We start from the raw sequence: 72089 nt of genomic DNA on the forward strand, positions 1-72089 counted from the left end.
TCGCCCTCGGCAGCACTGAGAAACGAGATAGAATAGTGGAGAAAATCGACGAGGAAGGAAGGACTAAGGAGACGGCAAGCGTGTCTACACCTTTGGACTTCGAAAGTTCTTCCCCGAAAATCTTAGTGAAAGAGAGATATAAATGATAGCAACTGCAACGGTCCCGAACTCAGGTGAAGGAGGCTTTGAAAAAATAAACGACATAATAAAGTCGAATGAAAAAAAAAATAACTATATGCGGTCGCCAAACCAGGAAGAGGGAATAAATCTGCAGGCGACTTAGTAGTGGTCAGGCAACCTGGACTTTCTGGTGAGCAGAACATACCACGATCGGGAAAAACCGGTAGTATGTGCAGGAGGTACATACAGACCAGGAGAGGTGAAGTACCTCCAACTTAATAATTACAAAGAAGGGTTAGGAGGAAGGGAACACGGGAAATCGTCAGACTATTTTTATGGTTCCTGTAGAGAAATGGGTGACGGGGATAAGAGACTACTGGCAATTCTTTTGAAATTGAGCGAATACATAGAGACACTGGAGATCATAGAGGCGTCCCTAAGAGTAATGGGGGGCTATAGAGGTAGGAACATCAGGAAGCTCTTAAAAGTAATCTTTATGGGTATGGACCTCCACCTCGCACTGGAAGAGTACGAACGCGGGGATGCAGAATGTGATTGTTCAGGGAGGTGGAAAATCCTACGCCGAGTTGCTCAAGCTAATCAAGGGTAGCGCAGCCACGAGGAAGGAGGGGATCTCGAAGTGGCAGAGAAAGAACAAGCCGAGCGGCTGAAGAAGACTATCGTGGTCCGCACGGAGGGAAACACAGTAAAGGATGTCCGGGGCTATCAGGACCAGGAGAAAGTATTTGATATAGACGGAGATGTCACAAAGGAAGAAATCTTAAGGATAGTTCGGAGGTATACCGGCAGCAGGAAGCCTAACTTCGTCAAACTCGTCTCTATAAGGGAAAATGGAGAAGACAATACAAACGTCACAGTCGGACTGACGCATATAGCAGCCATGAAGGCACTACAAAGAGAACATTGCTACTACCCATTGATTGGAAGTCGTGCAAAATACTAGAGAGACTGCATGTCCAGCGGTGCCTCAGATGCCTACAATTGGGGTATAGTAAAACCGACTGCAAGGAAGAAAACAAATCGGACTCCTGCTACAGATAAGGCAAGGGGGCACTAGGCACGAGAGTGAAGTAGTGAGGCGACTTTCTGCTTTACATGTAGATTTCGGTCACAGAGCCGAGAGCTTACAGTGCTCGGAGTATAACAAATCGATCTTGGAAAAGCGGGGCCATAGGAGAGACCCTGCCTCAAGGGACGAGGAAAGGGTGGATGAAAGCACCTAAGACCAGGAATCAGACAGCGTACGGCTAAGTTAGAGAGATAAAAACTATCTAATACCAAGTTCCTTCAAATAAATGTGGAAAGGGCGAGAGCCGCTCACGACGTTGCAGAAACACTTGCACGAAGGGAAAGTTATGACTTTCAGGAGCCCAATGTAAAGTTGGTCTCTCGACAAAGAATCATTAAAGATAGGAGATCTGATGGGACAATGGAAACCCCTATCAGCATGTATCCACGCCATAGAGCTTACTTTGCTAAATGGCGGGAGGCACCTACGTTCGTGAGAGGTAAAAGTGAATCCTTTCTGGACATCTCACTGGTTTCAACGTCAGTTCTGGGTCATAAGCTACACTGTTTTGGAAGAAGAATCGCTCAGCTTACATAAGTATGTGAGTTTTGAAATAACGAGCAAAAGGAAGAAACAGAAAGATAGAGATATCGATCTAACGAGACTTTTAAATGAGGTTTTTATGGATGCTTTTGGCTTGATTGGTCCAAGATGCCAGGATGTAAAAGAGTTGATCGAGGGTCTGAGTGCGGCATCGCAGTTGGCTTGTGTGAAGTGAAATGGGAGGTATGAAAGGAAACAAGCATACTGGTGGAATGAGCGGCATGAATATATGAGGACGAATTGTGTGAGAGTACGAAGGATACAACAAAATTCAACTCGATTCAGGTATAAGATAATCAAAGAAAGCCTTTGATTATCTGATACCTGCGAGTTGAATTTTGTTGTACTCACTGGCTTCATTATGTAGGACTCTTGGGCACAACAATCCTATATGTAAAATGTAGTTATGGAGCGCAGAAAACTGCATTTATATATTTTAGGCCAATTGTGAGATGTAACACTCTTATATTATAATAGAAAAAGCGGATATTGATACCTACGAAAGGCGCCTGAATCGCAAAAGCTATTTGAATATCTGATAACTGATACAAGTTGACAAGTTATATTTTGTTCATTGTCTGGCTTCATTATTTAGGATTCTGGGGCGCAAAAATCAAGTATGTATAATGTAGTTATGGAGAGCAGAAAAATACACCTATATAATTTAGGCCAATTGTTGGATGTAACACTCTTTATATCAGATACTCAGAGACTCCTGCGATAGTTTGAGCTTTCTGTGTGATTTATTTGTATTCCAATATTATATTTTATTAGAAAAAAACCAAAATAAAAAATATTTGATCTGCAGTTTCAGTATAAAATTGGTTTTATTTATGGACATGGCAGAATTTGCAACAAAATTTAGCTTGTATTGTGAAATTTCAACTTTGGCTTTGAAATTCTCAAAACATTCGGAACAACGTGTTTTTTTAGACTTAACTTAATAAATTATTTTAAGAATTAGACTCTTATTACTTAAAACATATTTATATGTTAATATTTATAATTATAATTATTGTTATAAAATTGAAAATAACATAAACTCATAAAAATTTTGCAGGAAAGGGCAAACCACAGTATGCCATTGGTAAGTCCGGACTTGGCAGTTTTTGCAACTAAATTTGTTTTAGACAAGGCGGGTTTTGCAGCTTAAGCGTATTTTCTCCTTTAAATTACTCCAATTTAAGGTGGGATTTGCACCTAAACTATCTTTGAACTTATGTATATACACACAAAGAACAAATTCCCGTATCAAACGAAAATTTCACAAAAATGTGACTTGGCAGGTTCTGCATCTATAGCCCTCATATGTTATTATTCGTTTTACTTTCCACTCTCCAAGTGATTCTGTTGCAGCGTTGATTATGTCAGCTTTAAGAGTTTGCCACCTTTCTTCAATGTTATCGTTATCTTAACTTCTGTACTTAGTCAAACAAAATAAAACTACGATCGTAATTTACTAAAAAATAATATCTTATATATAGATACACCAATAACTTATATACATAATAATATTTCTTTTTAATCAAAGAAATCTGAAAATAGTTTTAGTTGCCATCTGTTTTCATGTAATTTCCATAATATCCCAGTATATCACAATTAAGGCCATACGGTATTCTAAGTGAATTATCAATTCTAAGATATTCAAGTTTTTCAAATCGGTCTCCATATTCTTTAAGTTTATTTAACCATTCATCTAAAACATAAATAATTAATTAAATTATATAAACTTTGCATTAAATCGTCATCCTTAAGGTTTTTGGTGGTGGTAAAATCATCTCTGCATCCCTGTCGTACTCCTCTTTTAATATTAAGAGCCTGTGATTCCAAACCGTCTATTAAAACTGATGTTGTTTGATTACAATATTGTACATTCGCATACGCGAATGTACAATAGAATGATGATGACATTCGCATACGCGAATGTCTCTACTGTCCAAGCCAATGTCTTTTAGAACGTCGATGAATTTTGAGTGCTTAACACAATCAAATGCCTTTTGGAAATCAATAAAACAACAGTATATGTCTACAAGCTACAGATATATCACGACATCTTTGAACAAGTACATTCGTCCCAAACAATGCATCTCTCGCTCTCGTTCCAAACCCGTTACGGAAACCAAACTATGTGTCACTTTGTATTCCTCGCATTTATGGCATCCGCGATGGTATCATAATCAGCACATATTTTTGCTGTTGTCTTCTTAAGTAGAGCTATGAACAATGAATTGGACCAACCATTAGGTAGGTGTCCGCTGGTATAAATGGTATTAAAAAAATAAGTTATAACCTCTAAAACATTGCTATCATTAATTTATAAGCTTGTATTATTTCAGTTTGAATTTCATCAGGATCTGTCGCTTTGCGATTTTTTGATGATTGTATGGCTTTTATTACCTCAGAGCGTGTCATTAGGTCCATCGTAGTTAGTAAGATGGTGAACTACTCCTATCGTCTTCCAATAGGATCGTAACGTAATTTTACCATTCTTTAAGTTTGTCATCTACTTCAAATATTACTTTACCATGTTCATAATGCAGTAAAACAGTTTGTTTCTTATTGAAGATACTAGCTGCTTCTTTCACTTTTTATACATGTTAAACGTGTTGTATCTATTTTCAAGTTCTTCAATTTCATGACACCGAGATCACGTATGAATTAAATGATTTATACTTACTGTTGAGTTCTTCCAATTCTTTTTCTTCACCTCCATAATTTTTTGGCAATATTTCCTTTGGAATAACTTTGTAAAGGTCTTCTAAGGAATTGTGTACAAAAATCTGTAAATTTATATGTCTAGATTTATTTTGCAATTATTATAATTTAAAATATGTTCAATTAAACAATAGGGAACTTGCATAAAATTTTAAATTCGAAAAAAATGTTATAAATCACAACGGAACATAATTTAAAACATGTACCAAAGATAAAAAAGTTTAGTTTGGCTTTCGTTTGGCCCCTAAAGATGATTAAAAATTCAAATTATTTCAGCCAAGCCAAAACGCGTCGTGACGTCATCCGTTTATATGTTTACTGGTTTACATTCTTCCAACAAAGTAAACAGAATTTTAAATTAGACGTTATAAACGTCAGTAGAAAAGAGAGTTATGTGACGTTACAAGTGTTTTTGATCGTTTGAACTATTCATAGAAAACTTGTACTTCTACAAAATGGTTTTATTTTCCGTAGTAACTTTTTTTCTTTCCTCCAATAACTATATTAAACTCCAATGTCAACAAACTGGTATATATTATTACAATGACATACGATAAATGTTAATAGAATATAAATATTTTTCCTTTATTCCGGCGAGGTATACCCAAGTAGGTGGAGGCCAATAAACTAAAGAAGAGGAAGAAGAATATGCCTAATTATAACCATAAACGGAACCATATAGTTAAACTGTGTGACGTCACGGGTCGTTTGAACCATTTTAAAATACAGAAGACTTTAAATTTGTACTTCTAGGTTATTATGAGTTTTTGAGGCGTAAAATTTTGGAAATCTCATTCTTATACAAAACTGAACATTATTATGTAATAAAAAAATGTGCAAGTTCCCTATTGATATAGGTACATACTTTTTCACGTAACTCCTTGTTTAAAAATGCTCTGGAGAGATAAATTAATTTCTCAGCATATTTGGGCATATTGAAACAGTGAATTTCCTTAAGTTGCCTATTCCACAGCTCCTAAAATATAAAGTAACATTTATCCAAACAAATTAATATATAACTATAAAATTGAACTATATCTACCGTCCCAGGCACATGCAGCTCATAAATATTGGCAATATAATTTTAAAGTCGTCTACTTTAAAATGTATAATCTCTGTTGAGCTGCCCCCGCCACCTTGCAGAAATTAAAAAACAAATATCGCTAAATTCAGAGCTATTTATGAGCTTTTATATCCAGCAAATTAAAAATTTTGAGCTCGTTACACTGGACAGGAATTTAATATTTTTTTGGGAGGCTGACTCAGCCCTACTACTTGAAAATAGAGATATTGAATCGATATTTGCAGAAGAATTACGAGGTATTTATGAGCTTTCGAAGTGATAGTTTTATAGTCGAGTTTTTAGCTCATCCTCTTAAGCACCAAGCAACCCTTTAATTGATTGAACTCAAGAGAAAAATGCTGAGAAAAATTAAAATATATCTTCTCGCGGATATAATTTGTATAGTGTACAAATTCTAAGAACAAACTCAAACTACGCACATTTCGATTATTGAGCTATAACCCCTTCACAAGAAAACCTCCTCATCATCCCATCGTAAAAATACTATACTATAAAAATACTATAATATCGACTACATATCGTTTACTAATCAATGTGCTCCCAAAATAAGCACATTTCGATTATTGAGCTACAACGTCTTCGCAAGAAAACCTCCTCATCGTCAACATACAAGGAATTGCAGCTCAATAATCGAAATGCGGGTATTTGGCGAGCTCATAAAGAATTTCTGCGATATACGAATTATCTCCGCGATATAATATATTTTAATTCGCACTATTGGTTTCGCATTATTGGTTTCGCACCGCAACTGAATGAATAAAAATGGTATACATTTTTATTTTTATTAGTATTACTCCTATAGAGTAACTAGGTCCATTTTCCGCTGGAACTTTACCACGCTGCAGACGAGGGTTGTGAATTGCATAGTGTAGAATTCCTTCCCCTTAGTCTTCACTGCAGCATCCATGTGCTTGCATATTGTAGAAGCCTTGGAGGTTGTCACCAGGAAATGGGCCAATAAAGTTTTTCAATTAAAAATCTTTTAAAAATATTTAATTTACAAATATTTTTATTAGGTTGAAAAACTTAGTCTTTTATTTAGCAGATGCCGCTAGGCACCTACTACCATCTCGTCAGTTGCGGTGGGAGATGGATATGTCGAAGATTTTTACCTGGGCCAGAGAAAAGCAGCCTATGCAGTCTCTGATGAACCTCTAAAAAGAGGTGAAATCGTCGATAAGAGTGCTGGCTGCACTCTCTGATCTTAGTAAAAATTAAGACAGTTTTGGTTTCGCACCGCAACTGAATGAATAAAAATGGTATACATTTTTATTTTTATTAGTATTACTCCTATAGAGTAACTAGGTCCATTTTCCGCTGGAACTTTACCACGCTGCAGACGGGGGTTGTGAATTGCATAGTGTAGAATTCCTTCCCCTTAGGGTCGATTTCTCATACCTGCGTTAATCTATGGTTCAGTTGAACCGGGTTCACGGGTGATCTCCGGTTCTGTTTGGAATGCATTTCTAATTGCGCGTTCATGTCAGTGCTCGTTCTACAGCTTTCGAGAAATGCCAATAGATGGCAAAAGGTAAAAACCTGTCGCCATTTTGAACTACCTTTTTATGCTGTTTTTGAATAAAGTTAAATTTAAGTATTTATAATCAAATAGTCATTTTAATAATTATAAATAAATATTATAAAAACACAAATAATGTTATCGTTTATCGTTAGGCTTAATATAATAAAATAGGATATATTTATATTATGACAGCGTTTCGTGTTAATACAACGCATGCGTAGTCCATGAAATCATCTGAACTGAGTTCTGAAATCTTTGAACGGCCGAATTCCACCGTTCAAGCATCGTTCAAGTTTAAACTGCCATCGGTTGAACGGGAATTGAGAAAGACGATTTTGACTTTAAACTGACGTTTACTAGAAGTTCAGGTTAAACTGCAGTTGAACTCGATATGAGAAATTGGCCCTTAGTCTTCACTGCAGCATCCATGTGCTTGCATATTGTAGAAGCCTTGGAGGTTGTCACCAGGAAATGGGCCAATAAAGTTTTTCAATTAAAAATCTTTTAAAAATATTTAATTTACAAATATTTTTATTAGGTTGAAAAACTTAGTCTCTTATATTTTAATTGTTCTTAACATTTTTCTCTGTACTTGTATCAATTTAAGGATTGTTTGGAGAGAGGGTTTGTGAGACCTGTTTGTAAACACACGTTTTATAATTTACGGTCGATTTAAACAAATTACCGCTAAATAAAAGCCTTTTAATAGTTACGTTTTACTAGTGCAGTGATATAAAATACCAAGAACAGCAACTGTGAGTAAATTTTTAATATTAACTGCATCCAGACGATTTTTGTTAGGCTGATTGAGGTTAGATATCAGATTCACACGACTGAAAAGTAATTAGCTAGTAAAAACTCGCCTAGCGAAATAAAGAATTTTTAACAACAAAAGGCAGGGTCGGCCTGGGAAAAATGTTTTGGACAATAATTATATTTAACAAAATAACTCAGCAAATTTGAATATTTTAAATAAAATGTCACAACCAACATTTACAAATCAATCTTCATCCACCAACACTCACCCAGATAATAATTTAAATAATATGGATACCTCCAACACATCTTATGCAAACACTGTCTCAAAAAATATCTACAAGTATCCTAACAAAGACCAGACACTTATCTTCGGCTCCATTCAGGGAGCAAAACTTCAAGATTATCTTCTCCAATTGGGACCTCTGGTAAAACCAATAAACATCATTTTCTGTAGCAGAATTTCACACAACAGAATATGTGTTTATCTAACCAATAAATCACTGGCTGATGAGTTTTTAACTAATCATGGTCAAATTGTTGTCAATAATGAAGTCATCAAAGCAAGACGTCTAATTTCACCAGCAGACAGACTAGTATTATCGAATGTAAGCCCAACGATCCCACACGAAACTCTTGTAACCTTACTGGAAATTATTGGATTAAAATTAGTTTCTCCAATAAACTTTCTTAGAATAGGTGCATCAAATCCAGAATACCAACACATACTCAGCTTCAGAAGACAGGTGTATATCGCTCTTTCCCCAGATATTACCATACGCGAATTCTTAGAAATAACACATGATAATCTATCATATCATATCTTTTTAGCCCTAGACAGTCAACGCTGCTTCACCTTCAAATTATCGTGTCATGTTGCATCCCAATGCCCTTCGGGCAATATTAACCCACATTCCCAACAATCATCACAACCCACACATAATGTTCCAATCTCGTCAATATCTCAACCGGATGAAACATCTCCTAATGACTTAAATTCCCACTCAATAAATAATATTCTACCCGAAAGTTCCTCAGTAGTAGAAAATTGTGCAAAAGTCGCCAATACTGCTTTGATCACATCCAATCTGGTAACAAATCCAGATCACACTGCTCAATCTGAAAATATCCCAACCTCGGACAAAACTACTAAGTCAACAACTTCATCCGCAACAAAACGAACAGCTGAAGATATGACCCCAGCCACTCCAGAAGAACAAATGCCACCCAATACTTCTACCTTCTCTCTTCCCCAAACAGTCGTTCAGAAAAACAAAAAACCCAAATCTAATACATCAGATCAAGAAATAGAACTTACTGAATCTATTATAAACTATATCGACTCTCATTCTCCTCACTTCATAGTCAACAGCCATCAGCTTAAACAGCTCCTAGAAAATACATACGGATCGAGGGATGTTCTTAGCATTGCGGAAGACTTCACAGAAGATATTCCAAAACTAATAGATATGTTAGAAGAACTTCATCCTGACGCAAACACTAAGAAACTAAAAACTCGTGTCACAAGGCTAAAAAAGAAATTACTAAAGCAATCCCAAGATTTAAGTGATACCCAATCTGATATCTCAAATACATCTCAAGATACCCAATAAATACATTCGAGTCATTACTCCAGTGGAACTTAAATGGGTACTATACCCGTTTAAATATGCTTCAGCATATCATAGCCCTATATTCTCTGGACATATTGTGTCTACAAGAAACTCACTTCCGAGACGAAAATGTCCACAAAATGAGGGGATACAATGAATTCGTTAAAAACCGAAATGTACAAGTTGCGAGTGGCGGCGTAGCCATTTACGTCTCAAAGAATCTACAAGCAACACAAATTAGAAAATATACAAACCTAGAAGCGATAGCCGTAAAAATTAAAGAACAACTAAATTACACCATCTGCAACATATACATTCCTCCTGACCATTATTTAATTGAGGATGAACTGGAGTCTCTAGCTTATCAACTTCCACCTCCTTTCATTCTTCTAGGAGATTTTAATGCCCACAATTACTCCTGGGGTTCTCAAAAAACAGACAGAAGGGGACGAATTCTATCAAACATATTCAACACCATGAACATAAGTTTACTGAATGATGGCAGCAATACTAGATTCAATATAGCTACTGGCAATTCTTCTTGCATCGATCTTTCATTATGTAGTCCAACTATTAGTCCTTACCTTGAATGGAGAGTTATGGATGACTTACTAGACAGTGACCACTTTCCTATAAAATTAACGAATTCAATTATAAAAGACAAAATATCAAACGGAGATAGTATCCATCAGAAATGGAAAATAAAGAAAGCCGACTGGAGCTCTTTCTCAAAAACCATTGAGAATAACATATACACAATTAATGAGTGGAAGGACGCAAATACAGCAGTAACTCAACTTAACGAAATAATCATAGAAGCCGCTGAATTTTCAATAGGAAAAACAAAACATATCAAGAAATTTAAACCTGTGCCTTGGTGGAATGACGAATGTGCCGAAGCAATACAAAACAGCAAATCTGCTCTAAATAGATGTAGGAGGGAGAAAACCGCAACAAGTATAATTGAATACAAAAAACATAGGGCAAAAGCAAGATATATTACCAACAAAAGTAAAAAAGAGTCATGGAAGAAGTTCGTAGGAAGCATAAACAGAAACACTACAATATCATCGGCATGGAGGAAGATACAAGGTATTTATGGAAACAAAACTTACCATGTCATTAAAGCATTAGATTATGACGGCAAACGAATAAACCAAACAAAAGAAATAGGTGAAGCATTCGCAGACTATTATCATAAGCTTTCCATAAACAGAAATATAACTAATGATAACATTGCCCTCCCTACGGAATTCAAAGAGCTGGAAAACCTTAATTCTCTAAACAAGCCACTGACAAAAGAAGAAATGGAGAAATCTCTCTCATCACTAAAAGACAGTTCTTCTGGTCCCGATGACATCCCTCCAGTTTTTCTAAAAAATCTCCCAGAAACGGCGAAACAAATCCTGCTTAATATCTTTAATCACATGTGGAATAATAGTGACTTCCCCTTAATCTGGAAGAAAGCAACAATCATCCCCATACTTAAATCTAACAAATCTTCACTCTTGCCTGAATCTTACAGGCCAATCTCCCTAACCTGCTCCATGAGTAAATTGCTAGAAAAAATAATCAACAAGAGACTAATATGGTTTTTGGAAACTCACAAATTATTAATTCCCGAACAATCCGGATTTCGACCATCTAGAAGCACACTTGATAACATTATTGACCTAGAAAGTCATATTCACGAAGCATTTGCTACTAAAGATAAATGTCTAGCAATTTATTTTGACATTAATAAAGCCTTTGATTCTACATGCCATAAAATCATCCTAAATAAACTACATCACTGGGGATTGAAAGGCAATATAATAAATTTCATACGCAATTTTTTATCTCAAAGAGAATTCCAAGTCCGAATTTCTGGAACAATATCATCAACCAAGAAACAATTAAACGGCACACCACAAGGATCAATTCTCAGCCCAACTTTATTTTTAATTGCTATGAATGATGTCTTAAAAGATTTAAAGAAACCAGTTGTAGCCAGACTTTACGCAGATGACATGATCGTGTTTATCAAGGGAAGATGTCTTAGCACCATGGCTCAAAGCCTTCAGCAATGCATAACATCCTTCGAACGTTGGTCTATAATGTCAGGGTACAATTTCTCCCCAAACAAAACAAATTGCATATTATTCTCAAAAAGAAACATACCAGAGCAGCATAGACCATCAATATTCCTATACAACCAGAAACTAAGCTATACTCCACACATAAATTTTCTGGGCATGATATTCGACGAACGTCTGTCGTGGAAAAATCATATTAAAACACTAACTCTTTCTTGTCAAAAGGGCTTAAATTTATTAAGATGCTTAGCAAACAAGTCTTGGGGATCTGATGGTCTAATGCTGCTAAAAATATACAGAAGCCTTATTCGATCGAAAATTGATTATGGATGTATTGCATACACATCTGCTCGCCCTTCAATACTAAAATGCTTAGATACTATACACAACACCGCAATAAGAATAATTCTAGGGGCTTACAGGACAACGCCTGTAGAAAGCCTATACTGCGAACTGGGCGAACCAGCTCTATCTTTCAGACGACAAATTCTTAGTTTATCCTATGCCTCCAGAATAGCATCAATACCATCAATTCCTGCGCACAAAAACACGTTCTGTAATCATTTCAAATCAACTTTTCAACATAGCACCTCTCCACCACCCTTTTATGTTAGAATTCACCGGTATATATCAACGTTAAATCTCCAAAATTTCCCCAGAACGTGGTTAATGAATGAACACAGCATTCCTCCATGGATTATCAGAACCCCACATGTAAACACCCAATTGACGAAATATAATAAATACGATACCAATCCACGTCTTATATATCAAAATTATAAACAAATAGTCGCAAAATATAAAAATTATACCCACTTATTCACTGATTCATCTAAGTCTTCCCAAGGTGTAGGAGCAGCAGTATACATAAACAATGAAACCAAATATTTATTTAAGCTTCCCAGCTCCTACAGTATCTTAAATGGTGAACTTTATGCCATATTACAAGCGTTGAAGCACATTTCCAATGCACAAACCAAACACTCCTTAATAATATCTGACTCACTCAATTCACTGAGACTCATACAACAAACCTTCACGAAAAATCCTATAGTCATATTAATCAAAGAAATATTACACAGTCTGCATCAAACAGACTCAAAAATAGTTTTTCTATGGGTTCCCTCTCATTCTGGAATCGAGGGAAATGAAAACGCTGATCGTTGGGCTTACACAGCTGCGCAATTACCAACATTGGCAGAACAATCAATTCCAGCCGCAGATACAAAACAATTACTAAAATCAATGACTCTCAATTTATGGAGTGAAAAATGGAAAACATCCACGAGCAAGTTAAGAGACGTTAAAGAAGATACTGGTCCATGGAATCCACATACAACCAACATATCGAACCAAGTCATCTTATCTCGTCTTCGGTTAGGACACTGTAAACTTACTCATGAGCATCTCATTATCCATACCGAAGCACCAAAATGCAGAAGGTGTAATATACCAGTATCAGTAAAACATGTGCTAACAGAATGTGATGAATTTGCCGCTTACAAACAATCTATATCTGGTTATTCAAACAATATGAAAGACATTCTTAACCTGCAAACCGACTGTAAACCTCTTTTTCAATTCCTTAATAAATGTAACCTAGCAAGTAAGATTTAATTGTACACAATTTCATACTTTTGTAAACTTATTAATTGTATTCTCGTTACCCCGCTGATGACCTTCGTGGTTAATGCGGTTATTTCTAAATAAAAAAAAAAAAAAAGGATTGTTTGGGGCTAAAAGGAGATGAGCTCAAAAATCGAAACTATATGACTTCGAAGGCTCATAAACCTCATAAATAGCTCGTAATTTTTCAGCAAAGATCGATTCAATTTCACTACTTTTAAGTAGTGGGGGGTTTAGTCAGAAGCTCCCTCCCCAATAATGTTGGATTCCTGCCAAGTATAACGAGCTCAAAATTTTTAATTGTCGGGATATAAAAGCTTATAAATAGTCCTTAATTTAGCGCTATTTTTTTTCTATTTCTGCAAGGTGGGGGCACCATCCCCGGGACTGTAATTGTTCCTCGACGTCGGTGGGAGGGCCGAGTAACTGTTCTTGGTCCTTGGAATTATGAGGGGAGCACGACCAGTGTAAGTAAACACAGTCCCTAAGCGTACAGCGCCTGTGCACCGGGCCTGTGCAATTGAGGCGAACAGTTGCGGAGCCTTCGCTTTCAGCTTTTAGTTTACCCTTCCAATTCCCTACTGCTACTCCAAATCTCCCTAATCTTAGTCGCCAAGCTCCAAAATCCAGTGACCTTGAGCGGCGGTGGGGTCCTATGCATTAGACGCATCTGTCGGTGCGGGGGCCCCCGACACACACAAACTTTTTCGAGTCTTCCTCGACACACTATCTAGGAGTATCCGACATGTCTCACCCAACCCAACTCCCCCCATACCCCACAGGAAGCTCGTAGCTCGGAAATTGTCGGCGGGGCACTGGTGGGGCCACTGACTCCAAATAGGTAACACCGATAAATACCAGTAGAAGAGAAGACCAGCCCAACTTCATCTCAGATGCATCACCGACTAGTCCTTACCCTCACGGGGGGATGAATGGCGAATTCTCGGCGCCACAAAACGGGGACCTTTTGGCTATGAAATGGTAACCCAGACAGAAGAGTCCAGATGGAGAAAACCAGCTTTAAAAAATCCGCAATCAAAGCAGGAAGACATCGCGGCGAAGGATGAATGGCCATGCGTAGTTGGTCGAGAGCGATTCCTGTGAGGAACCAGGCGACACCTCACGGTAATTAGCCTTACTCGAGCATGCGGGGCTCTGCTGGAGTGAACTGAAATTTGCGAGCTGCTCAGGGGAACAATATAGACGACAATATGGAAACCAATATTCCCGAACAGCCCGTAGTAGAAAGCCCTGAAGGCACTACTACGCAGATAGCGAAGCCGACCAAAAGGAAGGCAGTCAGAGTCACCTACCTAGAAGAGGTGGATCTGATTACAGACGAGGAGGTCATTCAGGCCAGGTTGGCTAGGGCCTCCAAGAAGAAAGTAAGGGATCTGGTGGGAAAAGGCAAGGATTACATTGAAGCCAAACGCTCGGTGATCAAGGCCAATTTCACCAAGGTCCTTGGACGACAGGAGGACAGACCCCCTGAGTCTAAAGAGAAGGCTGAGCAAAAGATGGAAATGGGTACGCAAAAGCCTACAAAGAAGCGACAAAGGTCGGACAACAGTACGCCGCCAGCGGAAGTCAAAGAGAGGCCGAGAAAGTCAGAAATGACTTTCACACAAGCCCTTTGCTCAGCAAAGGTGGCGGTAGTATGTGATTGCTTTCCCGAACTCAGGATAGAACCCATAAAGCTTAAGGCAGTGCAAACATCCATCTTGGAGACTCTGGAGAGAACGCCAGAAGAAGGGCCGCAAATCAAGCTGCAAAAGAGCACGTTCAAGCCCGGTTTCCTGGTAATGTCGTGTGCAGATAGTGCAAGCGCACAATGGCTCAGGGAAACTTCTCCCACTCTGAAGCCTTGGGAAGGTACAAACCTCCAGGCTAAAGACGAGAGTGAAGTCGAGAGGCCGTGTTCTTGCACTGTCTACATCCCAGCGAGGACGAAAAGAGGTTGGAGGCGGAAAATGTGCTGACTCGATTAAGGGTCAGCAACCGAAAGCTCAACACTCTTTTATGGACCGTTTTGGGCAGAACACCTGCAGAAAAAGGGCAGGTGTGGATCCTCTCAATGGACAAAGAGTCCTTTGAGGAACTCAAAAAACTTCAAATGTGTCCTTAAGAAGGTTGCAGAGGCCGGACCATCGGGGTTGCAAGGCGTAACTGCCGTAACCACGGCAGTTAAGGCTAAGCAAAAAAGAAAAGAAGTCAAATCTTCAGAGGGGCAAAAATTTAAAGTAGCGCCAAAGAAGGTTAAGACTTCGACCAAACGCAAGGCTCGCCCTAAGGATGATAAGTCAAGGGAAGGAGCTAAAGAAGAAAGAATCCCGGAAGAAGTCCGTACCGAATTGCAGGGGGGGAGTGCTACAGACCCGCCCAGAAGGCCACTGGGCGGGTGGTCGCTCCCATGGAAGGGGTAGAGGACACGGGAAAATTCGAAACTTAGCCTTCAGTTTAGAGGGAGGCAGAATAAAGGTACTGCAGGTCAATCTACATCATGCCAAATCTGCGTCGGCTTTGTGCAGAAGGTTTGATATGGAAGGGCTGGAATTGGCCTACCGCAGGAACCATGGCTCTACGGAGGGAGGGTAAGTTACTATACGATGCGAAAGGAGAGACACCTCTAGCATGCATTTTATATTATGGTAACGGAGTAAACTGTACACTGATTCCGGATCTTTGATGCGGAGATTTTGTTACAGGTATTCTAACCGCTCCCACCGAGGAAGGTAGTAAAAGATGGTTGGTCTGCTCTGCCTACTTGGCTGGAGAGAATGTCTTCCGCCCAGGCAGAGTAGAGGACGTTATAACCTACAGCCGAAGGGAGAACCTTCATCTAATACTGGGATGTAATGCCAATGCCCACCATCTGGCATGGGGAGTACGAACATCAATAGCCGAGGTGAGTCTTTACTACAGTTCATCTTAAGCATGGGTTTAGAAATAGCCAATATAGGAAATAAACATATTTTCGTTACGGCCACGCGCAGAGAAGTCTTAGGGTAAGCACAGAGCAAGGGAGTCGCGCTGGAGGTGTAGCTGTCGGTCGCGGTCGATGTCGACATCCATGTAAAACAAACACATTGTAATGAATGGAAGCAAACAGAGCAGGTAAGTCGCGGTGGAGGTTTAGCGCGATGCCATCCAGGAGGTTTACATCGATGCTTTTGAGTTTGTTTTACATGGATGTCTACTGCGCGGCCTACAAGGATGCTTTCCTTTGATTGATTCGTTGTTAGAAGCCAAGTTGTTATTACCTGCGCCATGTGAGTTGATACTTTTTGTATAATCCCTTTTTTGTATTTAGTTTATTTTTGAATTTCTAAAGTAATTAAATTCAGTAAATTTTTGAAATATGAAGGAGGATCTAATTATTTACAGCTGGCATTTCATCACTATCATAACTTGACTGACACAACATCGCAAAAGCACAGTCTTTTTGTCATTCAAATTTCATTAAACTACTTCACTTGATAGTGGTTCTAGCTCGACTGACAGCGCAGGTGACCTCCTTGCTATGTGCTGTCGACATCGACCGCGACTTAACTAGTGGCATCTACCGCGACCTACACATCCACCTCGACTTACTTGCTGTGTTCTTACCCTTAGATGTAACACTTTGCAGTGAAAAAACGTACGATACTATAAAGAGGAACATTCATGTTCCGATCATAAGCACATTCGATTCGATTTAACTACTTCGATTCTAATGGTGGCAAGATTCAGGAACCCAAGAGAGACGGATTGGGAAGGCTATAGAGGCTCACTCAAGAAGTCTCTTGAGGGAGGAATCGGCACCATATGAGATAGGGAAGATCTCGAACTGGCAGTCGAAATGGCAAGCGGAGCTGTTCTGGCCGCTTACCAGAAGAATTTTCCATTTTCTATAGTAGACTTTTTTCCTGATATCCTGAAGACAGTGCAAAAAGTATGTAGGTGCTGTATTTAAAAATCTATTTATTCCGGTGTCTTCAGTTCTAAATGCCCTGGTCTATAATACTTATTCTAACTTACCTCAAGTAGGAATCCCATATTTCGAAAATCTTTTGGTGTTAATTTAGGCATATAACCAAGTTTTATATCTATCAAATCGACAACAACTTTGACCTTCACCGACAGATCCTCAAATAATCGAACTTCGTGTGGAAGAACACATGCTGCCGCTATTATTTTATTCATATTAAACATTTCAGAATTCTGGTCATGAAATTTTACGAAGAATATTCGTTCAAGATTTTCTGTTAGAGACGGTAGTGGGCATATGGTACTAAAATTAATAAAATATACAGTAGTGAGTGCGCTAGAAGCCGGAAAAATAACTCAAAAGATGGAAAACATAATACTACATAATTAATACACTGTCAAATAAAAAGAGATGAAACTACTAGAGGTGGGAGATTATCGTTAGAAACCTATAAATTTACATTATATTAAATGAAGGTTTCCCACCTTTAGACGTTAGCTTAATAGCTAGTTGACTTCAGTCATAATTATACGTATGACGTTTAATATCACATTTATATTAGTAAAATATTTTATCTACTCTATGTCATATTACGTATAAGTTTTTAGTTTGTGAAAAATGTCATTATAGATAGCAGTGCGTGAAGGGTTTAAAGTGTGCGTGAAGTAACAATGTATTTTAAAAGCGATTTACTTTTTCGCACTGTTTTTGACACACTTTCATATAATCAAATATCAACTTTTGCGTTGTCATGGTGATGAAATTGTAAGCAATAAATTACAACAAAACCTTTGCCAGTTTTGTGGTTTGAAAGAAGTTAGAATTTTTAAATGTCAAAGTTCTAAAAATTGTAGAATAGAAATGAATTCCAGTGATAAAGAGTTACAGTTTTTTTATTTGTTTTAGCGTAGATAAAATATTGTATGAATTCCTTACGCGATGTATAGCACTCGCTCTGTTGTCGCTCGTGCTCTAAACATCGCGTGCGTTCGCGAAAAGCATACTTCACGAACGGTTTCATAAATAACTATTATAATTGAAAATGGTTATTCATTTTTGATAAAATTTTTTACTTGAACTATTTTTATTATTAGTTTGATTTATAATTAATTTTGTTTTACTAGCATCTGACTTAATTTATTCATATCAATCAATAATTGTTCTAACGTATAGAAAGTCCTAATCATACGTGTAATTATGACTGAAGTCAACTAACCACTTATAAGAACTAGTTTATTTGGTTTCCATCATTTGCGTTACTTTGCCGGTTATTAGTTCCAAAGTTCATAAGCTGTCTAAAGCAAGAAACCAATTATAAACGCCCGGCCCGGCATAGCCCGGCACGGCACATGACAGGCCGGCACGTCCAAAAACCCATTTGTAACGACCAGCACGGCACGGCATCGGAAAAATGATCATTTGCCATGGAGACCTCGTCGGAAGAAGAGGTTATAATAGTACGTGAAATTTGTGCTGAAATTGAAACAGACGAAAATGCAAAATTACGAGGAAACATCGGTTTTGGGTTCACGAAATATTAAAAAAAGAAGAGAATTATGGCAATTTTCATCATCTTTTCCCGCATAAAGATGATCCAAAATTATTTCTCAAATATTTTCGAATGTCTCAAACCAAATTTTATGATTAAAAAATCAACATTTATGTATGCTTATAAATTACTACCAACAATTTAGGGGAGTGCATATAGATTTTCACTTCGGAAAAAATCAAACAAAATAGAACTTTTTGTAATTTGATTAAGAAATGTTTAATAAACAACATATCAAAAAGTTCTACTCGAGAAGTGGGTGCTTCATTTTTTATTAAACAAAGGAACTGCGAAATTAGATGTTTCTTTAAGTAACTCTGAAAATATAAATTTTACATAAAGATTTTACAAAAAAAACCTTACATAAAGATTTTTCTAAAATTAAATCTGTAGCTTCTATAATTTTTTATTTATAACGCCAAAGTCACCTTTTTCACAAACATTGGAGCACTGTAAACTAGCGTTCGGAGAAGTACACGGTTGAGATATTTTAATGTAACTCTTTAACTAATTGATCAACTGAAATTTTACAAATTGGACATGAAAGAAGAATGATTAAGCTATCTTATGGTTATAATAAAAAGAAATAAAGTCTGTGGGCATAAGTACGGTGTGGGCGGAAATTCAGACTTACATGAATTTTGTTTAAAAATGATTTAAGAATGTGTAACAACATTGTGTAAATGTGTAATAAAAATTTTCTTATAAAAATCTCAATTTTGCACAACTTACCCTTCAAACATCTTACTAAACGATGTTTTATTAAAAAAAAATCTCAAAAATTTAATTCAGATTTATATAGGACGTCTCAAAAAATGTAATTTTTGAAAACTTCGTAGTATTACAGAATTACCACCACGTTAAGACGGTAATACTCAAGTTTTAACAGATTTATTACAATTTTATAGATGTTTTGTAAAGCTTGGGATGTAATCTTGAAAATGCTCTAAATTATTTTACTTTAGAAGTGAAATAATCTATTTCTTTTTGAAAAAATTAAGAAAGATAACAAAAATGTAATACAAAAGCCGAAAATTACCAGCTAAAAAAATGTTTATACAAAGTGATCAAAACTTTTTTCTGTAAAACTTACCTAAACTACATTTAATAACAAGCTTCAATAATAATAAATGTTCAACAAAAATTTTTTTTAGCTCTTATACAGTATGTCTGCGTAACTTGGAACCTATTAATAACTTTTTTATTATCATTTTTATGAAAAAAAGTTATTCTTTATAAAATACTCTGCAACGTATATATAATCTAAGATTTTTTTTTTTTATTTACAAAATTGCATCAACCACTAAGGGTCATTAGCATGGTACAATAATTACATAAATGGCTAAAATGTTACATTAAATTTTGTGAACGAGTCTTGCATTTCTTAAAAAGTTTATAGTTCTGTCGTTATTTGATCCGTTTAGGCACTCTTTGGATGTAGTCGGTAATCCAACTTGATGTCGCTCTAGGGTGTATAAAGGGCAGTCCACTAGCACATGGTTCACTGTAGTTACACTATCACAACTGTAGCAAATGGGAACTTGTTCGCCACTTAAAAGGTAGTCGTGTGTTAACTTCGTGTGGCCTATACGCAACCTAGAGATGCATACTTGGTCTCGTCGCTTTTGTGGGAGATTGTATACACCTACCTCTTCTTTAATGTTCTTCATAGATGTCTCTGAATTGCTCCAGTGAAGTTGCCAATTCTCACTTATTTTGTTTTTAAAATGTTGCTTCAGGTCGCTATGAACGCATTTAGTGACTAATGTTGATTGTGGATTTTCTGTTGCCTCCCTTGCTAACTGATCAGCTTTTTCATTTCCAGTTATACCACAGTGTGACGGAACCCAAAGAAATTTAACAAATCGATCGTTTTCTTGACACCTCATTAGTTCTGACTTTATAAGCAATAAGATGGGATGTTTTGCGTATAACTGTTTCATAGAGCTGAGGGCACTTAAAGAGTCGGTTATTATCAAAGAATTTTTTATGTTTTTATTGTTTACAAATGTTATTGCTTGCAAAATAGCAAGAAGTTCTGCTGAAAATACGGTTGATCTAAGGGACAGTGAGAAGGAGAAGTCTTGGTGTAAAGTTGTAAAAGAAGCCCCTACCCCATTGTCAGATTTAGACGCATCTGTAAAAATGTGGAAGTTCTTAGCAGAGTTTAATTTCTCTGCTGCTTTCTTTTTAATTATACTATGTGGTGTGTCATATTTGTCGTGGATAGTAAGACTTGTATCACAAATAGGTAGCTGTATTCTCCAAGGAGGTTGATGTTTAAGGTTAGTTACATTGTATGTCTCAGGAAAATGTATGTTTAAGCTATTTTGTAATCTCTGTATCCGGATATAAAACGGCGGACTTAATCTTTGTGAGGTGTTAAATGTCGATGTGAATCTGTCGGCAAACGTGTTTTTAAATGTCGGTATATGTGGATTAGCCGACAGTTTAGCTGCATATACAAGGCTGAGGAAGTTTCTTCTTAGTTGGAGGGAAGGTTCACCTGATTCACAGTATAAACTTTCAATCGGGCTAGTATGATGAGCTCCCAGCGCTATTCTTATCGCTGTATTATGTACAGGATCTAGTAATTTAAGTATTGGTGCTTTGGCTGAATTGTAAGCAACTGCGCCATAATCTAGTTTAGAACGAATAAGCGTTCTGTAGACAGTTATGAGTGTTTGGAAATCGGCTCCCCAATGTTTGTGAGATATGCTTTTTAATAAACTTAGGCCATTTTGAGTTGTTTGTCGAAGATGAAAGATATGATCTTTCCAGGTTAACCTATGATCTAATTTCATTCCTAAAAAGGTAGTTGATTCAACATAAGCAATAGGTAACGAGTTTAAGGTGAGCTTAGGTGGTAATATGATGTTTTTTGGGTTCTTGCTAAAGAAAATTGCTTTTGTTTTGTTTGGACAAAACTGTAGACCACATAGGTCTGGATCCCGCGTATGAAAAAAAAGTTGATTAATAGCAAGCTGAAAATTTTTTATTAGCTTAAGGGTGTCTAGTCGGACAAACTTTGATATATGGGAACACTGGAACAGGGGAAGTTTTAATTGTGGAACAGGTTAAAAATTTGGAACGGTCAGACCACGAAAACGGTACATGTATTTTGTCCGACAGAACAGACTTAAACTCTCCGAACAGAGATTAAACTCTCATGCAAAAATCAGTCTGCTATTTATCACCAGATGGGCGTTTTAATGAGTGGAACATGTAGAATATGTCAAATGACAGGAATTATGACAGGTCATAAATAGCAGTCTGATTTTGGCATGAGAGTTTAATCCCTGTTCGGAGAGTTTAAGTCTGTTCTGTCGGACAAAATACATGTGCCGTTTTCGTGGTCTGACCGTTCCAAATTTTTAACCTGTTCCAAAATTAAAACTTCCCCTGTTCCAGTGTTCCCATATATCAAAGTTTGTCCGACTAGACACCCTTAAGCTAATAAAACATTTTCAGCTTGCTATTAATCAACTTTTTTTTCATACGCGGGATCCAGACCTAACAACTCTCTGACCAATTTTCTAGTTGATTGATAGAGGCTTGTATATATCTGGTAAGTGTTAAAACATTTTTCCCTCTAGAAAATATGACAAGATCATCAGCATATAAGCGTGCTTTTACTAATGAACTAAAGGATTTAGAGATATCATTAATCGCAATAAGGAACAGTATTACGCTTAGTGTAGAACCTTGTGGGATACCGTTATTTTGCGTTGTTGGCTGTGAAAAAACATTATCTACACGAACTCTAAACAGACGAAATTTTAGAAAATTTTTTATAAATTTGAGGATGTTACCTTTGATTGACCATCTGGATAAGTTTTTTAATATGTCAGATCTCCAAATTGTATCATACGCATGAGTTATGTCAAAGAAAACTGCTAAACACTCTTGATTGCATCCAAATGCTTCATGAATCTCGGATTCTATATCAACTAGATTATCTAAAGTAGACCTTGATTTCCTAAAACCACTTTGAATAGGGGTAAGAAGTTGTTTATCTTCTAGATACCACAGTAGTCTGTTGCTTACCATTTTCTCCAGAATTTTACATATAGAACATGTCAGCGAGATCGGTCGATAGGACTCAGGGTCTGATTTACTTTTCCCATGCTTAATGACTGGAATAATAATTGACTGGTACCAACTATCTGGAAATACATTTTTTGTCCAGATAAAATTGTAAATTTTTAGTAAGTACTGTTTACCTTCTTCTGGTAATGATTTTAAAAATGTAACTGGAATGTTATCAGGTCCAGGACTGGTATCTTTTGTACAGTTTAATGAATATAGTAACTCATCCATTGAGAGTATGGCATTAAGAGGAGAATCTGTATGATCCTCTAAATCTATGTAAGTGTTCTCTAAATTTTGTTTGTGTATTATGGACTTAGTAGAGATACTGTCATTACTGGAGTGTCTTAGATATGTATCAGCTAGTAGAGCGGTTATTTGTTCTTTCGTCCAGCAAGTAAGATTGTTATATTCTAAATAATGGATTGTATTGAAGGATTTTTTACCATTCATTTTATTAATCATTTTCCAAACTTCGGAAATAGGAGTAGATGAATTTAAGGACGAGACATATGTTTTCCACGCTTCTCGCCTACTTTTCTTCAATATATATCTACAGTAGGCTCTCTTTTGCTTATATTCGAGTTGGTTTTGAAGTGTAGGAAATTTTTTAAATTTGTAAAAAGAACTTTTTGACTCTCTGATTGCTACTTTACATTCTTGATTCCACCAAGGGACTGGAGGGTGTTTTTTTGGAAATTTTATAAAACCTACGGATAATTCTGCAGCTGTTGTTATAAGCTGAATAAAACTGGAAACTATATGATTAATACTTGCATGGTCATCGCTGGGAGGAGTTAGCTCAGATACGGATCGAGATATTAAAGAAGAATATAAAGACCAGTCGGCATGCTTTAGATTCCATTTATTAGACGGGATAGAAGAGGGAGTTACATTATTATTTGTTATTAATATTGGGAAGTGATCGCTTCCATGTAGATAAGGTGTTACTTGCCAAGACAGTCCAGGTTGTAAAACAGGGTCACATAGAGTTAAATCAATCGCTGAACCGCCACCTGTAGAGACATTAAATCTTGTAATACTACCGTCATTAAGTAAGTTGACATTAAGGTTATTTATAATTTGTTCAATTTTACGCCCTAGACTATTTGATTTACTTGAGCCCCATAGGACATGATGTGCATTGAAGTCGCCTAAAATAATTCGTGGTTGAGGAATTTGATTAAAAAGGTCTGATAATTCGCGAGCTGAAGGATCAGTACCGGGAGGAATGTATATATTGCAGATGTTTATTTTTTGAGGTCCTTTCAGAGATATTGCTATAGCCTCTAATTGTGTATTTAAATCTATTATTTCAGTATTATATTGGTTATGTACATAAATAGCTGTCCCTCCACTAGCCTGGTTTGCATTAAGTCTATTTTTAATATATGGTGTATAGTTTTTTAGTTTATAAAATTTCTGCTGTTTAAAGTGTGTTTCTTGTAGACAAATGATGGACGGTGTGAATTTTGACATTAGTAATTTGAATTCTTCTAGACGGGTGTAAAACCCGTTCAGATTCCATTGAATTATGGAGTTGAATGTTTTTAATTAGTGGGTGTGTCGCTAAAATCTGTAGAAGAATAGTCATCCTGTAGTTTGCTAAGCTTATTCCTCAGTCTTGTACATCGAGATTTCAAGTATCTATGTGATAGCACTGGATAAAGCTTTTTTAAGAGATCTATTAACCCTTCGATATCTTCCGTGTATATTTTAGCAATACTAAGTGGATCTGGAGATCCGTGAGCGTTTTCAAATAAATCTATTAGCTCTTCTTGACTTAAACAGCTACTGTTCGACTTATCTTGGAAAAAAATCACTGTACAGGTCGTAAGATCTTCAGCTACGTTATGATGGGTTTGGAGATCTGTTTTTGTTCTTTTGTGTTTTGTAATGGGTTCTTTAAAAGGACTTCCACCCTCTGTTTCAGGAGAAGTTAGATCAGAAGCATTTCTTTTAGGTGTTTGCCCTTCTGTTAGAGTTGCTGTTATAGTTTCATTTGTTTTAACCGGTTCCGTCACCATTGTTTGGGAGTTATCGAAAGATTGTAGAGTTTTTTGGTGCGGGTGAAGTGATTGTTGCAGTGGAGGTTTGTGGTGCGAGTGCAGTGAGTGTTTCAGTAGAGTTTTGTGGTGCGGGTGAAGTGATTGTTTCAGTAGAGTTTTGTTGTGCGGTTGAAGTGGTTGTTTCAGTAGGTTGTGAATTACTGATATGTTTAGTAAGTACGGGAGAATTTGCTGTTGGTTGAGTTTTATTTTGTTGTGAACTAATAGATTGATCACATTGTGATTGGGAAATGTTTGTTGTATTGTCATCGGTGGATTGATTATTAGAATTTGGGCATCGAGATGCTAAATGATTAGTTTGTTTACAAATAAAGCACGTTTGTTTTTCTAGTGAGAAATATATTCGGTGGTTCGATTGATCGTGGTTAATTAATATTGAATCGGGAAGATTTTCAAGATTTTTAGGGGCTATATAAGTAAAACGTCGAAAACTAATGATATGCCTAAAACTAGGATTTGATGTTCCGATCCGTAGAAAATCTACTGGTGTTATTTGATAGATTCCTATCTTCTTGAGTTCATTTTCTATGACGTTATGTGGTATGGAAGGAGGTACATTAGAAATTATTAGTTTTTCATTTGGAGTAATTAGCTTTCTAGCTTGAATGCGATGTTGATTTACTATTATTATCCCATTGTCTGTTTTCAAAAATGTTTCAACAATATTTTCTGAAGTGAAGTAGATGCATATACGATCATTAACAATTCGGGATATTGCAAGTATATTTTTGGGGTCAACTGAGTTGGCTACAGCATTCAGGTAATCCTCGATTTTTGAATTTGGAACTGAATTTAATACAACCGCTGGTTTTTTGGAAGGGAATAATATACTGGTAGGTTCATTTAAAACTGTTGAATATAACTTTGGTGAAGTAGTATCATTTTTGGGAATTTCTTGTTGAGGAAAAACATTTGATGATGAAGCTTCGTTCATATTGATCTACGGAACCTGAGTACGGTCCTTACACCAACACGCAATCATTGGTAATAAGTCGATTTAATTAAATAAATTAAATAACTTACAGTAAATGTCCAAGTATCGGTAATTTTTGTCGATAATTTACACTTTTCACTTTTAGTACTCAACGTTTATAAACAAACCGCAAAAACTAGTTGTGATTAAACTAATTAGGTGTTGCTTCGTTGAACGCTCGAACACGAATCGATAATCTAAGATTCAATCATCAAATATCAAATTTTATTAATTTTATACGAGGTATGTCAAAAAATATGAATTTCACTAAAGAGTAAAGTACCTTTATATTTCACAATATCGAAAATTGTTATTAAGTAAAGTTGTTTCTAATTAAAAAATATGTTTTAGTGTTCAATGACATCCTTCTAATTAAAATATTGTGAATAATAAAGGCATAAAAAAAATCTCTTAAGAAAAATTCATATTTTTTACATACCTCGTATAAAATTGAAAAAGTTTCATATCTGATTTTTTTTTATTAGAAAAATATGTCGCATCCACCAAAAGGTTATTAGCGACGGAACAAAATATAAATAACAAAATTAAACAATTACAGATTGTACAAAATGTTTCTGGATCTGAGATAATTAACTATATTATTGTCACAGGAACAGTTTTGACCTAGAGCCTGTGGTAGAGCGTTTGGGATCTTGTAGCGCTGTCTTTCTTGGTCATATTTACTACATATTGTTAAAAAGTGTTCGACTGTTAATCGGACGTTACACTGATCACATATAGGTGGATTTTTCTTTGTGAATAGGTAAGAGTGCGTTAATCTTATATGACCTAGACGTAAACAAACGCGTAACCACAATTTGTTCCCGTCTATTGCGTGACGACGGGAGCCACTGAGACACATTATTTTTAATTTTATTTAGCTTGGAATTAGTTTGAAACCACTCATTTCGCCACAAAAACAACACTTTATTTTTAAAATAAGATTTTAAGTCACTGGAAACACACTTGTCTATCGGCTCTGAAAAATCACTTAAAATTGCCTCTCGTGCGGTCCTGTCACCTTCTTCATTTCCTATTATTCCGACGTGTGAGGGAACCCATAAAAATTGGACGCTTCTTCCATGTTCATGAGCTTGGGAAAGCTGGTATTGTAGCAACTTTTCAAAAGGATGTTTCGGAAAAATATGTATTAATGAGTTTAGAGAGCTAAGGGAATCTGTTATGATCAGGGCTTTGGTGAGTGTAAACTCGTTAAGAAGTTTCACAGCGCGGTATATGGCGTAGAGTTCAGCTGAATATGTGTTACATGCTGGGGGTAAACAAGTGAAATGTTTTGAATTGTACAACTGATTGGTCTTTAAGTTTGTCTCCTGTAGACAAATAATATCTGGAGAATATTCAGATAAAAGAAGCTGTAGCATAGGAAGACGATGGAAAAATCTATCAATGTTCCATTGAAGTATCGCGTTGAATGTTGTTAACAGATTCGGAGTTAGATGATACTGAACAATTGTCTACAGAAGAGTCACTGTCTAAGTCAGAAATCTCATTCCCTAAATAGTTGTGTAGTTTCTTTTGAAGTTTTGTAAACTTGGTTTTTGTAGATCTATCATTTGCATATTGATAGCTGCTTTGTAAAAGATAGAGTAAACCAGCCATATCAGTTGTAAATGTTTTAACGACGCTAATAGTGTCGGGGGAGCCTTGGACATTATCAATAAGTAAAGACAATTGGTGGTAATTTAAAACGAATGGTGGGGTATGATTATCAATAAAATTTAGAGTTACCCGTGTAGATGGGACTTTAGATGAGCGCGGTTTTTTTGGTTTAGATGATTTGGGTTTTGCAAACAGATTTTGTGATGAAATTGCTGAGTCTGAAGGAGGCGTATCGATCTCACCAATACTGCGTTTTATGGAAGAACTTGCGTTTTCGCAAGTGCTATTAGAGTTTTCACTTAGATGCTGTGGCTTTATTACATTTGGAGGTACTGGAGCAAACTCATTGGTAGTGGCAGAAGTCGAGCTTGAGGTTTTATTTGTAAGATTGGTTGAAATGGTTTTTTCAGAAAATTGTGGTGATGTATCAGTTTTATTAGAGTTTTCTGCAGTTGTATCTAATGGAAAAGGTGCTGATAGATTGGAGGGTCTTGCCTCCGAAGTTTGTGAAAACGGTATTGCCGCTAAATGAGGTTGATTGAAAGTGTTGCTATGAGTAGGAGTATTAGTAATTTCTTGGTCGTGAAGATTTGTAGGTGTAGGTGATATGCTCGGATTTGATAATGGATAACTTGATGACTGCTGAGTGTTTGGTACCTTGTGTAATATACTTGTTGGATCTGTTGGATTTGGTACTTCATTGTTTGACTCAATATGAGTTGATTCCGTTACTGAACTGTTATTGCATTGGGATGATATGTGTCCTGTATTTTTGCAAATAAAGCAGGTGAGTGTACCTTGTGACAAAAATATGCGGTGAGGTGTTTGATCAAAATTTATTAGAATAGAATCTGGAATTGCTGATGTTATAGGGCTTACATAAACTTGCCTCCGAAAACTCAGTATGTGACTATATTCGGGAAGAGTGGAGCTAATTTTCAGAAATGTTATTGGGGAAATAAGCTTTAAACCGATATTCTGTAATTCTTCAACTAATACTTGATGAGGAATTGACGGGCATACACCAGACAAGACTAGTCTTTCTGCTGGAGAGACAAGTCTGTGGGCTGTTACAACTTCGCCGAGTACTTTTATAGAGCCATGTTGTGTCATGAAATTATCTACTACGGTTTTGTTTGCTAAATACATGCAGATTCTATTATGAGATAATCTAGATGAAAATATAATATTTTTTGGGTTGATGATTGTGCCCAAAGGAATTAAATAATCCTGCAGTTTAGCATTATCCATACAACTAAATACAATTGCTTGGGTCTTACTCGGAAAAGACTGTGAAGCGGCTGAAGCATAACTGTTTGTGATATTTAAACGTTGATTTACTGGACTGGTTAGATCGGAAGGTGTGTTTACATTGTGTGAAGACATTTTAAGCTGCGGTGGCGAAAGCTTAAGTCCGACTCTGGTAAGTGACAAACCAACCGCATGCTAGCTAACCTCACAAAATGATTGTACGTTGGTGTATTTTTCTTATTTGACGTTTTCTTTTCACAATAATAAACTAATAATTACGTATAGATGACTTACGTAGTAGTATCTAGTAGATAAACACTTTAGTTTTAAAAAACTATTTAATAATACCACTTGTTTTTAGTAAAAACTAGGAGTACAATATCACTACCCATATCTGATTATTGTATCTTAGATTTTAGACCAGGTAGAGCATTTGATGAAGAATAAATTGTTTTCGTAAAATTGATAGTAAAATAGTTATCATAAATGTAAGAAATTGATGATGGATATCGCGTAATTTGAGAAAAAATTGATTTTTTTTTTTTAATTAGGATGTTATTGTATATTAAAACATAGTATTTAGTTCCAAATAACTTTTCATAATAACAATTTTTATTATTCTGGAATATAAAGGTACTTTAGTCTTTAACGAAATTCATATTTTTGACATACCTCGTATAAAATTGATAAAATGTGATATCCGATGGTTGAGTTTTAGATTTTAGGCTATGCAGAGAACTTTATGGAGAATAAAATTTTTTGGTAAAATTGATAATAAAAAGTTTCCCATATTTATGTTTCCTAGCTACGCAGACATGCTGTATAAGAGCTAGTGTATAAGAATTTCGGATATTCGGATATTCGGAATATTCGGAATATTCGGATTCAGTATAATCAAGTATATTCAAATGGGAAATAAGCCACAATTTTACCTAAAAATGATTTTATTAACGTTTCGACGCCCAAGTCGGGTGTCGTTGTCAAAATACAAAATAATACTAAATAAACAAAAATGTTGTTGCTTAGTAAAAAATTCTTCTAATAATTTATTTAATCTGACTAATTTATATCGGCAATTCAGACACGTATTATACATTTTAAAGTAGACGACTTTAAAATGATATTGCCACCGTTGCATTTGGTTGTCTTTTTCAGATCAGAAGACAGATCACATGCTATGATTTTTTGTGGCGGATATTCTTGAGTTGGGATTGATTTCATGTAATCGAATGAACTATCTTTTAATAAAGTCGTCCCAGGAACGCAACTCATCAATATTGGCAATATCATTTTAAAGTCGTCTACTTTAAAATGTATAATACGTGTCTGAATTGCCGATATAAATGAGTCAGATTAAATAAATTATTAGAAAAATTTTTTACTAAGCAACAACACTTTTGTTTATTTAGTATTATTTTGTATTTTGACAACGACACCCGACTCGGGCGTCGAAACGTTAATAAAATCATTTTTAGGTAAAATTATGGCTTATTTCCCATTTGAATATACTTGATTATAAAAATGCCACAAGAAAATAGCTTCAGAACAACAGTATAATCAAAAACAAAATACAAAATATTTGATCAAAGTAAAACGATGAATTCAGCAATATTTTTAAAATTATTTATACAAAACAATTGTTATTGTTTAAACAATTAATAAACAAGTAGCGGCAAAATCTGTGAGTAGAACTTTTTACTTTAACATGACAATGTATATAAACTAACAAAAAAAGTTAAACTAACTAAGATAATAAAAACTAACAAGAAAAATATAAGCTTGTTTGAATTATTCCGAAACAATGCTCGTTTTCGTTCTAATTGCACTCCCCTAATTATGACGCACTGGCCGTTCGACTTCAACGGATTTTATTCTCCTAGGTCCTAGGAGAATTTCGGCCGTTCCGTTTGCGTGCTGGACTGTGCCGAACCGAGCTGACCGCTCATAATGGGTTACGTTGCATTTAAATCTATACAAATGAATTTGGTGTCCTGTGACTTTGCGGGGCTGTGCCGTGCTGAGCCGGGCCGGGCGTTCATAATGGGTTTCCTGCTCAAGCGTTGCTGAGTTACTAAATTTTTTTATTTAAATTTTTGTATTTCTCCAAACCACTGTTGAACATATGTTTTGACCAAGAACAATAATTACCAACTTTTAATATTGCGTTATATGTTTGTTCGCTTTGCCAAAACTAATTCGGTAGATTTTATGTCTTTTATGTGTTCTGGAAGACGTTATCGAAAAAATCACAACGCTTAAGTGGAACTGGGCAGGGAAGTTAACTAGAACACAAGATGGACGGTGGATAAGACGAATCATGGAATAGAGAGGTCCAGATATGATAATAGAAGCCGGGAGGATCACCGATTATTTGGAAAATGGATTACACCAGGGAAATAAGGCAAAAATATACCTACCATATTCGGGAAACTTGAGCAGCCAGGTTGCAAATGGTTTTTTTGGGTACTATATACCTAATATATTATAAATACAAAAATGCCGGTCACAGTTTGGACGAAAAATTTAGTTATTAACAAATAAGGTTTTTTCGTTTAAATCGTTACAGGTAAAAAGAGGGTAATTAAATGTCTTATTTATTTTTTTATTTATTTATTATCTATTTTCTTTTAGCAGATGAGCCAAGGTTTAAAATATCGTTTTTTGAATTTTGGTCCGATTATTTGTTGCTTCGGATATTGCAAAATAAAACTAAAAATTCGAAAATAAAACATTTGCTATAACTTTTTCGAAAATGAATTTAGGACTTTCATATTGCATGAAAAGTTAAGTCAAATAGTCCATACAATGCACAGTTAGTTTAAATTTTAAGACGATGCATCAATTAGTTTAAATTTTATTAAATTTGTTTATCCCAAAGAGCTTTTTTTTTTCGCAATGTTATTGTTCAGAAAATAATAATGATACAGCAATTCTGTGAAAACAACATGAAAGAAGAATAGTCATGTTTTGAAAGCGTTTAAAAAAATCATTAAAAAGTTATTTTTATCACTCTGAAAACATTTTACTAAAATAGAGTCATTTTTGGCTTAAAAACAATTTGAATAACTTTGTTAATATTGACTGTAGGCTAAAACTACAATGGAATTGAAAAACTGGTATTTTGATACGATTTTTTAAAGAAAAACTTTTCGCCTAGGTTAATTACGGTCAAAGTTAGCCACTTTTTTTATTTAATTGACGGCTACTATGTTTATAACAATTAAGCAACCTAACTAGAGCCATTTTAAAGTTGAAAATATATAGGTTATGTGTAAAAGTTTGAGTAAACTTTGAACCTCAACAGAGTGGTTAATAAAGCTTTAAAAATGACGTCCGAACGGAATTAATTCGTGGTTGGTGGAGGGGAAGTACTAAAATACGTGCACTCAAAAAATGAACCTGATTCTGCAAACATATGCTGCGATTAATATCGCTGGAACTTGTTGATGGATTTTGATCATAATTTTTTTAATTTGTGTGTACTCGTAGTCTTATAGAGTACGTTATGTACAGACAACCCCACCTAACATTATAAAATGTTAGGGGGAACTCCCCTTATCACTCAGGGATATCACCCCAGGGATATTACCGAATATACATAATATACAGGGTGTAACAAAAATACAGGTCATAAATTTAATCACATATTTTGGGACCAAAAATAGTTCGATTGAACCTAACTTACCTTAGTACAAATGTGCACATAAAAAAGTTACAGCCCCTTGAATTTACAAAATGAAAATCGATTTTTTCCAATATATCGAAAACTATTAGAGATCTTTTATTGAAAATAGACATGTGACATTCTTATGGTAGTAGTATCTTAAGAAAAAATTATAGTGAAATTTGGACACACCATAAAAATTTTATGGGGGTTTTGTTCCTTTAAACCCCCCCAAACTTTTGTGTACGTTCCAATTTAATTATTATTGTAGTACCATTAGTTAAACACAATATTTTAAAAACTTTTTGCCTTTAAGTACTTTTTCGAAAAGTCAGTTTTTATCGAGATATTTTGAATATTTGTCAAATCCACCACATATTTTTGTATATGGCTAAGTACGATTATGGAGACTTGGTAATAATATGAAAATTTTATTTATGATTTACATTTTTAGGTATATTTTGAACCATATTAAAAAAGAAGTAATATCTCGATAAAAAGTGCCTTGTCGAAAAAAAAAACACAGGCAAAAAAGTTTTAAAAACACTGTGGTTAACTAATGGTTTCGCAATAAAAGTTTAATTGGAACACACACAAACATTTGGGGGGTTTAAAGGAACAAAACCCCCATAAAATTTTTATGTAAACATATTAAAAAAGAAGCCGCAACTCGATAAAAACTGCCTTATCGAAAAAATAATAAGAGGCAAAAAAGTTTTAGAAATATTGAATTTAATTAACGGTACCACAATAATAATTTAATTGGAACGTACACAAAACTTTGGGGGGGTTTAAGGGAACAAAACCCCCGTAAAATTTTTATGGGGTGCACAAATTTCACTATAATTCTTTTCTAAGATTTTCCTGCCATAAGAATGCCACATGTCCATTTTCAATAAAAAACATCTAATAGTTTTCGATATATTCGAAAAAATCGATTTTCATTTTGTAACTTCAAAGAGCTGTAACTTTTTTTATGTGTATATTTGTACTAAGGTAAATTAGGTTAATTCGAACTATTTTTGGTCTCAGAATATGTGATTTAATTTATGACCTGTATTTTCGTTACACCCTGTATAATTTCATAAAAATCGGTCAAGCGGTCTCGGAGGAGTATGGAAACTAACACTGTGACAGGAGAATTTTATAGATGTAAATATATAGATGGCTATTTACAAATAGGGGTTGGTGATAGAAGAGTGAAAATTAAGGGTTGTATGTATTTTTTAATTCTACATCATATACAATTCAGGTAGATAATTTTGTCCAAAAAAATAAAAAAAAATGTCAGGGGGCAACCCCCCTTATAACTTATGGGTATAAAAAATAGATTAAAACATCTTCAACGTCCTACAGGATAAACGTGTAAAATTTCGCAAAAGTTATAGCAAATTTTTTATTTTTGAAATTTTAGTCTTATTTTGCACTTTCCGAAACAAAAAAGGATCTGACGAAAATTAAAAAAGTGCCATTTTAAACCTTGGCTCATCTACAAAAAGAAGAATATTATAAATAAGATATTTAATTACCACATTTTAACCTGTAGCGATTTAAACGAAAAAACTGCCATCTTTGACCCTTATTTGTTAATAACTAAGTTTCTCGTCCGAACTGTGACGGGCATTTTTGTATTTATAATGTATTAGGTATATAGTACCCAAAAAATCCATTTGCAACCTGGTTGCTCAAGTGTCCCGACAAAAACCTTATTTCTCTGGGCTAGATGACATAAAAAGATTAGCGGGAAACTGGCTAAAACCAACTCAGTGTAGAGAACACTTAAAACAACCGGGGGAGGCCTAGGTCTAGCAGTAGACGCGACTGAGTGATTGATGATGATGATGTGTGTGAACATATGCAATAATTTTTTTCTGTCTATAGTAGGAATTTCGATTCGAATTTCACTTCGGAAAAGAAAAATAAACGTACAATGAAAAGAAGAATAGGCAGACGAAGGACAAAATTGAAGAATATGGAAGGAAAAGAGAAAACCCGCGAAGAATTAATAAATTAGCAGAGAAGATTAATGCTTATTCGGAAGAAATTATGAAGCTTTGGTAAACGAGACAGTCGGCATAAAAGTGAATGGAAGTTTAATCAATAACATTAGGTATAACCGACGATACAGTCATAATAGCTGACAACTTGGAAGGCTTAGAAAGAACAATAAAAAAAATAGTAAGATATAGTGGAGGATACGAACTCTCTCTTAACATAAAAAAACAAATTTATGAAAATTAGCAAGATCAACAATACAAACGAAGTATTAAAGGTAGGCGGCCAGCAGATTGAAAGAGTAAAAAAATCTAAAAATTGGAAAAAATCTTTTGTGAAAGGTATAAAATTTTGTTCAGTTGCCATTAAATCATTGTAATGTAAACAACTCAATTTGCATCCCACGTGTTGGGAAGTTGAATAACTTACCCAAGGGCATTATCATTGTTGCTATGTATCCATCCTAAGGCATTTTATTTAAATATGCACCTTTAATGCGTCTATATAATATTTAAAGGGTTTTTACCCTAATATTTCTTTGGTGGCTCAGCTGGCATCTAATCTGTCTAACATTGATGATGATTTTTTATAAAATCGAAAACGTTTTGTTATGATGTAGCACTTAAAGAGATTTTTAATAAAAATTTTATACTTTTTGCAAAGGATTTTTTCAATTTTTGTGATTGATTGTATACGGCCCACTACAGGAAAAAAATTTCTTTTCCTTGTGGATTAAGAAAAAAATATAGGTATTTACTTGGGAACGATAATCACAGAAAACAAGGATACTGCAGAAACAAGCACGTGCCAACTTCGTGAAAATGAAAAATATTTTATGCAGCAAAAATCTGGCATTGGCCCTCAAAATAAGGCTAATTAAATGCTATGTATCACAGTGTGCTTTACTATGGAGTTGAATCATGCAAACTTAAATGCAATAAATTGACTTAACGCCTTTGAAATGTAGACATTTAGAAGAGTTTTAAGGGTATCATGGGTAGATATTCATGAAAATAAAAGTGTTAAGGAGAATAGGCACATAGAGTTTGAGATAGATAGAGATAGAGTTTTTTAGGGGTTCCCCTCTCCTCCCCTGCCATATACAAGGGCTCGGTAGGACGGACAGGCCATCCTGTCCATCATGTGCCGTTCTTCTTTACACACCGAGCAGTATGATTTATTAGCGCAGTTTGCAACTGTGCAACTTTGTAGGCAATTAGAGTAGCACGCCGCCCTGCTTTCTTCTTTAGAGTCGTAGGTGTTGTGCCCGAACTTTAGGCACTTGAAACACCTAACTGGGTTGTGTCCCTCCATTATTGAACACACGACACATCCTATTTTTATTGAGCCGTACCTCCTCAGCTGTTCTACTCTGGAGGGGCGTACAGCTAGAGAGATATGGAAAATAGGATTAAAGAAAGGAAATTGCATTATCTCGGACATGTGATGAGAGGCGAAGGATAAAATATCTTGAGACTTATAATTCAAGATCCAATAGAGGATAGAAGAAGGGTTCGAAGAGAGACGCGTTTCCTGGTTAAAGAACCTGAAAGAATGGTTTGGTTGCATCTCAAGGCAATTGTCCAGCATAGCTACCTCGAAGGTCAGAATTGCCAACCTGAAAGTGTGTTGAATTGTGAATTGCCAACTTTGAAAAACTAAAACGTTGTTCAAAGTTACAGACAAATTCAAAAATCTAGGTAGGTACTACTTAGCATGTTTTCAATGACATGTCATTTTTGATCATGTTATTGTTGTTTTATGTAAAAAGTTTGAAGCCACCATGATTTCTATGTGTTTGGGAGTCCACTTGTGTATTTAACCCAATTTCCTAATAATTGTCACTTACACCCTTGTGACCATAGGGGCCTCAATTATTACTCCGTTAAGAGAGGTGCAGGCTGGCAGGGATTTACTAATATACAGTGCGGGCCAAAGAAAACAGTCCACCTCGATATTTGGCAATATTTATTAGATTTTAAGGAAATGAAGAAACAGGTCGATTTTTGATATAAGGGAAACACATTTTTTCGGTACATACAACGGTCAAAATAGTCATTTTCCTAACTAGTGCGGAAAGTGATACTTTCACGCACGAGACTGCCGTTGACCCGAACGACGCGATAGCGGAGTTCGGGCAAGCAGTCGAGTGCGGGGAAGACACTTTCCGCATGAGTTAAGAACAATATTTTTTCAAGGGCCATACGTTTGAAAAAAAGCCACAAAAAATAAGAGTTATATCAATTTTCATTTAGAAGTGAAAATACACAAATTAATTCTTTGACAAGGTTGTCAAAACCAAACTTTCGATATAATGGGTTACTGTACAGGACTTATATTATCATTCCAAAATAAAAGCAACTCATATTCATTTAATTTTTAAATATCTTAAAACAAACATTGCCTGCTGTTGTAAATAACTAGGTGACACAAATTTCCCAATATAATGCACTTGTTTCAAGATCACCTTAGTCAGCTATTTTGATATAATTATTTCATTAGGTCGAATCGTGTCAACAATCATAATAAACAATTGGGATTGATTATAGATACGTAACAAGTAAAGAAAGAGATCATTCATTATTCAGCATTCATTATTCAACCATCAAGGTAGTTATAATATAGACTTTCGTCCACCAACTTGTAACTGATAATAAGTAGTAGTGTTCAATAAATAAAGTATGAACAAATAGTGTATTCCTAACAACCAACCCTCTTCTCAGAAAAACTACCCCATTACGAAACGTATTCTATTATATTACCACGACGACGATATTGGTTTTCATGACGACGATTCAAAACCATTTAATTGTCTACTGATCTGACTCTTAAATATTATGTCAAAATAATTTTATTTCATCGAATTATTGTGCTAATTTGATTAAAACATGAACACAATAAGATAAATTTGAAACAAATTAGTAAATAATATCTAAATATTAGTTTATTGCATGTATTATAATAATAGTGTATTAAAATGCCATATTACAAGGTATTTTACTTTCCCGCACCCAGTGCGGGAAAATTTACCTTCACGCACGCCGTGCGGGAAAGTGCAACTTTCGGAAATGAAATGCGTGCGTGAAAGTGGCTCTTTTAGCACGGCCGTAGAAAAAATATTTTTTGATAAATAAACATTGCTTTTCGCTTAATTTCAATGTTCAAGCTGCCACTCATCTGTCTCTTGGTAGATTGAATATTGAATTTTAGCAACAAACAGTGTTTATTTATCAAGTAAACATTTTTTTTCTGTTTTCTGTCTGCAGTAGAATGTATTTTGAGTTAAATAAAGTACATAAATTCTTCTTTTTGCGTCAATTAATTTAATTCAAAATAATTTTCTTAGGCACCTCTTAGTATAAATAATTATGTCAATGTTAATATTGCTGAATAGAGAATTCAATAACCTTTCAAATGAACTAGCACACGACCCCTATTTCCTATTTATAATTAAGGGGTGTGGGAACTGGAAGGGAGGGGGTTCACAAATGACAGATGTATATTTATGTACCGTAAAAATGTGTCCCACTCAGATCAAAAATCGACCTGTTTCTTCATTTCCTTAAAATCCAATAAATACTGCCAAATATCGAGGTGGACTGTTTGCTTTGGCCCACACTGTATAAATCTATTTTAAATTGGCTATTACCCGATACTATAGCTAATTTAAGTTATATTAATATGTACTTACACTGTCTTATAAGTTGCAGTCATGTGGTGCGACGAAGGATTTATTAGTTTGAAATATTCTGGGAAAAGTGTTCTAATGGAGTAATACATATCCAAACATTGTTTCGTTCTTTCTATACTGAAGTGACATATCGTGAGGTAATATTGGATCATAACATCATCTGAAAGTAATAAAAACTTTAAAACGAAGAAGACGAAAAATCTCAGATACAAAGTTTACTACTTTAAGCAATTAAAATAATTCTATGAAATAAAATAATTAAATAAATAATTAATAAATAAAATATAATTAAATTAGTCATCTCCGTGCTTATAAATTGTAAAAGCCGGAGATTCAGGATGCAGTCAGAAAGCAGTTTCTTTTAGAGAAAAGTCTTAGATTTAAAATATTGTTTATTATTTATTTTCAATTATTTTAATTATTTAAAGTAGTAAACTTTGTATCTGAGATTTTTCGTCTTCTTCGTTTTACGAGAGATGTCGCTGTTTTACGTCTTAAAGGTGAATTATTGCATTCACGGTAATTTCTCTTAAATAAGGCAGTCAGTTGGTATTTGATTCAGAGTTTTGACTGCATAGCTCCATTGATAACGACTGAGAGGCAGACATAAGCTATCTGGAGATAGTGGTCCAACTCTGAATCAAATAAAAACAAAAACTACTTTCCTGAGATACTACAAATTTTATTTTATAAAATATTTTTTATCCCACAATATTTTGCGGTAAACTTAATCTCAGTAACAGCTAAAGATAAAATATTTAAGTAATACAATATACCACTTAAAAATATTAACACTGCACTGCACTGGGTACATGTAAAACGAATAAAAATGATAACATGTGTTTTCTCCCTATACCATCATCTTCGAAACATTCAGCATAGTTACTTTCTTATTCTTATGTATAATATATATAGTAGGGGAAGAAAGTAAGCTAAATTTGCAGTTACTCGAGCGTTTTGTGGATCTATTTGAAGATTAGGTAGTAAAACCAAAAAAAGTTAAGTAATGTTTTCAATTCAGTCGGGACTTTCCATTTTTTAATTTAATTTTCCATTTCCAACAGTCGTTTTTTCCTATTATAGCGCCATCTATTCATAATTCAAAAAAAATGTCTCGAATAAAAGTTACTTATTTTTATAAAAGGAATTCAAATCTGCAATAAAAATGGAGGCTCCTATTTAAGATTTTAGGGTGGTGTTTGGTGTCATTCGATAGATTTTTTAAAAATATTGAATATGTGTATTTTGCAGCTTTTCGAGCTGATGTTCATTTCGCGAAATATCGCGGGGTTTCTGTTTAAAATTTTAAAGTTACCCCCCTATCCGTGGGGTCGTGTTTAGTATGATTAGATAGATTTTTGAAAAATAATAAACACGTATTTTTTAGTTTTTCGATCTGACGTTTATTTCTCGAAATATTCGGTTTTTCCTTGTGAAATTTTGTGACTCACCCATTTCCTTACGCCCCGCTCAAACCGCAGATTTTTTAAATATACACTGTTCTGCATGTACTTAACTTATCTTAATCTGATGATTTCAAGTTTTTCCAAGGATATATTTTTTTTCGGACCCCCTTAATGAACTCCCCCTGTATTAAGATCCAATATACAGGGTGAGTCATGAGGAACTGTACATACTCCTACCTCGTATAGAGGCCCCTATGGGGAATAACAAATGACCATTAAAAAGTGTCTGCTCCCATTGTTAATTATTATACAGGGCGAGTTTCGCATTTTGACAGAAAATTGTATTCGTCATAATTTTTGAACGGTCAGATATCGGTGTGTCTCTTATTTTGGTCAATCGTTACACTATTACCACCTAATCAACTAATTTATTCAAACTAGAAAAAAATCAGGTCCGGCTTTAAAAAAATTAGTTCGATTGGATCTTAGAAAAAATTTCACCCTGTATACGCTTTTTGAAAACTCTAACATGAATTTTACAAATTAGACAAATAGATAATTAAAATGGCATATTTATTTTTTCCGCACACGATTACTTAATTTTTGATAAAAAAAAAATCAAATTTGACTATGAATTAAAAGTTTGGTAAAGTCATGTCGCCAGGGGGGGTACAACGGCCTCCTTAATTCAGATGGACTTACCCAAGTTTTTTTTATATATTTTGACCCTTAGAATACGAATTTTTTGGGTAACAGTTGATCCGGATGTCGATAAGATTGTTATAGACAAAGAACTTGAGGAATTACATAACAGCGATTTCTCGCAAAACAAAACATCTTTTTATATTTTTTGGGTCATTTTAAGCAAAAAATATTCCTACAAGTTTTTTCGTAGAATGCATAGTTTTCGAGATAACCGCGGTTGAACTTTAAAAAAATCGAAAAATTGCAATTTTTGAACCCGAATAACTTTTGATTAAAAAATAAAGTAGCAATTCTGCTTACCGAATTTGAAAGTTTAAGTCAAATTATATCGGTTTTGATTATTTGCATTGCTAAAAATTAATTTTTTTATTGTTAAACTAATCTATAAACACATAGTGTTTCCCGTGCCTAATACATGCGTTTTAACGCATGCTACGTAGAAATTGCCTCGCTTGCACTCGTAGCTACTCTACCTACTCGTTCGATTTTAAATGAGAAATCACTGAAAACATCACTCACATACTAGGTGTTTATAGCTTTGTTTAACAATAAAATAATAAATTTCTAGCAATGCAAATAATCAAAACCGATATAATTTGACTTAAACTTTCAAATGCGGTAAGAAGAATTGCTACTTTATTTTTTAATCAAAAGTTATTCGGGTTCAAAAATTACAATTTTTCGATTTTTTGAAAGTTCAACCGCGGTTATCTCGAAAACTATGCATTCTACGAAAAAACTTGTAGGAATATTTTTTGCTTAAAATTACCCAAAAAATACAAAAAGATGTTTTGTTTTGCGAGAAATCGCTGTTATGTAATTCCTCAAGTTCTTTTTCTATAACAATCTTATCGACATCCGGATCAACTGTTACCCAAAAAATTCGTATTCTGCGGGTCAAAATATATAAAAAAAACTTGGGTAAGTCCATCTGAATTAAGGAGGCCGTTGTACCCCCCCTGGCGACAGGACTATCAACCATATATTTAAAAAAATTAACTTTTATTACAAAAATTAATTTTTTTTAACAAATATTTTATTTATGTTACCACCCAATCAACTGATTTATTCAAACTAGAAAAAAATCAGGCCCGGATTTAAAAAATAATTTCGTTTTGGTCTTAGAAAAAATTTCACCCTGTATACGCTTTTTGAAAACTCTAATATGAATTTTACAAATTAGACAAATAGGCAATTAAAATGGCATATTTATTTTTTTCCACACACGACTACTTAATTTTTTATAAAAAAAATCAAATTTGCCTATGAATTAAAAGGTACAAGGTACAATTTTCATGGTACAAGGTTGCTCCCCATGTGATAATCTGACGCGTTCGAGTAACTGCAAAAATTCCCGCTTGGACTCCCTTAACAATAAAAGGCAATTAGAGCCTTACAGCGGTTTATCGGCTTATTTAGCTCCGCCCACTTCAAGTAAAGACACCACTGGATTCTTCACTAAATTAATCTTTTCTTTTGACTAGCCTCGTGCTATTTTATTGACTTCATACTGTCAGTACACTATACTACTGCCAAATATACTTTAAAAATCTCAAAGATCAAACAATTGCCCATATGCGCTGAAATGCTTGTCAGAGTCGACTCGCTTGACTTCTCCAAGATGTAAATCGGAAGTATCTTAAAACAGATTCGTCTCTACGATGTAATTCACACAACCCTAATTAGTAACGTGGTCGGTTTAAGATATCTTCAGGATTCGATGATAAAGCTACATTTCAAAAGCCTCAGTTTTCTTGCAAGTGGCGTCTGTGAGAGTCCACTACTCAACTCCGTAAAACAGTATAGGAAAGATATAACATCTTAGTCACCTGATTTTTATGGGTATTGATAAATCATGACATTTGAATAACTTAGCTATTTTTTGAAATGTAGATCTTGCTTTCCCTATCGTACATTTGACTTCTAGGGAATGGTCCCTATTTTCCTTGATGTACTCTTTCTATTTATTTGTTGACCTTTCAAATTGCTGCTCTTTCTTAGAGATCACACTACATTTTGTTTTCTTAGTGTTTAGTGAAAGTCCGTATCTCTGACTGACTTCTGTGACTCTAACCAGCATGTCGTCTGCGTATCTTATGTTATTGATACATTCTCTGTTAAGATAGTCCGGTCGCCAGAGGGGTACAACGACCTCCTCAATTCAGATGCACTTACCCAAATTTTTTTTATGTATTTTGACCCGTAGAACACGAATTTTTTGGGTAACAGTTGATCCGGATGTCGATAAGATTGTTATAAACAAAGAACTTGAAGAATTACATAACAGTGGCTTTTCACAAAAACATTTTTTTGTATTTTTTGGGTGATTCTCAGCAAAAAATGGTTTTACAAGTTTTTTCGTAGGATGCATAGTTTTCGGGATAAACGCGGTTGAACTTTCAAAAAATCGAAAAAGTGTAATTTTTAAACCAGAATAACTTTTGATTAAAAATAAAATAGCAATTCTGCTTACTGCATTTGAAAGTTAAAGTCAAATTCTATCGGTTTTGACTATTTACATTGCTAAAAATTAAGTTTTTATTTGTTAAACAAAGCCAAAAACACATAGTGTTTCCCGTGCCCAATGCATTCGTTTTAATTTACGTAATCTACGTAGAAATGCCGCGTCTGTATAGTTCAGAGAAATAAGGAAAAAAAAAATATCATGTTGGTCATACAACCCCCTCCAGGCCGAAACCAAATTTTTTGAGTAGTGTGGACATCTATAATAATAACCTCTATGTTTCCTGCAGCCGATTTTGATGATATACTGTTATATTTCTATTTGATATGAAAATTAAAATTTGATAATTATAGACAAAATTCAATTTAATATAAAATATTTTCAATTTTCTCAACCACGGGCATATAAATTTAGAACAACCTGTATACAACAAATTGTTATATTTAATTTTAAGAAGTGATTAAATAAGACTCAAGTGAAATCGTTAATAGTTCATTATCGTTGTTCGCGGAAGGATCGATCATTAGCCGATGCTAAATAAGACTAAGTGGAAATAGAGAATAGGTCATTAAAATTTGTATATAGTAGAAAGTAATTTTAGAATGGGAATTAACTATTTTCTTTGAAATCCATTAAGCATATTTAGAAAGTTTAAAAATTGGTTTTGAGGAATACTGCGAATGAGAGTTGGTGGTGGAATTTTGATTTGTGAATCTGGAAGGGATATTTAGAAAGTAGGGGAATGAATGACAAATAGAGATCAGAATGTTTTGAGCTGTCGAGAAGTGAAGTCGAGTAGTAGACGGTAGTGTACGGAGAGTGAGAAAGCCGGTGTAGTTCCGTGAGTGTGGAGTATATATCGTAGAACGAGAGGTAGGCCAGGTTGAGAGTAAAAGAACCTCCTTGAGCCAAGAGTTCCCGGTAGCTGATTGCAGTTTCGAAAAAGGTAGAACACAGCATCACGACAGAAGCAGGAAACGAGAGCTATACGAGCTAGTTTCAGAGGAGAACATTACTGGAAGCCAGGACGAGGTTTTGATTGCAGCCAAGGATAGCAGGAAACGGGTCTTGTGTGAAGACATTCTCAGTGCACCAGAAAAAGGTCAGTCTCATTTGTTTGGACATGAATGTATGGGTTTTTCGTAGTAAATACCACATTTAAAATTGAAAAAAACATAATCAATAATATCAGAAAAGCTTCATCAAACTTAAATAGAATTGTTGCTGATAAATCATAATAGTTAAATGTTAATAAAAACTTTCAATTGGAAATCAAAAGGAAATAAGATTCCCATGTATAAATGTTATGTTTAAGAATAATAAGATATAGCAAATATTAAGCAGTGATTGCCATTTTAAATAAAATAAACAATATTTTGATTACAATTGTAACCCATATGTGTTATTATTTTACTCTTTTCTTTCCTATCCCGATTAGGAACCATTAAGAAATACTTAGAAGCCACGTATGTAAGTAATTAATTTTATAAAAAACCCTGAGATTGAAAACATATTGATATGTGATCTGGTAAATTAATTAGATTATTATTAATGCATTGATTAAATTAAATGACATATAAAAATATTATATCATATCAATAATCAAGATCACATCAACTGTCGTCCAACGTGGAGGGCATTGTAAAGTATTTCTAGTGGCAAATTTGAAGGATAGAAAGAGTAAAGCCGGTATTTGAAAATTTATATGCCTGTGGTAAAAAGTGAGATACTTACATTTGATAACATAAAATTTTAGATCTCTTTAGGTACAAATTTTACATAACTGATTTAATATTTTATTTTTACGATATTTACATTTGATATATTTATTGACAATTTATAATATTTGGGTGAGAAAAAGTCGTCTTGGTAACATACTAGTAAAATTTCATATTTGGCGGGGACAGTACTTCTTGAAAACAAATGTCTGTGACAAGAAGCCAAAGCAAAGACAACAAAAAACAAAAAGAACATTCAGACCAAGAAGATATTTTAGACACGACAATCATGGCATCAGAACAGCAAGAATTATCAGGAATAGATAAACTATTACAACTGATGCAACTCCAGTCACAAAAACTGGATGACAATCAAAGAGAAAATTAAGGATCACATGAAAGAACAAGAAATGAAAATTCAAAATAAAATAAAGGAGATAACGAATTGCCAGAAAAAAGAAATGGAAAGTTTGGAAAACAAGTTGCAAAACGCTATTCAAGCAGACATAGAAGAAGTGGAAAGAAAGATTGCGGAAATCAATACTCAACAAAATGTCGGAGAAAGAAGAGAAATGGTTATACATAGCACAGATGACGTGAAGATAAGGTTTGGCGGGGACGTAAGAAGATTACACCCAGTGCCGTTCATAAATAGCCTGAAAAAGAAAATACAGCACATCGGAAATTTCGAAACAGCAAAAGAAACTATCAGAAACCATCTCAAATATGAAGCAAGCCTATGGTTCGATAGCAAAGAAGAAGAATTCGGCAATTGGCAACAATTTGAACAAAAATTTTTGAATTATTTCTGGGGAAAGGTCCAACAATTGGAAATTAACAAGGAATTGCAAAATGGGAAATACAATGATAGGATGGGTGTATCAGAAAGGACATATGCTTTGCAAATTTACAATAATGCAAAACATTTACAATATAATTACTCATCGGAACAATTAGTCGAACTGATTGCAAGACATTTCGAGGAAACGCTGGAAGACCATATCACATTGCAAAACTACAAAGACATAGATAGTTTATGCCAATTCCTACAAATAAGAGAATCACGTCTAAGAGAAAGAAAATCAAGAAAGTCGCGAGAAGATTACAGGCCCCGAGAAACACAAGATTACAGAGATAGAAATCAAAATAGGAGGGACTATACAAGACGAGATTTTAATCCCAGAAGGGAAAACGAAAATAGAGACAACGGAAGAGGAAATTATGAACAAAGAAATAGGCAATGGAATGAGGACAGAAATCGAGAATACCAGAATAGAAACACCACACGCTCAAATCAAGAAAACAGAAATAATGGTAGACAAAATGAACAGGGATATCGAGAAAACCGAAACAGATCCGACAGACCAAGAGAAAATAGAAGAGAGGTAAATAATACCCAGACAGAAGAATATGACGGAGAGAGAAATTATGACGAAAATATAAACAACAATGAGCAACCGGCGTCTTTTCACGACGGCGCTCACTAAAAACAAAAAAACAAACAGGAATCTTTTGTCACCCCAAGGAGTTTATTAAATTGGCAGGAAACAACGAAAAGAAAAATGGAATTAATTTAAAATTTGTGGATGGATTTATCAACGAGAAACCAATTAAAATTATGATAGATACTGGATCGGAAATAACATTGGTCAACAGAAAACTAATAGAAGAAGTTAACTTAACAAATTTAATTTACAAAATACCTAGGGTAAATTTAGTGGGCGCAAACAAACGGACATTGGCAACTATAAATGAAGGCATACGAGTAATGGTACGACTGGGTAAGAATATGTATGCACTACAATGTGTAATAATGCCAAATATGTCACATGACATGATAGTAGGAGTTGACGAATTGGCAGAAAAACATGTAGTGATAGATTTTAAAAATAATACGATGAAACTAACAGAAGAAAAAGAAAAGGAACAGGACAAGGAACAGGAGAAACAAAATACGGACGAATCAGGTAAAGAACAAACAGTGGAAATGAATTTGGCAACGAAGCAAGGACAAAGAAGAAAAGGGAGAAAAAGTCAGAAAAGGATAAAAGAAAATGAAACCTGTGGCTCCTCAAAAGAAGAGTTGAGCCCAGAAGAAGAAAATTTGAGAGTATCAGAAACAAAGGAAACCTGGGATTCCTCAAAAGAAGAGACGAGCTCAGGAGAAGAAGAAATAAAGCTAAAAAATGAAAGTGAAAAGAATATGATTGAAACAGTGGTATTTGAAGAGGAGGTATATGCAAACGAGGATGCAGAATGCATGGTAAACATGTGTGAAGAATCTGAAAAAAAAGACAGAAAATTGATATGTGGAGAAGGGAAAGAAAAAGAATTGCGGTTGATGTTAAGAAACTACGAAAATTTGATCAATGAGGAAAACAGAGTGGCTAAAAAGTACGAACATTCATTTGAGGTGAAAAACTTGGGAAATTTTCGATCAAAGACTTACCCGATTCCATACAAGTATCGACAAGAGGTGAAAAAAGAAATAAATAAAATGTTGGAAGATCAAATCATCGAAATATGTGATTCACCGTATGTTAACCCGATTGTGATAGTAAAGAAAAGCAATGGAGAATTGAGATTATGTTTAGATGCCAGGAATATCAACCAGCACACTGTATCACAATATGAATCACCTCTAAACATCGAGGCCATGTTTGGAAGAATCACCGGGTCACACATATTTTCGAAAATTGACTTAAAACACAGTTTTTGGTTGATACCGTTAGCTGAAAAGTGTAGAAACTACACCGCTTTTTCTATTGATGGTATTGTCTACCGGTTTAAAGTAGTGCCATTTGGATTGCAGAGTGCTTGTGCTGCACTCGTCCGAGCTCTACATACCATTTTGAATCGCCATGAAGATTTCATAGTTCATTATATCGATGATTTATTAATTTTTTCACAAGATACTCAGAGTCATCTGGAACACATAGAAATAATTCTGAAAGAATTGGACACAGCGGGATTGAAATTAAACATTGAAAAATGTCAATTTTTTCAAAAAGAAGTCATGTATTTGGGTTTTCAATTGGACACCAAAACAGTAAGATTAGCCGAAGACAGAGTCAAGCTCATAGATGAATACCCAAGACCAACGAATTTGAAAACATTGAGAGGTTTTCTTGGCACGATAAATTATTTTAAAAAGCTGATTCCCGATTTGAGCCAAAAGGAAATCCCTCTGATAAAATTGCTTAAAAAAGGAATAAAATGGAATTGGAAAGAAGAACAGGAGGAAGCTTTCGAAACATTAAAACGAGAATTCGCAAAAGGAACGAAAATATACCACCCTATTTACAATTTACCTTTTATACTCCGAACTGATGCGTCCATACAAAAATTTGCAGGAGTTCTGTCTCAAATACAAAACGACCAAGAAGTGCCGATATGTTTTATATCTCGAGTGACTAAAACACATGAGAGAAAATATAGTGTTACAGAATTGGAGTTTGCCAGTGTACTATATTGCGTAAACAAATTGAGGTTTTACTTATTGGGAACAAAATTCACAATCGAAACAGACCATGCAGCTTTAGTACATATCATGAAGAATAGATTAGTAAATAATAGAATACATAGAGGCATTCTATTATTACAGGAGTATGATTTTGAGTTCCGATATATAAAAGGAAAAGACAACATAATAGCCGACGCTCTAACACGGGATGAGGACACCGGAAAAAAGGAAACAATTACTCTACAGGTGGGACTAAATAGATTAATACAAGAAGAAGGGATATATTCGTTAAATGAGATAAGGACAAACCAGGAAGACCTAGAGGAAAGAGAGAAAAGAAGAGCGGAAGTAGAAAATAACATATATTTTAAGAGAATAGACGGAAAGGAACTATATTTAGTGACACAGACATTGGCCGAAAAGATAATAAAGAAATTACATGAGGACAATGGGCATATCGGTAGCAGAAAAGTTTGGCTCGTTTTTAGGGAAAATTACATCAGCCGACAGGATTACCGCATTGCAAAGGAAATTACCCAGAAGTGCGATGTATGTCAAAAATATAAGAGTCGGAATTTCAAAAACGAAAATGTTGCCAAAAATATTGAAGCCCGAAACAAACTAGACATTGTAGCAATAGATATGTTAAGCGATCTAATTATGACCACTAAAAGGAACAAACATATTCTGGTAATGGTGGATGTGTTTTCAAAATACGTAAAATTATATAGTTGCCGCACCACAAAGGGGGAAGAAATATTAAGAAAAATCGACAATTTTATAGCCATAGTAGGAACACCAAAAAAGATTCTACTGGACAATGCAACGTATTTCCGAAATGATCGTTTCAAGGGACAACTTCGAGAACGAGGAATAGAGACAAATTTTGTCAGCATCAGGCATCCACAGAGTAATCCGTCGGAACGATTCATACAGGAAGTGACGAAATTTCTTCGCATTGCAACAGATGGTCAACATCGCCACTGGGACAGGAAAATGGCGGAAATAGAAAGGTATCTAAATACAATTCCGAGCACAGTAACAAAAGAGACCCCAGAATACATCATGAAGGGTGTACTGCCGATAAGGCCATGGGAAGACCAAGAGCCAAAAGAATATCATCAGGTGATTGAAACCGTACAGAGAAGATTACGGCGAAGCAACGAAAAATATATCCAAAGACAGGAACAAAATAGAAAAAGAAGACCAGTGACTTTCCAAAAGGGTGAAAAAGTACTCGTGAGGGCATTACGAGTATCAAATCTTCCTGGGGGCATTTGCGCAAAGTTGATGCCTGTTTTCGAAGGCCCGTACATCGTGAATAATGAAAATGGGATAAATAGTTATGAGTTGAGGCACAGGAACTCGGAAAAGATCCGAGGAATTTATAATATTCACGATGTATACAAATATCACGAATAAAATACAGAATTCCATGAAGTAGATAGTAAGTTAGGATATAAGACGTAGATTAAAGTAAGGAAATATACAGGGAGTTGGTTTTGCCTCGAGAAAATTTATTTAAAAATGCAGATAAATTTTATCGAATACAAGGCGGGGATTTGTTATATTTCTATTTGATATGAAAATTAAAATTTGATAATTATAGACAAAATTCAATTTAATATAAAATATTTTCAATTTTCTCAACCACGGGCATATAAATTTAGAACAACCTGTATACAACAAATTGTTATATTTAATTTTAAGAAGTGATTAAATAAGACTCAAGTGAAATCGTTAATAGTTCATTATCGTTGTTCGCTGAAGGATCGATCATTAGCCGATGCTAAATAAGACTAAGTGGAAATAGAGAATAGGTCATTAAAATTTGTATATAGTAGAAAGTAATTTTAGAATGGGAATTAACTATTTTCTTTGAAATCCATTAAGCATATTTAGAAAGTTTAAAAATTGGTTTTGAGGAATACTGCGAATGAGAGTTGGTGGTGGAATTTTGATTTGTGAATCTGGAAGGGATATTTAGAAAGTAGGGGAATGAATGACAAATAGAGATCAGAATGTTTTGAGCTGTCGAGAAGTGAAGTCGAGTAGTAGACGGTAGTGTACGGAGAGTGAGAAAGCCGGTGTAGTTCCGTGAGTGTGGAGTATATATCGTAGAACGAGAGGTAGGCCAGGTTGAGAGTAAAAGAACCTCCTTGAGCCAAGAGTTCCCGGTAGCTGATTGCAGTTTCGAAAAAGGTAGAACACAGCATCACGACAGAAGCAGGAAACGAGAGCTATACGAGCTAGTTTCAGAGGAGAACATTACTGGAAGCCAGGACGAGGTTTTGATTGCAGCCAAGGATAGCAGGAAACGGGTCTTGTGTGAAGACATTCTCAGTGCACCAGAAAAAGGTCAGTCTCATTTGTTTGGACATGAATGTATGGGTTTTTCGTAGTAAATACCACATTTAAAATTGAAAAAAACATAATCAATAATATCAGAAAAGCTTCATCAAACTTAAATAGACTTGTTGCTGATAAATCATAATAGTTAAATGTTAATAAAAACTTTCAATTGGAAATCAAAAGGAAATAAGATTCCCATGTATAAATGTTATGTTTAAGAATAATAAGATATAGCAAATATTAAGCAGTGATTGCCATTTTAAATAAAATAAACAATATTTTGATTACAATTGTAACCCATATGTGTTATTATTTTACTCTTTTCTTTCCTATCCCGATTAGGAACCATTAAGAAATACTTAGAAGCCACGTATGTAAGTAATTAATTTTATAAAAAACCCTGAGATTGAAAACATATTGATATGTGATCTGGTAAATTAATTAGATTATTATTAATGCATTGATTAAATTAAATGACATATAAAAATATTATATCATATCAATAATCAAGATCACATCAATACATAGTTATAAACAAATGAAAATCAAAAAACGCTAAATTTTCGCTTTTTTCGTCTATTGCCAAAAGGTTAAGCATTTTAAACAAATTTGGAAGTAAGAAACTCATAAATCATATAAAAAAAACTTCAATTTGGCGTCCGTTGAATATGTCTATCCTTATTGGTTGCTTAGAAAATTGCAGAATAATTCATAAATTTTGAGTTTTTATAAATATTCATAACTTAACTAAAAATTAACTTAGAACCTTTTTATTATACGGAATGCTGGAACTTCTGGTGCTTAAGGCTATGGGTACATAATTCGCAAATATTTTACGTGTATCCCTACTTTTTCTGTCTTTACACGGCAAATTACGTGTAGTAAAATTCACACTGGTGTGGATATGTAAACATTACTAGAATGTCATTCTACTTGAAAATGTCATAATTAATTTAAAGAGATGGCTTTTGAATGTTCTTGGATAACTGTTATTTTTATAATTGCAAATTATTAATTCAGTTAATAAATGTGATAATTTTTTCACTAACTATGTTTTCAGTGATTGTAATAATTTATTTGTACAACAGAAACTAATAATCAATCGAGAAAATAGGAAAAGTGTTAAAGTGATTTTTTAATAATATGTTGTTATTTTGGAACGCTTACAATTTTGAACATCTCTAACAACAAAATACTTGGATCACAGGATATATCTGATGTATTCTCTGCTTGGATCTTCCACAAATAATACACAATAAATAACTTTTTATTAAGTTCACGTCTTAAATCAATTATTTATCAAACACACTATATATCAATAATATTTAATCAATTTCTCAAAATATTCCCGATGCAATGTCAAATATTTAAAATTGTCACTGATTGTCAGTGTCTGACTGACAATATATGCTGACAATATTATATTCGGTTGAGTGCGTTGTAAGACAAAGACAGATTTGGAAAATATTACCACGGCATTGTGTTCATTTTTTTCAAATCCTGAAAAAACCAATAAATATTTTTGAAAATTTTAAACGCAGAATGAAAGACTAAATTATTACCGAGGGCCGAAAGTCCCTTAGAATAAATAAAAAGTTTATTTTGAATGAGATATTTGAAATTAAAAATCACACTAAATTTTCTCTTAGTTTTTTCACCCCTGTAACTTATTAAAATAAACATTATAGAAGTTCTCAGGGACTTTCGGCCCTCGCTAATAACGTAATCTTTCATTCTGCGTTTAAATTTTTCAATAATACTTATTAGTTTTCTCAGGATTTGAAAAAAATGAATCCCCATTTGAATAGCATTGCAGCCGAAAATACGTACCGATCCTCTTAAATTATACTCTAAATTTCATAATAATTGGTCAAATAGTTTAAAAGTTATTTAATTCGTTTATCCCAAATTAATTTTTTTTGCAACACTATAAGTCAGAATAATATTTTGGATAGTTTATGAAAGAAGAAGATTTATGCTAATAATTTAATTTAAAAAAAATGACAAAAAATAATTCTAAATATCGCAAAATTATTTTGCAAGAACATGTCGATTTTTTGCTTATAAACAATTAGAATAACTTTTTAACCATTACCGGTAGAAAAATAGTTTTTTCATATTTAGAAAGACTGAACTTTTATACAAATTTAAAAAAGAAAAAATTGTCCTAGGACAATTAGGGACGAAGTTGCCCGCCCCCATTTTTTTAAGTCACAGCAACTTTCTTTATAACAATTACGAAATCAAATCAGTCACATTTGAAAGAACATACTTCAGAGTTTTAATGTACCAAATATAAAAAATATATACTTTCAAACAAATCGTCCACAAGGTTTTAAAATGTGACCCTTAAAGTCGACCGCCCTTGAAACTTGGGAGATCGATGAGAAGGGGGAAGGAATTGTTAGCTGTATCTCTTGTTCTCGCCTACGGATTTCGACGTTTATTTTTTTAATTTATATGTACTTTTTGCGCACAGTACGAGTATGCATTATTTAAATAAATTAATTGTTATATACACCATCAAATTTGTTTAAACAATTTTTTTTCAATTTTTTTTTAATAATATTTGAAGTAATTTTAATCACAAAACACGTATATTTATGAATAATATAATAATACATAGTTTTTTATTAAACTTGTAATAATTTAAAGTATGAAAAAACAAATTATCCCATTAAATTGTTTCTAAAAATAGTATTGGTCTATAGAAATCAGAAAATCTCAAATGAACTAGGTTTTATTTTTTTGGTAAACATGCTATTAGATGAATGAAAAACTGAAGTTACAGAACCACCAAACAAGAGATAAACGTAATTGATTGGGGTTGGAAATTAAGCCAAGAACCGTTAGTACCGATTCGATCAAAAGATCTTTTTTATACCAGATATTTTATTAAAATAAACTATCTGCTCTCGCAAAACAGGTTGCACCGAGTACTTGTTAGTACAGAGATATAAATAGTTTATGGACTTCGATAACCAAAACCTCTATCTTTCACTATTATCTATTTTGGAGTTTCTTTTTTAATCTGTATGTACTCTTTGCGTACGTTACGGATATGTTTTTTGTTAATAAAGTGGTTATTTAAATAACTATGTAAATTGTGTAAACAATTTTTGGAAATTCTTTTACGATATTTTGCATATGCACTTGACTTTACAATAACTTATATTAAATTGGTAACTGATAATTGTTACGTTTTTCATAAAAATACAAGTATTCCTAAATAAATCTCCTTATTTTATTTTAATAGTCTTGTTATAATACCAAAATGTATGAAATATCTTAATTTTTGTTTTTTTTTGCAATCTTAAAATTATAACTTTCAATCTTGTAAGATACAATTATTACAATATTGTAGAAACTTTCTGAAAATAACTTTCTTTTTTTTATCCTCTCTCTAATTTTGTTACATTTCATTTTTCGTTTATATCTAGTAGCATGTTTATCAATAAATAAAACCTAGTTTATTTGAGATTTTTTATTTTCAATTCAATATTATAAGCCAATGTTAGATTTAGGAATAATTGAATAGGATTAGTGTATAATAATTACAGGGTGTACAAAAATACAGGTCATAAATTTAATCGCATATTCTGGGACCAAAAATAGTTCGATTGAACCTAAGTTACCTTTGTATAAATATGCACATAAAAAAAGTTACAGCCCTTTGAAGGTACAAAATGAAAATCGATTTTGTGCAATATATCGAAAATTCCAAGAGATTTTTTATTGAAAATAGACATGTGGTATTTTTATGACAGGAGCATCTTACAAAAAAATTATAGTAAAATTTTGACACCCCATAAAAATTTTATGGGGGTTTTGTTCTTTTAAACCCCCCAAACTTTTGTGTACGTTCCAGTTAAATTATTATTGTGATACCATTAGTTAAACACAATGTTTCTAAAACTTTTTTGCCTCTCAGTACTTTTTCGAAAAGTCAGTTTTTATTGAGATATTTTGAATATTAGTCAAATCCACTACATTTTTCTAAATATGGTTAAGTACGATTATGGAGACTTGGTAATCGTATGAAAATTTATTTATAATTTACATTTTTAGGCATATTTTGAACCATATTAAAAAAAGCCAAATCTTGATAAAAGGTGCCTGTAAAGGTGATGTGATTATAGAGGCCTGGTAATAATATGAAAAATATATAATTAACATTTTTATAATATGAAAAAATACTAAGAGACAAAAAAGTTTTAGAAACATTGTGTTTAACTAATGGAACCGCAGTAATAGTTTAATTGGAACGTACACAAACATTTGGGGGGGGGTGTAAAGGAACAAAACCCCCATAAAATCTTTATATAAACATATTAAAAAAGAAGCCACAACTCGATAAAAACTGCCTTATCGAAAGAATGATAAGAAGCAAAAAAGTTTTAAAACAGTGAGTTTAACTAATGATACCACAATTATAATTTAATTGGAACGTACACAAAAGCTTGGGGGGTTTAAGGGAACAAAACCCCCATAAAATTTTTATGGGATGCACAAATTTCATTATAGTTTTTCTTTAAGATGTTCCTGTCATAAGAATGATACATGTCCATTTTCAATAAAAAATCTCTAATAGTTTTCGATATATTGGAAAAAATCGATTTTCGTTTTGTAACTTCAAAGGACTATAACTTTTTTTATGTGTACATTTGTATTAAGGTAAGTTAGGTCCAATCGATCTATTTTTGGTCCCAGAATATGTGATTTAATTTAGTACCTGTATTTTTGTTACGCCCTGTAAAACTAATATGTACGTTTTACAATAAAAGCTACATCAAATATTATTTAAAAAATTGAAAAAAAAATGTTTAAACAAATTTGATAGTGTATAATATAACAATTAGTTTATTTAAATAACGCCTATTCGTAATGTACGTAAAAAGTACATATAAATTAAAAAAAGAAACAACGAAATAAATAATCGAGAACCAGAGATACAGTTAACAGCTCCTTCCCCCCTCTCATCGCTAACTCAAGTTTCAACGCTGGCCGATTTTAAGGGCCACAATTTTAAGCTTTGTGGACGATTTCCTTGAAAGGAAATATTTTGTATACTTGGTAAGTTAAAACTTTGATGTATGTTCTTTCAAATGCGGCTAATTTTATTTCTTAATTGTTATAAACAAAGCTGCTGTGAATTAAAAAAAAGGGTGCTAACTTCGTCCCTAATTGTCATAGGACAATTCTTTTTCTTTATGAATGTGTATAAAAATTCAGTCTTTCTAAATATGGAAAAATAATTTTTCTACAGGTTACGGTTCAAAAGTTATTCTAATTGTTTATAAGCAAAAAATCCACATGTCCTTGCAAAATAATTTTACACTATTTAAAATTATTTTTTGTCATTTTTTTAATTAGATTCATAGCATAAATCTTCTTCTTTCATAAACTGTCCGAAGAATTACTATATCCTCATCGCTTTCTGACTTATAGTGTTGCAAAAAACATTAATTTGGGATAAACAAATTAAATAACTTTTAAAGTATTTGATCAATTGCTTTGAAATTTAGAATATAATTTAAGCACCAGAAGTCTCAGCATCCTGTGTAATAAGTAAGTTCTAACTTGATTTTTACATAAGTTATGAACATTTATAAAATATCAAAATTTATGACATATTTTCCAATTTTCTAAGCAACAATTAAGCATAGACATATGCAGCGGACGCCATATTGAAGTTTTTTATATGATTTATCAGTTTATTACTCTCAAATTTGTTTAAAACTCTTCACTTTTTAGTAATAGAGGAAAAAACGAAAATTTAGCGTTTTTTGATCTTTATTTGTTTATAACTATGTATATCAGCAAAATCGGCTGCAGGAAATATATAGGTTATTAATATGCATATCCATACTACTCAAAAAATTTGGTTTCGGCCTAGAGGGGGATGTGTCACGAGAAAAATCTTATTTCTTTGGACTAATATGCGCGCCTACTCGTTCGATTTCAAATGAGAAATGCATTGAAAACATCATTCAATCACTATGTGTTTATAGCTTTGTTTAACAATAAAAAAATAATGTTTAGCAATGAATGTAATCAAAACCGATAGAATTTGACTTAAACTTTCAAATGCGGTAAGCAGAATTGTTATTTTATGTTTCAATCAAAAGTTATTCGGGTTCAAAAATTGCAATTTTTCGATTTTTTGAAAGTTCAACCGCGTTTATCTCGAAAACTATGCATCCTACGAAAAAACTTGTAAAATCATTTTTTGCTCAGAATGACCCAAAAAATACAAAAAAAAATTGTTTTGGGAAAATCGCTGTTATGTGATTCCTCAAGTTCTTTGTTTATAACAATTTTATCGACATCCGGATCGACTGTTACCCAAAAAATTCGTGTTCTACGAGTCAAAATACATAAAAAAACTTCAGTAATTCCATCTATATTAAGGAGGCCGTTGTACCCCCCCTGGCGACAGGACTAATAGGAATTCCTGCCTTAACATCATTCACTGCTTCTTGAAATATTCACTTAAATTATGTTAAGCAGTAGTGGTAGTACGTGGCATCCTTGACGGATCCCACGTTTGATTTTGATATCGTCGGATTCTCCTGACTCTGTCCGGATAGACGACATTTGATTCCATTCCGATGATTTATATTAACGGTAGATAATATTTAGACAATAATTAAGCGAATAGAATTAAAAGAAAAAATATTCTGCCTGCCAATTATTTTTTAAAGTTCACTAGTTCACTTACTTGGAGTTTCCGGAAAATGCTTCTGAGTTTGAAACCATTGTTTTATAATATTTACTTCTGCATTAACTTGTTCCTCATTTTTGCCAAAATGTTTCCAGACTTTACAACGGTCTGTTTTAAAATATGTTTGCGATGTCATCGTATTTTTTAAAAACTATAAAACCTTAATATCAAAAGTATAGTATATTGGATCAACATTAAACAACTGTAAAATAATATCAAAGGTTTCCAAAGCTTTTATATTATGCCTGTTGTTGCGTAATAAAATACAGGTATGGTCCGAGAGCTGTTAGAAATTTTTGGGTATAGTCGAGGAAATGAGGCATTTTGGCTCGCAATTTTTTCGTCCAACATGGATTTACTTGAAATTTTCACAGAAAGTAGGGAATAGTCCAAGGATCATTTTCTATATAATGCCGCTGTACGCTAAAACCTTGAGGGTGGTTGCCACCCCATCTCGGGGTGGGAATTTTTTATTACATTTTAACTATATAAATCGATGAAAAATGTAATTCTGAGAAAAAAATGTTTTTTTACATTTTCTTCATAAAACTAATATTTTTCGAGTTATTCGCGCTTGAAAGTAATAGTTTTTCGTCGAAACAATCGACTTTCTTAGTGGGTTTTTTGAGAATACCTTACTTAGTGGGTATACAGATAATAAAATTGTATCTTTTAGTAACGCAAAGTAAATCCCTTTTCTGTTGTACCCTCTTTAACAACAACAACAGAGTGGAGGGCTACACATTGAACGGCACTGGGCTCGGGCTTCAGTCGATTAGAGGTGTCTTAGTCGGGGTTCTAAGGCTCAAATATAAGAGATAAGAAAGTGAGGTACGAGAGTGAAAGAAAAGAGGAGAAGATAAGAGAAGAGAAGAGAATTTTGGGCGCCACCTATCGCTGGATAGGAATTATGAGGAATAGGGAAAGTTAAACGGTTCTAAAACGACAAGAAAAGATAACACATATAAGGCGAAGGAGATAGGATATGAATAATTCGCGGTTGCAAAATAGACTTAAGAGAATAGCGGGTATTTATGTCGCGCGGTAATCACTAGATATCAAAAACACATATACACACGTACATATAAAAAAATAAAAATCAACATAATACCTGAAAGAGAAACAGAGATATACATGCAACCAAATAAATAAATCAGATAGATATGAGGAAATAAAAAATAAGTAAATATTTGAGTTAAAAATTATATTGTGATGTTCAAAGAATATATTTATAAAAAAAGTAAAAAAACAATGATTAAAGGTTCTGTCGTAGTCTACCGCAACGTAATAATATTCAGATTGATATTCTCAAGACAGGTGAGAAACAAAAAAAATATATAGTTATGTTTATGGCGATGTTTAATTCAAATGAAAATAGGTGAAACGAGTGATTATTGAGAATACGTTAAAAAAAATTGATAGTGATCACTATACGTATATATAACATCTATAGAAAATAGTCTATCTGTAACAAATGGATTGGTGTCATATCGTATGTATTATTGTGTTTTCAATTTATCAATCAAAAGCAAAATGAAAATTAAATTTAATTGTTTTTTTACATAACGCGGGCACATAAATTTGATACACCCTGTATATTGAGCTGTAAATATTTATTAGAATTTAGTTTGGACTTAAGTAGATTTCTATTTTAATGAGCTTTCCGATGAACCATTAAAGACTTTTGTGAATAATTAAAGTGAAAAGGACGATGTATTTAGTTTTAAAATGAAAAATATTGTATTACGGGAACTATAGAATCCACAGGTAGATGGTAATTATCAATTTCGAGAAGAGTGGTTTAAAAGAAAGTTTGGAATTTTAATATTTGTTTCAACTCGAGTAAATGTTGTAGAGTTTCCCCGAAAGTAATTAAGGATGGTCGGAATAATTTTGAAAATGACTGTTTGTTTGTCGAATGGAAAAGATTGTTTCTGATTCTTGGCAAGTTGGAAGGGGAAAAGTGGTTTGAATGATTGAGAGAGTTTGAAAAAGAAGTCATTATGTTTTTGGCATCGCTGAAGAGCAGTTCGACGTTTTCGTGGATAGATAGTTAGCAAGTACCAGTGGCTGTTTGATAGTGGAGAATAGTGTTGAAAAGTCGAACGAGAGACAGATCAAATTGAGACGAAATACCTCTTTGATTCTGTATTATTGTGAGAAGGAGAGCAGAGAATTTTTGGAGTTTTGTTTGAATCGAGTACGTGTCAAAAGAGGCCCGGCTTGTTGGAGAATTGGTGCTGGTATGCTGATAGTTTTGAAGCTGGAGAACGGAGAGGGTTTTGATGAGTAGCCTTTAACATAGTCAACGAGGGAGAGCTGTTTTTGGGTCACGAGAAGACATCAGAGTGAGTGAAGAAAAAGGTCAGTCAACTTATGTGAAAGATATTTTTATGTTCGGAAACTAAAATTTTGATTAAAAGGCATATGAATTAAAATTCCAATATTTCTAAAAGTAAATAGGAAGTATAGCTAATCTTGCGAATACATAAATTTGTTTTGTTTAGTTTGTTTTACCAAAGTCATCGGGAACAAACCGATAAATTGTTTTTTTTAACCATAATAAATCATTCGGACATCTGTGTCCACAGGTTTTAGATTTGATAGATTTTAGAGTATTGATTTTGATAAATAAAAGACAATTCTGTATGTTTATTTTAATATTTTGCTTTATTTCTTTTCCCTATTTTATCCCGATTAGGATCAACTAAGAGATACTGAACCCACGAGAGAAGATAAGTATAACGTGAGATAATTTAGATTTTTTTTAATAGTATAAAAAGTCACCCTGAGATTTTTTATTCATTTTTATGTATGATTTGCGACAATTAAATAATTAATCAAATAAATAATAATTAATATAAAATTAATAAGAAGCAGATCATAACAACATGGCGAGCCAACGTAGGACATTAAAGTATCTCTGTTTGTGAATTTGAAGGGAATAAGAAACGGAAAAACAGGTGAAGGAAAATTTATTTGCCCGTCGGAAAAAGTGGATATATTTAAAATTTTTGAAATATTTCTTTGACTTAATTTTTTTATCTAGGTACAGTTTTTACATATTTATTTTATTTTTGATTGATTTGAAATTTGAAATATTTAAAAATTTGTGGGATAAATTGATTATATTTGGGGAGAGAAAAATTTTCGTCTCGACAGCATACAAGGTATTTTCGAATTTCATATTAGGCGGGGATAAAATTTTAACTACATGTCGATAACAACCAGAAGCAAAAGCAAAGAAAACAAAAAACAAGAAGAACATTTCGAACAAGAAGAACATATAGAACAAGAAGACATTTTCGAAACAAAAATCATGGCATCAGAACAAAAAGAATTATCAGGAATAGATAAATTATTACAACTAATGCAACTCCAGTCACAAAAACTGGATAAAAATCAGGAAGAAACATCAAAGAAAATGGATAAAAATCAGGAAGAAACAAAACGAGCAATGAAAGAAAATCAGGAGGAAACAAAACAAGCAATAGAAGAGAACAATAAGAAAATAGAGGAACGCATAGAAAAGTATGAAGAGGAAATAAAAGGATGTTTGACAACAATGAAAAACGAGATAGAACAGCAAGAAATGAAAATTAAAGATCACATGCAAGAACAAGAAATGAGAATGAAGGACCACGTGAAAGAACAAGAAATGAAAATTCAAAACAAAATGGAGGAGTTAACAAATTGCCAGGAAAAGGAACTAGAAAATTTGGAAAATAAGTTGGAAAACGCATTACAAGAGGACAGACGAGAAATAGAAAGACAAATGGAGGAAATCAAGAATCAACAAAATTCCGGAGAAAGAAGGGAAACGATTATCCATAGTACAGAAGATGTGAAAATAAGATTTGGCGGGGATGTAAAAAAATTACACCCAGTAATTTTCATAAACAATTTAAAAAAGAAATTACGATACATCGGTAATTTCGAGACAGCCAAAGAAACGATAAGGAACCATCTTAAAGATGAGGCGAGTTTATGGTTCGATAGCAAAGGAGAAGAATTGGACAATTGGCATAAATTCGAACAAAAGTTCCTGAATTATTTCTGGGGAAAAATACAACAGCTAGAAATAAACAAGGAATTGCAAAATGGGAGGTACCATGATAGAATGGGTATTTCAGAGAAAACATATGCACTACAATTATATAATAATGCAAAACATCTACAGTACAATTATTCATCCGAACAGCTAGTAGAACTGATAGCCAGACATTTTGAAGATACCTTAGAAGATCACATAACTCTACAAAACTACAAAGATATCGACAGTTTGTGCCAATTCTTGCAAATACGAGAAGAAAAAATGAGAGAAAGAGAAATAAGAAGATCGCAAGATAATTATAGACAACGCGAAAATAGAGACTATAGAGATAGACGACAGAACTTTGGGAGAGATTATACAAGAAGAGAACACGAAAATAGAGACAACGGAAGAGGAAACTATGAACAAAGAAATCGGCAATGGAACGAAGACAGATATCGAGAAAACCAGAATAGAAATAACACCCGCACAAATCAAGAGGACAGAAATGATAATAGAAGGAATGAACAGGAAAATCATGGAAACCGATACGGGTCCGACAGACAAAGAGAAAACAGAAGAGCGGTAAACAACAAGCAAATATATGAATATGAGGATGAGAGACAAAGCGACGGAAGAAGAAGCGAAGAAGAACAGCAAGCGTTTTGTTCACGAAAGCGCTCACTAAAAACAAAAGAACAAACAGGAATTTTTTGTCACCCGAAGGAATTTATTAAATTAGCAGGAAAAAATGATAAAGGAAGTGGATCTAATTTAAAATTTGTAGATGGTTTTATCAATGAGAAACCGATTAAAATTATGATTGATACTGGTTCAGAAATTACTTTGATTAACAGGAAATTAATAGAAGAGGTTGATTTGACGAATTTAATTTACAAAATTCCCAGGGTAAAATTAGTGGGCGCAAATAAACGGACTTTGGCAACAATAAATGAAGGAATACGAATAAAGGTTCGATTGGGGAAGAAATTTTATGCACTACAATGTGTTATAATGCCAAACATGATGCATGATATGATCGTAGGAGTGGATGAATTGTCAGAAAAATATGTGGTGATAGATTTCAAAAATAACACGATGAAAATCACAGATGGAAAAGAAGAAGAACCTAACATGCTGGAAATGGACAAGGAACATGAGAAACGGAAAAAGGATAATGCAGACAAAAAACAAACGGTGGAAATGAATTTGGCAATAAAGCAAGGACAGAGAAGAAAGAGGAGAAAGCAACAGAAGATAAATAAAAACAATGAAGCCTGGGATTCCTCGAAAAAGGAGATGAGCCCAGAAGAAGAAAAAGAAGAAAAAAGAGGGACAAAGGAAATTGACGATTGGAATTCCTCGAAAAAAGAGATGAGTCCAGAAGAAGAAAAAGAAGAAAGAAGATTGATAAAAGAAAATGAAGATTGGGATTCCTCGAAAAAAGAGATGAGCCCAGAAGAAGAAAAAGAAGAAAGAAGATGGATAAAAGAAAATGAAGATTGGGATTCCTCGAAAAAAGAGATGAGCCCAGAAGAAGAAAAAGAAGTAAGAAGATTGACACAGGAAAATGAAGCTTGGGATTCCTCAAAAGATGAGATGAGCCCAGAAGAAGAAGAGATCAGAATAGAAAAGAAGGCGGAAAAGATACAATTGAGACTGCGGTATTTAAAGAGGAAGTATGCAAAATGCAGAAGACAGAATACACAACAAACACGTGTAGAGAATTGGCGGAAAACGAAAGAAAATTGATATGTGGAGAAGAAAAGGGGAAGGAACTGCGTGTAATATTGAGGGAATGTGAAAATTTAATAAATGAAGAAAACAGAGTAGCCAAAAAGTATGAAAATTCATTTGAGACTAAAGACTTAGGAAATTTTCAATCGAAAACTTACCCTATCCCATCTAAGTACAGACACTGGGAAAAAGAAAGCAATTTTTTTTCAGGTGGGAGTCAATATTTTGACACAATAGAAAAGTGTTGTTGTCGAGAGAAAATCATATTTTTGTTGCACTTATTAATACTGATTTAAGAAATACTGATTATAAAATTCTAAATATGAATCTGGCGCTTAGACCTGAATATGCGGGCATCTGATCGACCTATGAGGGAGCAGTACGGCAAGGGATAAGGGCTTGCGGCTCGGTGAAACTCCCCCATAGATCCCTACCGAAGGGCGTTGGCCTAAGAACGGTGTATATACATTAATACTGATTTTATCTCAAAACAAGGCGGGGATGTTATTGTGTTTTCAATTTATCAATCAAAAGCAAAATGAAAATTGAATTAATTTTTTTTAAATAACGCGGGCACATAAATTTGATACACCCTGTATATTGAGCTGTAAATATTTATTAGAATTTAGTTTGGATGTAGGTAGATTTCTCTTTTAATGAGCTTTCCGATGAACCATTAAAGACTTTTGTGAATAATTAAAGTGAAAAGGACGATGTATTTAGTTTTAAAATGAAAAAGATTGTATTACGGGAACTATACAATCCACAGGTAGATGGTAATTATCAATTTCGAGAAGAGTGGTTTAAAAGAAAGTTTGGAATTTTAATATTTGTTTCAACTCGAGTAAATGTTGTAGAGTTTCCCCGAAAGTAATTAAGGATGGTAGGAATAATTTTGAAAATGACTGTTTGTTTGTCGAATGGAAAAGATTGTTTCTGATTCTTGGCAAGTTGGAAGGGGAAAAGTGGTTTGAATGATTGAGACAGTTTGAAAAAGAAGTCACTATGTTTTTGGCATCGCTGAAGAGCAGTTCGACGTTTTCGTGGATAGATAGTTAGCAAGTACCAGTGGCTGTTTGATAGTGGAGAATAGTGTTGAAAAGTGGAACGAGAGACAGATCAAATTGAGACGAAATACCTCTTTGATTCTGTATTATTGTGAGAAGGAGAGCAGAGAATTTTTGGAGTTTTGTTTGAATCGAGTACGTGTCAAAAGAGGCCCGGCTTGTTGGAGAATTGGTGCTGGTATGCTGATAGTTTTGAAGCTGGAGAACGGAGAGGGTTTTGATGAGTAGCCTTTAACATAGCCAACGAGGGAGAGCTGTTTTTGGGTCACGAGAAGACATCAGAGTGAGTGAAGAAAAAGGTCAGTCAACTTATGTGAAAGATATTTTTATGTTCGGAAACTAAAATTTTGATTAAAAGGCATATGAATTAAAATTCCAATATTTCTAAAAGTAAATAGGAACTATAGCTAATCTTGCGAATACATAAATTTGTTTTGTTTAGTTTGTTTTACCAAAGTCATCGGGAACAAACCGATAAATTGTTTTTTTTAACCATAATAAATTTAAGTGGTAAAAATTTCATTCGGACATCTGTGTCCACAGGTTTTAGATTTGATAGATTTTAGAGTATTGATTTTGATAAATAAAAGACAATTCTGTATGTTTATTTTAATATTTTGCTTTATTTCTTTTCCCTATTTTATCCCGATTAGGATCAACTAAGAGATACTGAACCCACGAGAGAAGATAAGTATAACGTGAGATAATTTAGATTTTTTTTAATGGTATAAAAAGGCACCCTGAGATTTTTTATTCATTTTTATGTATGATTTGCGACAATTAAATAATTAATCAAATAAATAATAATTAATATAAAATTAATAAGAAGCAGATCATAACAGTATTTATATAATTATTCATGTACAAATGACATTTTTAATTGTCTGTTTGGTCAAAACCACAATAAATAAATTATAAATTAACCAAAATGCACTAAGCTTTCCAGTCAATAACCCACTTTTATTAGGGGTCTTAGGTAAAACCACAATGAACCAATTGTCGTTAAATCATAAATTTCTGCTGGCGTATTGTATAAGATAAGTACTAAAGGAGAAATCTTACGACTAGGTCGAAGCGCGTGAAGCGACATTCTGAGTGAAATAAAAAAATGTAACAGAAAAAGATAAAAACTGAAGACGCGATTCAACCCTACCTGAACTACAGTAAACGCAATTTGAAATAGAGAAATTCCTCTCAAAATTTTGTGTTTACGATCCTTGAACAAACAAATATGGTTATTTATGGTGAGCGTTGAGTGACATGGGTTGGTGGTACAGGTATACATTTCAAAAACCCTTTCAGCTGGGCAAACCAGGGAATACATCAGTGTCGTCGTAATTTTGTGGTCTAATTACGTTGGGTTTTAATTTTTATCATTGTGTGAATTAACCAACTACTAATATTTTTAACGGCCCCACTGGCGCGGTGTAATAAATATTCTTGAAGGTAGGATGTCCAACCATGTGTCTGACCCATCTTATCACAAAGTAAATATTACTAATTTTACAGCCCTGTGGAGTTGTACTGTGCTCTCTGTCGTTCTCACTATTATATATATTATTATCTCTCTTTGCCGAAGTCTAAATTTTTAAATACCTGAAGCTCGTATCAACACGCGGTTCGACCTAGTCGTCAGATTTCTCCATACACTTTCGACTCGTGCCAAACCAGGTAGGTTAGCGTTTATGGCTAGACAATCGCAGCTCAAGCACTTGTCGGTACAACAGGTGTAGATAGATAAGTATAGGTACGGCAATTTTCGTAAGTTGCCGGATGGCAGGTAACAACAAACGACGAAAGATAGGAGCAGTGACAAACAACGTCAAAGAACGAGATTGGTGAACGGAAAGCCAGCAAACAAAATTGATAGGCTCTGCAAAGACAGAAGAGAATCTCTTTTAAGTATGCTCCAATAGTTAAGATCAGGAAGGAAACAAGAAGTTTTATAAAGGGTACTTACCGGCTGAATTCCGCCTCTCGTCTCGAATATGTCATACAAGCACACAAGGACACAGGAAAATGAATTTGTAAGTGACTCTGAGGGCTAGATTCAAGTTTTAGGGATGCAATGATATCTAGAAGAAGGGTCATTTAAGAATCTCACAACTTTCTCTTGCTAAACGTACATCCTTTTACCCGCTAACGGCTCTTTAATAGTTCGTAGAAATTTGAGTTTGAGAGAACAAAAAAAGACAAATTCATTGTTAGGACAATGGGGATATGCGAGTACAAAACTAGGAAGTTGCTTCCTACGGATTTATGGGAGTATTTCTGCATAAGAGACATACAACCTAGAGATTTCGAATTAGGGCATATGAACAAGATTGATTATTTACCATGGGCGTAGCTAGAAAAATTTTGAGATGATTTATCAAGGGGGATTTCACACATGCTACACTATAATATATTTAAGACCAATAAAAACCGAGATACGGCATGTTAAAGGTTAGCTTTTCTCGTCAAATGCATAATTTGAAATATTCAAAGCCAAATAACGGGAACACTTTGTATTTTTCGAGGAAAACTTAAATTATCTTTTTTCAAGTTTACAATTAAACCTTTCAAAAAAAAATAATAAAAAATTTCTAACAAGAAAATAGAGCGACTTATGATCAAAAAAGATCGGTACCTGCTTTTCTCTATGAAAAAATCAGTGAAAATAACCCCCTAACTACCCTCCTAATTAAAAATTGGTCTTCACCTTTCTGTAATTCCTTGTATATTTGTAGTGTCAATACACCCAAAAAGTTTGACCTATTTAAAAGGCCCAACTTTAGTAAAATTGGAGTTTAAAGAAAAATAGCTCTTTAATAGTTAGTAGAAATTTGAGTTTGAGAGAACAAAAAAAGACAAATTCATTGTTAGGGCAATGGGGATATGCGAGTACGAAACTAGGAAGTTGCCTCCTACGGATTTATGGGAGTATTTCTGCAGAAGAGACATACCACCTAGAGATTTCGAAATTAGGGCATATGAACAAGATTGATTCTTTACCATGGGCGTAGCTAGAAAAATTTTGAGATGATTTATCAAGGGGGATTTCACACATGCTACACTATAATACATATATTTAAGACCAATAAAAACCGAGATACGGCATGTTAAAGGTTATTAGCTTTTCTCATCAAATGCATAATTTGAAATATTCAAAGCCAAATAACGGGAAAACTTTGCATTTTTCGAGGAAAACTTAAATTATCTTTTTTCAAGTTTACAATTAAACCTTTCAAAAAAAAATAATAAAAAATTTCTAACAAGAAAATCAAGCGACTTATGATCAAAAAAGATCGGTACCTGCATTTCTCTATGAAAAAATCAGTGAAAATATCCCCCTAACTACCCTCCTAATTAAAAATTGGTCTTCACCTTTCTGTAATTCCTTGTATATTTGTAGTCTCAATACACCCAAAAAGTTTGACCTATTTAAAAGGCCCAACTTTAGAAAAATTGGAGTTTAAAGAAAAATGATTTTTTTGCAATTTCGTATTTTTCATCATTTTCTTCAAAATATCTCCGAATCAATCAAAACCAAATTTTACCCATAATTAAGTTTACAAAATTGTTTTCACCCAATTTTGAAAAAATGTGAAAACTTTGTATTATCCACGTCCGTCTGTCCGTCTGTCTGTAATCACAACTCCTCCGTCAATATACCAGCTAGAATGACAAATGAGGTGTCAAATGAAAGCTGATAATCCAAGGATGGTACTAAAGGTGAGATATTTGACCTTGGCGGTCTGTCCGTCGGTCTGTCCGACCGCGAATATAACTCCTCCATCATTATACCAAGTAGAATGACAAATGAGGTGTCAAATGAAAGTTTATAATCCAAGGATGGTACTAAAGGTGAGATATTTGACTTAGGCGGTCTGTGCGTCCGTTTCTCCGACCGCGAATATAACTCCTCCATCATTATACCAGCTTGAATGATAAATGAGGTGTCAAATGAAAGCTTATAATCCAAGGATGGTACTAAAGGTGAGATATTTGACCTTGGCGGTCTGTCCGTCGGTCTGTCCGACCGCGAATACATCTCCTCCATCATTATACCAGCTTGAATGATAAATGAGGTGTCAAATTAAAGCTTATAATCCAAGGATGGTACTAAAGGTGAGATATTTGACCTAGGCTGTCTTTCCGTCGGTCCGTACGAACGCGAATGTAACTTCTTCGTCATTATACCGGGTAGAATGACAAATGAGGTGACAAATGTCAAAGTTTAGTAAAAATGACTCAAAATTAGTAAATTCGTATATCAATCCACGCAAAGTTACACGTAAAATTCAAATATCGTCTTCCAGTTCTACTTTCGATTACTTTGGGTGAAAACCTAGGACTTACGAAGTCCAATTACTTGTTTTTTATATAATTTTTGACAATAGGGGGTAGTTTACATCCCTAAAGATAATCGACGCCCACGAGCATTTTATAGAATATGAAGTACAGGGTGAGATGATCCTAATCCCAAATTTTTATGTAAATCGATGAAAGCCGAAATTATTCTTTTGGGATAAGTAATTTCTTATATATAGCTCCAACAAGGGTGGTTTTAAGGGTTGAAATATTACGATAGTATATCTTAAAGCATAAAACAATCATTATGTAACTAATAAGAACCAAATGTTGGCAATATTAAAGTTTAAAATGTTGTTTTATAATTTTTTACAAGTAGTTTTTTTAGGGATAGTTTTCACCCTTAAAAAACCAAAAGCATACAACGGCTCAGTACAGAAAATGAACTAGAGGGTGAAATGAGCTTAATCCCAAATTTTTGTACAAATCGATGCTGGACGAAAAAATTGCGAGGTTTTTTCAGTTTCATTTCCTAGACTAGTAGGTATTTGACGCAATCTGCTTTTTTTTAGGTAACTCTTTCATATCCTAATACAAAAAGGGTGGCAGTCATTTTCGCTCCCTTCCCAAAGTCAAAAATAAGGCAAAAATTGTTACTACAAAAAATAGCTTTGAGGTGACTTTAAAATAAATTTAAATATTCAATATAATAAAGAAAATAAACAACGAAGATAACGAATTTGATTTGGATATTACTTACCTATTTAAGAAGCTGATAATGATAACCTACTCTTGGAAGTATGAAATTAAGAAATACTTAAATGAGCCTAGGTCAGAAGATTCTGAGAATACACTTGATTGGTGGAGGAGACACGAAAATGTCCACTCGATGTCATTGTAAATGTCATCATCGAAAATGGCTAAGGATTTTGTAGGAACGCTAGCAATATCTGTACCTGCGGGAAATATATTTTAAAGAGCAGCTTTAACAATAACAAAGCCAAGAAATCGGCAAGCCGTTGACTCCATAGGAAGTGTTACCTGCCTTAATTCATGGCATATCAATTACGATTAAAAAATCAGCTATATTTGTTATTTAATTAAAATAAAATCTAGTTTGCAATTTTATTTTCAACAGGAATAGGTAAGTATCATTTATTATTTTTAATTTACATTTTTGTAAATCATTTTAGCAAAAAAGTGTTCAATAAATTAAAATATGTTGTGTTAAAATATGTTTTTTTTTTTCATAAATAAATACGTTTTAGAGTTTTCATTATTAGTGAAGATATTTCAAGATTTCTTGTTTTCTTGACAAGAAATCTTGGTATTGACATAAAATTTCTTGTCTTGTCTTGAAATCTAAAATTCTAAAATTTCTTGTCTTGATTTTATCTTGAAATTAAGACAAGATCAAGACAAGATCTTGAAATTTTCAAGAACTTGGCGACCCCTACCTCAATCTCAGCGATTCCATTCGCTTGAGCAAAATCACCTGATCTGACGAAATCCATGTTATTGTGCCTCAAGTAGTAATTATTATATATTTTAGGTTTCTCAGATCTATTTTTTACAATAAAATAGATTTTGCAAATATGATAGAAGAAGATAAATTTATTATTATATTATTTATACATAATATGTATATATTATTAGGTAGGTATAAAAGTATAAAAATATAAATTAAATTAATTCTATGTCTGAATCTGCAAACTCATCATCTGAGGTAAAACATTCATTTTCTTCTTCTTTTTGGTCAGACTCAGCCATATGCTTTGTAGATATATGTTCATTGAATTAATTAAACATTAGTTATGTAATTGAGTTGCTACGTATATTCTGTCTTTTTGTATGAGTCAAAGCCTGAACAATCTCGGATGCAACTGAAAAAAGACTTGCCATTTTTGAGATAGGGTGTTATCGAAGAATGTAAAAAATATTATTGATACAACGCGTAGAAAACAAGGAAACATTAAGAAAGATGAAAAAGAAAAATAAATACTAAATACTACGAAGGAAAGAAAAATGAGCTACTTTGGTCGCATACTATGAAATGAAGAACATGCGATTGGTTATACAAAAACAAGTAGAAGAAAAAAGAGAACTGGGAACACGACACATAAATACTGGTTGGAAATTTTAAAATGGTGTAGTGTAAAAACAGTAATAGAACTCTTCACAGAACCTCTGCAGATAAAATAAAATGGGCACACGGAGAAGAAGAAGATTGAATTGATTAACAGAAATTTCAGTCATAAAAAGAACATGTAAGCTTAACTTCAGCAATATTTTTGATATACTCTTTGGTTCTCGCACAAACTATAGCATCATAAACTGATTGCCGCAAACAATCTCCATCAAACCAATTAAGACTCCAAATCCAATTTGTTCAAATTTAGTATCCATCTGTTTCCGTTACCTGTTAAATAACTTGGGACTTGCAAATATGAGTTTCGCTAAATACTCGTGATATATAGTATTCTTAGCTCTATATTATAATTGTCTTAACTCAGTTTTGTATGGTGGCAAATAGATGGATCACACTTTTTTAATATTTAAAAAAAATATCGTCAGGTCACGTGATTTTGCTCGAACGAATGGAATATACACTCTTTGTCTTACTGCAGGTTACCTATAGTGCATTTCATTAATGTGCACGCGCAATTTCTTTGATCATTTGGCAGGTAGAAAATCTCACCAATAAAAACGTGTCTCTCTTAAAAAAAGAATGTGTGTGTACTATGTACGCACGTAAGATATTCTTCTATTATATAATAGGTAATTTAAACGAAGTAAATATACTTAAAAGGTTATTTGTATTTTATTTAAAAATCAAACTAACTTTCTTATCTACCACTTTCAAAAAATTTTTATTAAAACAACCAAAAATAAAAAAAATATGAATCGCCCGGGAATTGAACCCGCAACCTTCCAATCTCAGTGCTAACGCATTTCTAACTACTCCATCGAGGCACTAGAAATAAATATGTAAATTTCGGATATAATTACACAACACGGCGAAATATAGTGTAAAAATGTTATGCTTACATAATATTTTATTAATCCAAAAACACAAGAATTATAATAAATAATACATTTCCTAAAACCACTAATATATTCTTTTAATGACTTATTTGCACGGTTACAGATACATACATACCTATCTTGAAAGATTAGCAATGAACTACATACTGTCAGTGTGCGCAGGCGCGCGGTAAATGTACAATTTTACCCTCAATCGATTCGCCGCTAAAGAAGAATATCTTCAATAATTATTTTTAATATAAAAAATACCGTGTCAAAATAGCAATTGCAATAGTCTAGAAAGAAAGTGCATAGCTATATATGTATAATTGAATATATTTCAAACTGGTTAATAGATTCAGATGCAATCCCTTGAAGTTCAGATGCATCCCCTGAAAATAATCTTGGGGCGCCCATGCGCATCTTTCATAGTTAAAATCCCTCGCAAATAGCCAGGCTTGTTTATTTTCTTAATAGGTATTTGAATATTTCAATTTACTTTAAATTCGCCTCAAAGAAATTTTTTGTAATAACAATTTTTGCCCTTTTCTAACTTTGGGGATTTTTGGGGAAAATGACCGCTACATTTCAGCCAGACCGGCATTTTTGTATTAGGATATCATTGAAGAGCTACCTGAAAATTTTTCAGATTGCCTCAAATACCTACCCAAAAATGACTAACAGCTCTCGTACTAATAATTTTACGTCCACATTTTTACTATTTATCGCATTCAACTGAATTAATTAGTAACAATTTAGAATTAATATTTTATAACAGTTTAATGTGTTAAATGTGTCAAAATATCTACTAAAATATTATCATCCTAGAACTGGTTGTTTATGTTTCTGTTTCTTTGTCGTATTCAAATTAATGTTTTTTGTTGTATTTATCAATAAATTATTGTTTTAAACTTCAAAAATTCGTTCAAAAGGTTGAACGAAACAAAAACAAATACATACATTAATCATTAATTTATTCATCATTATGATATTTTCACTCCTGCTAGAGTAACCGCTCCTCGTCCATATTTTCTGATTCATTTGCCATGGAGAGTTTCATTTTTGAAAATAATGTGAAACGCATTTTTGTC

General features: G+C 33.7%; 1 protein-coding gene across 1 annotated transcript; it reads right to left on the reverse strand.

Annotated features, from left to right (window-relative positions):
• Positions 1 to 3205: 3205 nt before the first annotated feature.
• LOC114334870 (uncharacterized) lies at positions 3206 to 57051 on the reverse strand. Its single transcript, XM_028284984.1, has 6 exons — positions 56842 to 57051; positions 38013 to 38172; positions 17162 to 17414; positions 5334 to 5444; positions 4431 to 4533; positions 3206 to 3449 (listed from the first exon to the last, which is right to left on the reverse strand). Exons 1-6 carry the CDS (start codon positions 56978 to 56980, stop codon positions 3301 to 3303), a joined length of 915 nt encoding a protein of 304 aa, XP_028140785.1. The 5' UTR covers positions 56981 to 57051; the 3' UTR covers positions 3206 to 3300.
• Positions 57052 to 72089: the final 15038 nt, after the last annotated feature.

The sequence above is a fragment of the Diabrotica virgifera genome, chromosome 7, assembly GCF_917563875.1.
Source record: "Diabrotica virgifera virgifera chromosome 7, PGI_DIABVI_V3a".
In the NCBI taxonomy this organism is placed as follows: Eukaryota; Metazoa; Arthropoda; class Insecta; order Coleoptera; family Chrysomelidae; genus Diabrotica; species Diabrotica virgifera.

Bases quoted from the DNA above. Each gene is read 5' to 3' on its own strand.
- LOC114334870 (XM_028284984.1), bottom strand. From the start codon at position 56,980: ATGACATCGCAAACATATTTTAAAACAGACCGTTGTAAAGTCTGGAAA. The intron at 38,173-56,841 runs GTAAGTGAACTA...TATTACTTTCAG, and splicing joins GCATTTTCCGGAAACTCCAA to ATGATGTTATGATCCAATAT. The intron at 4,534-5,333 runs GTATGTACCTAT...ATAAATTTACAG, and splicing joins ACAAGGAGTTACGTGAAAAA to ATTTTTGTACACAATTCCTT.